Source organism: Phragmites australis, chromosome 17 (assembly GCF_958298935.1).
Source record: "Phragmites australis chromosome 17, lpPhrAust1.1, whole genome shotgun sequence".
NCBI lineage: Eukaryota > Viridiplantae > Streptophyta > Magnoliopsida > Poales > Poaceae > Phragmites > Phragmites australis.
This window is the reverse complement of record NC_084937.1, coordinates 18,437,700-18,509,788: the sequence shown is the minus strand read 5'-3', so window position 1 is coordinate 18,509,788 and position 72,089 is coordinate 18,437,700. Positions and strand designations below refer to the sequence as shown.

The following is a 72,089-nucleotide window of genomic DNA, read 5'->3' as shown; positions in this document are numbered from 1 at the left end:
GATCAGAAAGTCAGATCAGATCCTGTTCTGGCAACACAACCCAGACACCCAACCCTTCTCGTGCACAGGTGTTGAGCATCCTCCGGTGGCATCAGAATGTTGCCCTGCTAAGAACAGAAGCCTCACTCGCTGAGAATCAGTGAGCAGCAAGAAAGCAGAGAAAAGAATGTTATCTCTTCAGGTCAGTGGGGATCAGAATCGACTGCAATGCCATCTGCTGCTGCAATCTGCACGGAACAAGTGTTTGGCTAAGAGCATGGCAATTGTCCTTTGGATACTCTGAATCTGGCCCGAAGAAAATAAGATAAAAGGTCAATTCAGGAGTGTTCCTGAGCAGTAGCATCAGATTAGAGTATCCTAATGCCATGGTAAACATGGCACCAAGCAACTAAAGGGCATATTTGAGGAGTTCTAGCTACATATCGTCAGGGATTTAGGGCTGTATTCTTTTTCTTCAGATAAAGAGTGGAAAATCTGTATTTCTTGGTTCTTCTTGGAGAACAAACAAGTCCTGCAAAGTTCTATGAAAAGTGAGATCAGATAGGAAAGCAAAAGCATTTGTGCTTGTAGTGTTTAACTGAGATTGGTAAGGATCAAATGCCTATCTAGTGTATCTGATGCTGCATGAAACGATGAGAAGAACCGCATCATGGACTAGGCATCTATGACTAGTTCTATCGCAGCAGTAGCATATACGCAGAAGCATCCTTTTAGGTTTCTATTTAATGATTCCAAGCACAAATTCCAACATATTTTCAGTTTATTCTTCATTGTATGGTGGTAGATTTAGACGCTATATTTTACGCCGACAAATTGGAGATAAGTTTGGTTCTAATCTTGTAAGAACATGGTTGTAGAATATGTGTCATGTGGACACTCTGCATCTGCTTTGTACTAGTACTACTGCTAATTAGCACTGGGCAAGCATATTAGATGCGAATACTCTTAGAAGTGCATTATCACCTTCACCAGTTGGTGAAAATATTGATCTTATTCGAGATATGTCATTTTCTTTCCCTTGAAGCGCATGCATGCATTTTCAGTTCTGCAACGACTATACACTACAATTCCTGAAGTGGAGACATTTGGTGAAAACTTTTTGGCCACAAAGGGATGTTAGTTTCTTTTCAATTATGCTTTTCGGGTGCAGCTTTTTCTGTTGACAAAATCTCACCACATCAGAAGGCAGAGTTAAGCAGACCCAGACAAACATAGATTCAACTGGAAAATGATAACCATTTCTTAACGAAAAAGTGAAAATCATTTCTACCGCGACACGCATTGTGCATGATGCCAAGTTCATCACCCACGTATAAGATCTATTTAGAATGCAAGAATTTCACGAGAATCTTAGAGAAATTTATAGGAAATATTTCATTTGTCAGAGGAATCTGGAAAAGCTCCTGCGTTCCAAGCAGAGATCAACTGCACAGAGATGTCTTCCACAATTGCACTAGATTTTCCTTTCTTCTCTTTGTTCAAAAACAAAAGGGGAAAAAAGAGAGACAACAACTTCTTCCTTTTCACTAGGATGTAATCGAATAAGATACGAATATATATCGCTGATCCTATATCCTATCACAAATTTTTATCAGAATCTGAGCCGGATATGGATGATATCAGATACAGATACAGATGTGGATAGTCTCGATCACAAATACGAATCAATACAGATCGAATATATAACAAGTCAAATGCAGACAATGTCGGTCACAAATATTTATTCGGATATCGAGTAAAAGCAATAACCATATATATCGCATAAGTTATGATTGTTCGACTATTCCACATATCAAAAACTCAACTACATTAGAGATCCAACAAGCAAATAGGCGATATACTCCTATGGAAGGAGTTATGGTATACGAGTACCTAATATACTGGTTGCAACTTCTATTAATTATTTGAACATATTAATTATTTCAAATGATAAAAGTATCAACTACAAATTTATAGATCTCATCGAGAGCTACAATTTTCATAAAAAGATCGTCTCCATCCGACTTCATATGAAAAGTTACAAGCTTCGGAAGATAGGCTCGAATAGTCTTCGGATATATCTGATTTTTATTCTCGGATATCCGATATCCGACGGATACATAACTAGCTCTCTACATCCGAATCCGATATCTGATACAACTATCTAAAATTTAATTCGATATCCAAGATTTTTTTAGATATCTAATATCGAGATTCGATTAGTATATAAAACAGTTCGGACGATCAAACGGATGGAAAAAATCCAGCCTATTTTCACCCCTACTTCTCACATGTCATCTTAAGTTGACTTCCTAGCATTCGTCCTTTGTTTTCCCAACTGCAGTTGAAAAGGCACAAGAGCGAGACAAGAATCAGGGGAAACAAATTCGCAACTTGCATCAGTTCAGTGCTCGAAATAGGTTCGACAAATTCATAGGTTACATGCCACAATTTCCATGTCGCGTGATTCCTTCACACGCTCCAATCATATGTATACCACTGCAACTAAATCCTCAGCTGGCGTATGCGCGTCACCCTGTTATGAAGCTGACATGAACTGTGTTTAGTAAGGTGAGTAACTTGTTTAGGAAAGACAAATTAAGCCATGAAAATTCAGTGTGTGATGTGCCATCACTAGAACCATTTCTATTTTTTTGGGTCAAATGTCTAGATTAGCCTTTTAGGTTTCCAAAGGATGCTTTATGCTTAGAGCTTGTGGCTTGTCCTATTACTTGAATGAAACGGTGTAACCTAAAGAGATGCTCACTGTTAACAGGTCCATTAGTTCACTGTTGAAGAGATGACCTACGCAGAACAGGTCCGTTAGTTCACTATTAACAGCTCGCCAATTCGTGTAGTCAAGGATTTTATGCTATCATTTGCGAATTTTTCAGAATTTCCACTTTCTAAAGGTGCCTAAGCTGATAGCTATTTGACAACTTGAATTTTACAAAGGTTGGATTGCTCCTTTTGGATGTTAAAAGTCGGTAATGCCCTCGGCTATTTTGGGTATCCGGTTTATCCTTTGTGACACGTTTCATATTCGGTCAAACTCGTAGAATATTTGAGAAATTAAGTTGAAATTTATTTATGATGAGTGATTGATAAGGTTGTCGATTTGGTTTGTTGATTTGTGGGATTGCAAAAGTATGTATATGTGTTGCAATTATAATCATGACTAACCAAAATTGTAAAGAAAAATAGAGTTAGAATTTTTATCTCTGAGTTTAGAAAAATTGTACACGCCAGCTGATCCGGTGCTGGGTCATTTGAACGCGTCGGATGGTCCGGCGCTCAAGAAGTTTTCACACCGGAGCATTTCAAGACAAAGGTAAAAATTCAAGTGAACATCGGAAGATCCAGCGATGGAGTGATGTGAAAGCCAGAGCTTTTCTTGTAGAGAGATTGCAAACTGGATCTGATGAATTTGTACTTGCCGGATGGTCTCGCGCTCAAAGAGATGAACACCAGATGCTTTGCTAGAGCATTTCTTATAGAGAGGTTGTAAGAGGGCTGGTCTAGAGAAGAAATACACACAGGATGATTCGGCGATGAGATGATGAATACGCCAGAGCATTTCTTGCATAGAGGTTGCAAGATGGCCAGTCTGCGGGATAAAATACGCCGGATGATCCAGTGCTGAGGAGGCAACAATGTCGGAACATTCGATGTTCATGATTTGTCTGGGTGAGTTCTTCAATAGAGAATTTTGATTTTGAATAATCTATAATGGTGTTGGAGATGCATGTTTGCTTGTCTAGTGTTGTGCAGGTGATGGATGTAACTTGACGGTTGACGGCGGGATGATCGGGGCTAACCAGGATGCTTAGTGTTGAATAATCAAGGAGGCTAGACGGAGTCAATGATGATCCTAGCTATGCACGTGAAGGTCAAACAAAGTATGTGAAGATGGTGTGTTGACAAAGTCAAGCGAAGGAGATGACGGTGCAAGTGACAAGGCGGCCTGAGGGATCGGGAGCAAAAGAGACTTGTCAGAGGTCAAGATCTTACTTAAGGTGTAAGCAAGTGGCTATGAGTCACGTTTTGACAAGCATGCATGGCAGTTTCGTGGTTTAGCCTCAAAACCGTGGAAGGATGGAGTGCACATGACATCATCATGAAGCTTGCGTCAAGGCGAAGGTAAGTCATGAAGAAGCCACAGCTGTTCGATGAACAAGCCAAAAATAGACCAAAATACCCCGAAGGTAGGTAGGAGACCATTGAAAGAGAGCGGTATTTTGGGAATAAGAAAGCTTAAGGGCTAAGCAACCTCCCTAGACCTATAAATAGAGGGGTAGCGCTGTAGGAGAGGTTTGAACTAGCCATTTGAGTTTGCATGCTAAGGTGTTAGAGGAAAAGAAAGAGGAAAGCTTAGCCTTTCTAATAGGTGAGAGCTTTTTGTGAGAAAAATATGTAATAATCTGCCGACAAGAGGGTTGTCCTTTGCAAAAATAAAGTGCATGTTTCCTCTGATGCTTAAGTTCATCTCCTTCTAGTTTCCTTCGTTTGGCTCCCTTGCTTTGGTTGCAAGTCTTTCAATTTTTGTTGCCTTTTCATTTTGGTCCTTGAACTGAAATTTTTCTACTATGTGGAGTTGTTCTTCTTGTTGCTAAAAGCATAAAATTTGCATACAAAGTTGGTCTTAAATTCCCTTTCCACTATATCATCAACTTGTAGAGTTTCTTCCCTAGGTGCTTTCTTCTTTGGATTGAAGTTTTTTCCCTTCAAGTTGCTATCTTGTATGGCTACGACTCTTGGAATAAGTCTCAATGGAAAGGTTCATATATATATCAAAGAGAGCCCTGACTTCTTTGATGCAACTTGCTTTCTCTCTCCAATTTTGCTTCCGCTATTTGTTTTGAGGTGTGTTAGGTGACAAAATAGGAGAAGACCAACCGTTTTGGAAGAAACTGGGAAGGCTACCCCTCTATAGATGTCATTCTGAGTACTACAATTTTTTATCAGAGCCGGTTTGATCACTTGTTGACCTTCACCAGCTTTCTGATCCATAGGTGATAATGGAGAGACATGGGAATATACCTCTCTTTGAAGGTCGTGACTTTTTGTACTGGAAGGTGTGCATGGAGGCTTACCTCTTAAGCTAAGGAAGTGCAATATGGGAGATTGTAGACTCCAATTATGAGATTCCTATCGCTCGCACTTCTCAGGCCCAGATTGAATAATACGAAGCCAATAATAAGGATATGAATATATTATTCACACGCCTGAGTTGTAATGAGTTATATAGAGTTCAACACCTCCATATTGCCCGAGGGATTTGGTTCACTTTTAGTGTCTTTCATGAGGACACTAACCAAATCAGAGCTTGACGCCAAAGCACATACAATCAAGAATATCATATGTTCATGTAGAGCCTTGGAGAATCTTTGGATGTCATGTTTGCTTGATTTGATGGGATTGTTAGCAATCTCAGATCGACTGGGGTTTTGCCTTACTCTAACCATGAGAGGGCGATTAAGCTTCTCTATGGTCTTGACTGTAGCATATGGGAAGTGAAGATCTCGAGCATTGAGGAGTCATCCAGTTATGACATATTTACTTGTGATGAACTCTTCAGCAAGCTCAAATCCACTGAGATAGCTAAGGCGGCTAGGATAGACCTAGGAAACCCTCTATCTCATAACATGGCATTGGTTTCAGGACCTAGTGGTGGTAGTCAGTTCGGAGGTGGATTTTCTTATGCTAACCCTTCACCTAGTGGATTTGCATTGTCTTGGTTTCTATTACTAAGGATCAAATGGACACACTTGAGGATGATGATTTGGCTTTAATAATCGACGAGACTGGAGGAGAGGTAGTTCCCATGCTTGTTATGAATGTGGTGACACCACTCATTTCAATGCAAACTGCTCAAGGCTCAAGAAGAAGGAAGACCGCAGCCACGACCACGATAAGCACAATAAGACCAAGATGCCCTCCTTCAAGAACTGGGACAAGTTGGCCAAGAAGGCAACCAAGGCGTCATCTCGAGCTTTCGTGGCGGCGCTCAACGACATCGAAACCTCCTCAAGTGAGGAGGAGAGCTCGGAGGAGGAGGAGCAGCCCATGAAGCACAATAGGAAGAACAAGGACTTCACCGACCTTTGCTTTATGGCAGATGACAACGACAGCGACCCCAAATTTGATCCTTCTGAGGTATCCCCTTCCTATGACCATCATTCTATTTAGATTGATACCTTAAATTACGCTCTTGTTAGTCAGGATATGTTACTTAACAAAGTGGTTTGTGAGTTGAAGGAGCTCAAGTCTAGATATGAGTGTGTGACAACTGAGTTTGCCTTATTTAAGTCTAGGGAAAAAGATGAGGAATGTGATATGTCACATCCGAAAATGTTAATTACGTAATTAAGCATGTATAATCATCATGACAATTGTTTCTACACGTTTATTTATTAAATTAAGTTTCAAACGTGTTTCAAAAGTACTTAGGAGATGGTCTAGAGCTCTTTAGGAAAGCCCTAAATACTTTGGAGAAGAAGAAGAATAGAAAAAGGAAGAAAAAGGAAAAAGATCATTTCCGCGGTTTGACAGAGATTATCCACGGTCTTACTGCTAGAAGCAACTACGTGGGCTTTCTGCGGTCTGACCGGTAGCTCCCGCGGTATGACTGCCACAGCGTAGAGCGTCCACTTAAGGAAATTGACCATCTCTCTCTCTCTCTCTCTCTCTCTCTCTCTCTCTCTCTCTCTCTCTCTCTCTCTCCCTCTCTCTCTCTCTCTCATTTCTCACTCTCACTCACTCTCTTCACACAAACTGAGGGAGAGAAGGAAGATGATGACCTCGACAACCAGATTTCAATGGAGGGCACTTCCCTAAGCTTCCCGAGGACTTGCCAAGGCTCATCCCCTTCATCCTCTTCGTGGGAGATGTCTTCCACGCAAGTTCATTCACTTCAAACTCGCGCACCACCCTGGAGCATGATCTCCAAATCAGAGCCTCCCTAGAGTGGACCCCTCCGCTAGAAAGTTTCCCTACGTCGAGGAGAGACACCCACTACCCTTGCCTTGTCATTCCCAAACTCTAGTTGGTCCCATTCCCGATTAGACCCAACCTTAACCCTAGCCTAGAGCTTGTCCATAGAGCTTCCCAAGTTTGGCTCGGTGAATGTTCTCCAAATCACCCTAGAAGCACTCCACTAGTCCCATAGAGCATTTTGGTACCCTTCATAGTTGAAGGCAACACCGGATCCTTCGCTGGCGACCTCACCAAGGTGGCACCGACAGGGTCCAACGGTTAGACAGCCAGCTGCCAGTCTGACCGCCACCATACCATCGGCCTGACCACCAAGGCCCAAATCTCTCTATACGCCGGCGGTCTAACCGCCGCTCCATCGTCGATCTGATCGCCGCTCCATCATCGGTCTGACCACGAGCTATTCAAAACTTTATGCACTTAGGTTGTCTTATCCGAGGTTCAAATCTTTTGTAACCCAGATTGTTTAGCGTTCCTTTGCAAATGTTTTCAAAATACAACACTTTATTATTGTTCGAGCATGCATCATATGCACACTTTTTCATTGTTCACTTGTTTATGTGATGCATTCTTGATTCATATAGAGAGTGTCATGCCAACGGTCCAAGCGGTTGAAGGCGACATCGGACCACCGGAGTTCTATAAGTGCTACGCAGGTAGCATCAGGCAAGCGTCGGAAAGTAAGGCAAGCATCTAAGCATACTCAACCCACTACTTTAGATCAATTGTGTCTAATATGATAAATTATGCTTTATATATGTTTGCGTGATTAGCGTTCCAGAGTCGAGTGATATGGGTAGAACCGATATTGATGCATTACCTTAATTTTAATATTGTTGTTGATCCTAATCCTTGTAACCTGGGTATGATAACGTTGATGTCTAACTTCAAAGGTTAACCGAAATGCTTAGCAATGCATAGGTCCTTGGTAGAAGTCGAGTGGTGGTTCAACCATTGCTCGAGGGCTTAGGGCTTACTTATGGTTCACAATGCTAATGACATTAGGATGGATGAGTTGTGAGGATAAGACGAGATGTGGGTGGTGATAGGGGTAGGTCGGGAGAGAAACTCAAATGCCATAGACCGCTTGCATCGTTTAAGCATCGGCTGTTGTTGTAGTTGGCTCTAGCACTTTCCGTACTAACCACATATCAATCTAATGGTAAGATAAGTCGATTATCACATACCATTCTGACGCTTGCCTTGTGGCCCTATAACGCGTAAGAGAAAAGAAAAGGAGAAGCAAGGTGGTGGGGAGCCGAAGGTGCCTGGGACACGCTCACGGTAATCCCGGTGCCATAGGAGCATGTGCAAGTGGGTAGTTCTGGGTATGAGAAAGGTTGACATGAGTACCCCTTGTGTGGGCCTGTGTGGTCAGCAAGCTGAATGATCCTCGAGTTGTGTGGGTAAAGATGTACCCTCTGCAGGGTGTAAGAACAATTCGAATTGCAGCGCTCTTGGTCATGAGTATGCTTCTGTCCATTTGCAGCAGTCGTAGAGTCACAAATGTGGGATAATGTGGTATGGTGTGTTGGGATGTGGTTAAGATGATTCTATTATGAATATGTTTATGATAGTTCCAGTTACATATAGGTTCAGGTTGAGGATTACAAGGTAGAAAGGTACATGTGATTAAGAATAGATAGATTAGTGTCAAAATTGCTTTTGCATATGAACTTTACCTAAACTTATGGCCGATCCTTGCTAATTTATCCAAATGCATAATCCTTGGAGTCGGGTTATTTATATGTACCCAATATGGATGGAGTCTTGCGAGTATATTTGTACACACGATGCTCTTTCAGGTGCTATCGACGTAGAGGAGTAGTGTTCGGCTACTTCGCGCCTGCTTAGGTAGGTGGCGGGGATGAGTAGTGCGAACTACTTGTGTGACGTTATTTTTGGGTGGAACCTAAGGGCATATGACTCTAGCTATCTTTGTTGTTAATAGCTTTTTTCTTCCACTGCGTAGTTTCTCTTTTGGCTAGGTGATGATCTATTTTATTGTCTCCTTAGCTCTCTCTTTTGTTGTAAATTGTTCAAAACTGTTAATACTTAAAGACTTGTAATATAATTTTATTCCTAGCTCTTTATTAAGCTTTGTTGTGATGATATATGTTGGAAAGGCGTGTGTTCCAATCTTAGGCACAAAACACATGTCGGGACTACCAGAATGGTATTATGGTTAATCATTGTAGTCGTGATTATAGATATGATGTACTTAATGATTAATTGGAATACCATTTGGACGGTTCCTCACATGATAGTTGCCTTATTGTCATGAGTGAGCTTGCCGAGCTTTAGACTCTGTATGCTCAAGTTTTCGGTCGGCTTAAGACTGCTGAGAAGAAGCTCCTTGAAGAGGAGCCTAGGTCTACTCTCTTGGACGCTTGCAAAAATTGTCCTTTGCTTGCAAAGGATGTTAAGATGAAAGACAAGCACATCAAGGAGTTATAATCTAGATTGGAGAGTGCTGAGTGTTCTAAGGCCATGCAGCCAAATTGTTCCACATGTATTGTCTTTAAGGACAAACTCAGCTAGGTTAGAGGGTAAGTTCAAAAGCTAATGGCCGAGAATGAATATTTCCTTTCTCTTGTGGAGAGGCAAGAGCAAAATGAATATGATTTTGGCAAAGACCAAAATTTGTGCAGATAAGGTGAGTTTATCTTTGGAGTTGGGTTTTGAGAGGGTGGCTTACAATAGGGATAGTAAGACTATTTTCACCACATATACTACCTTTGAGGTTGAGAAATCTAAGATCAATGCAACACCACAATCCACCAAGAAGAAACCCACACCGTAACCCACCAAGAAAAAATCTATACCACAACCCAAGAGAGCTCCACAGCCTAAGATGAAGGCCCATGTGATAGAGTCTAGAGTGACCGGCAGCCAAGTACCTGAGCGACGCTACCACTACACCTACTGCTAGAGAGAAGGTCATCTAGTTGGGTTTTTCTTTCGTCGTAGGAGGGATGAGCGGCGTGAGTGAGAGTGGAGCACTTGGGAACCTTGGGGAACATATGTTTCTTGTGTCACAAAGACACTACTTGACTTGATCTTGTGAAAAAACTTGATAAATTATGCAAATTAAATAATCTTAAACAATCAGGTTTCTTGTGCTAAGATGTGATCCAATACAGTTGTCTTGAAGCCTCAAGGTATTTGTCACACTCAGTCGCGCGACACTTCGCTTGGATAAGAGACAACTTAAGGATAAAAAGAATAATAAAGGAATATGCCTAAATACTCAATTTTGTTTTAATCACTTGATCTAACTAAGTCTTTGTCGGTGTATCAGGAACTGGGGGTCCCCGAATCCCGAGGCCAGGCCAGCCATCCGCCACATGGCGACATCCCGCGAGGTCTCTCCTGTAGGATGAGAAAAGGTCAAGTTCCGGGAGAAGGTGCTCGGGGCCATAGTCGGTGGCCCCCGAGTGCCCCGGTTCCCCGATTATCCACGGAATCCAAGTACCGGGAAGAAAGTGCTCGGGGAGGTGTACGGTCACCCCCGAGCACCCTAGTCCCCAGAAGACCAGAAGAGCTAAGTTCCGGGAGAGAGTGCTCGGGGCTGCGCGCGGCGGCTCTCGAGCACTCGGTTCCCCGAGGATCCGTACAAGAGTGCTCGGGAGAGAGTGCTCGGGGCTGCACGCGGCAGCCTCCGAGCACTCGGTTCCCCGAGGGTCCGTGCAAGAGTGCTCGGGGAGGTGAACAGTATCCCCGAGCACTCGGTACCCCGACGACCCAGAAAGACCCCCGAGGGGCCTACCGATGAGGTGTCAACTAGTCAAAGGCCCGAGGCCGCATTTAATGAGCGTGCATGGCCTGACACCTCCAACTGCTCCCGCTGCGCTCAGCGTCAGTCCCTGCCATGTTTTGGCAGAGAGGCGTAGGGTTATTAATTGCACGGGTCCCGTCCCGTGCCATCCGGCTTGTCTCGGGATAACGTCGCAAGGATCAAGGCGTTCCATCTGCCACGCTGCTGTGGCAGGGGAACAAGACAGGACGGGCACGCCAGGTTGCTCTGCGGCTGCCCGATGGGCCCTCTCCACGGCGCCCGTTGCCAGGGCATTTATGGTGACGGGTGACCGGGCGTGCGACGCATTTTCCACCCCCGGTCGCTTCGCCCAAAGGAAATGATGACGCCCTTTCCATTTATGGCATCTCGGAACTCGAGCCCCCTCCTTTTGTTCGGGGCATATCGCGGCCGGTGAGTACTTAAAGCAGCCGGCGGCACAGAAGCAAGGGGGACAGAGGTAGGCGAAAAAACAAGAGACGAAGAATAGCAAAACAGAGACCAAGAACCAACACGAAGAACACAACGCAAGAGAATGTGAGGAAGGCTGAGCCCAGTCCCAGCTGAAGAACAAGGAGCTCCAAGCCCTTAGATAGACCCACATTTTTGTAACCAGCAACATTCTTGAGGGACTTCCTCAGGACAGTTATAGCATCCATACAGGAGTAGGGTATTACGCCCCCGTGCGGCCTGAACCTGTCTAAATTCCGGTGCATTTACTTTTTCTTGCACTAGGTCAACACCCCCACCACCGGCCGTTGCATTCATTTCCATTTATTTCTCCGACGAACTTATTCAGGATCATCCCCCCAGCCGAATCTCTAAAAAGGGGTCTCTCGGGATCCCTGCGACTGGAGTTAATCCTCCGACAGTCTTGGTTTCATATGTGAGTGTTTGTAAAGCCTACTGTCATGAATACGTGTATGCCTAGTTCGAGATTAAAGTTTGCTAGTTCTTAATGTTTGTATTATCTCGACACAAGTGGATGCCTATGTGGTGGTCACTTTTAATATGATTCGGCTATGTGAACTTAAATGCATCAACAATTTTTCAGGCTTTGCTTGTAAAGCTTCATGTTATTGTGACACTGTATCCTTTTGAGCCTTGTGCAATTGTGAGCTTCACTGTCTACTCTCCATAGCCCTTTTGACATTTTTAGCTTTTGTAAATACTTTGTGGTATACTTGTGAAAGCTCATTAGGATAGCATGCGCATGCATTGCATTATGTTTTGTCCTTGATGTTTTCATTGCCAAAGGGGAGAAAATATGAACTAAATCACAAAGAAGAATCTTGCATAATGAAATTGTGCATTCATCAAGGGGAGCATTGCATTGAGCTTTTCTTCGCCTCTCTTTGGGTTTTGGCAATCCTTCTAATGCCAAGTGTCATTTTTCTGCTTTTTCTTGAGTTTTTGGTCACTTGGATGAGGTTCTCTTGTTGAATTTATTCAAACCAAAATCTTTGTGCTTTAAGAGTTATCAATGCACTCATTAAGGGGGAGATTGAGAAACCAAATTGAAAAGTGTCTTGGTTTATTTATGATGAGTGATTGATAAGATTGTGGATTTGGTTTGTTGATTTGTGGGATTGCATAAGTATGTATATGTATTGCAATTATGATCATGACTAATAAAAGTTGCAAAGAAAAATAGAGTTAGCAGTTTTATCTCTGAGTTTAGGAAAATTGTACATGCTAGATGATCCAGTGCTAGGGCATTTGAACATGTTGGATGGTTCGGTTCTTAGGAAGTTTTCACTCCAGAGCATTTCAAGCCGGAGGCAAAAATTGAAGTGAACACAATTAGGTCCGGTGATGAAGTGATGTGAACGTTGGAGCTTTTCTTGCAGAGAGATTGCAAACTGGCTCTAGTGGACTTGTACTCGCCGGATGGTCTGGCTCAAAAAGATGAACACCGGATGCTTCACCAGAGCATTTCTTGCAGAGAGGTTGCAAGATGGCTGGTTCGGAGAAGAAGTACACGTCGGATGGTCCACCAATGAGATGGTGAATACGCCGGAGCATTTCTTGTAGAGAGGTTGCAAGATGGCCGGTCTACTGGATAAAATACTTTAGATGATCTAGCGCTGAGGAGGTGACAACGCCGGAACATCCAGCATTCATGATTTGTCTGGGATGAGTTCTTCAACAGAGAATTTTGATTTTGACTAATCCATAATGGTGCTGGAGATGCATGTTTCCTTGTCTAGTGTTGTGTAGGTGATAGATGCAACTTGACGGTCGACGACAGGATGATCAGGGCTAAGCGGGGTGCTTGGTGCCCGACGATTAAAAAGGCCGAGCAGAGTCAAGGGTGATCCTAGCTGTGCATGTGGAGGTCAAGCAAAGTATGTAATGATGGATGAAGATGGTATACTGACAAGGTCAAGCGAAGGGGATAGTGATACAAGTAACAAGGTGGCCCGAGGGATCAGGAGTGAGAAAAACTTGTTGGTGTTTAAGATCGAAAGACAGAGTACATGCATCAACATCGAATTGCTTGGTTAAGGTGTAAGAAAGTGGCGGTGAGTTACTATTTGAGAAGCGTGCAAGGCGGTTTCGCTGTTTAGCCTCAAAACCATGGAAGATTGGAGTGCATGTGGCATCATCACGAAACTTGCGTTGAGGCGAAGCCAAGTCATGAAGAAGCCACGACCGTTCAATGGACGGAGCGAAAAATGGACCAAAATACTCTGATGGTAGATAGGAGGCCATTGAAAGAGAGGGGTATTTTGGGAACAAGAAAGCTTAAGGGCTAAGCAACCTCTCTATGCCAATAAATAGAGAGGTAGGTTTGTAGGAGTGATTTGAGTTAGCCATTTGAGTTTGTATGCTAAGCTGTTAGAGGAAAGGAAAGAGGAGAGCTTAGCTTTTGTAATAGGTGAGAGCTTTTTGTGAGGAAAATACCTTGCAATCTGCTAAAAAGAGGGTTGTCCTTTGCAACAAATGAAGTGCATTTTTCCTCTGATGCTCGTGTTCATCTTTTCCTAGTTTCCTTCATTTGGCTCCCTTATTTTGGTTGCAAGTATTTTGGTTTTCGTTGCCTTTTATGTTTTGGTCCTTGAGCTGAAAATTTTCCACCTTGTGGAGTTATTCTTCTTGTTGTTAAAGGCATAAATTCGCATACAAAGTTGGTCTTGAATTCTCTTGCCTCTATATCATCAACTTGAAGAGTTTCTTTCCCCAAGTGCTTTCTTCTTTGGATTTAAGTGTTTTTCCCTTCAAGTTGCTATCTTGTATGGCTATGACTCTTGAAATAAGTCTCAATGCATCCTATGGTTCATATATATCCAAGAGAGCCTTGACTTCTTTGCTGCAGCTTGCTTTCTCTCTCCAATTGTGCTTCCGCTATTTGTTTTGAGGTGTGTTAGGTGACAAAATAGGAGAAGACCATCCGTTTCAGAAGAAACTGGTAAGACACCTATTAATCCCCCCTCTAGTCACCATTCTCGGTCCTATAATATTTATGAAAAAATATAAAAATGCATAAATAAATAGCACAGCTTCCTTCCTCTCCCCAACGAGCATGGACTTGATTCACCCTATGAACCGCTTGACCCCCACGCAGGTCTCGAGCTCTGTCCTAGCCATGTCAGCGCCGATGAACTCCCTAATGAACTCCCCCACCATCACGACGGGAACACGGTAATCACAACCCGGTGCTTGAAGCATCTACAGAGCACGACCCACGTGTCAGCATGCATGCCCGCGACATAGTGCCTAGGGAGCATGTCTCGCACGATGGTCTCGATGTTGCGCACTCGAAGCCCCACGAAGGTGATGAAGATGAGGAGCACGATAGCGGTAGCCTCGGAGGTAGGAGCCCGCCTCGAGCTCCATGAGGAAGTAGCAGGGGAACACCGAGGATGAGGCCAACATCATGCCGTCTGAGTCTGTCGTGATGGTGTGCCACACTAGCCCCGAGGTGTCGTAGGCCGACACTGGTGGGAACTTCATCGCAACCAGGACCATGGTGGTCGCTGCTCTTGTTTTCGACGGGGGCAGGAGGTGAGGGAACAAGTCTAGAGGGAAAGTGATGGGGGTGGAGGTCAGTTCTCAGGTGGGATCGATGGGCAATGGCAGTAGTGGGTAATTTAGATCCAACATTATGGGCAGTTCAGTAAAATGGAGTGTCACAATCTGTGGAAAGCTAGGGGAGACCTGCTTGTTGGACTGCAACAATCTAGGATGTGGATTGTTATAATCTATGGCAAGAAGCTAATTATTTGTTCCAGCTTGAGATTGTAAAAACTAGAATCCACAATCCCCATCTGAAGCAAACATGGTCTTATAATAAACGAGACTGCGGGGGAAGTGTCCCCTAGCTCCTCGAACCTGGGTGAGCTAGGTAAATTATTTGTTCCCCAACCACTACGCCTAGGACATGACCACTTATTTAGAATTAGAATGATATGAGTCTCTTAAATAAAATAATTGGGATACAATGTTTTCTGTAGGACCGAGATAGGTGACTAGAGAGGGTTAAATAGATGCCTTAAAAAATTCTTTCAAAATTGATGGTCTTCTCCTATTCTTGAACACAATGACTTCAAAACCACAAGCGGAAGCAAGAGAGACAAGTGCAAATGCAAAACTTCCCAAACCAACATTCCTCTTTGATGAATGTGAACACTAGGTTCCGGTTAAGGCTATTACGAGTCATAGTGCGAAGACACAAACAACTTGACGAAAAACTTCTAAACACAAGAGAACTAGCCGTCGGAAGAAGGGATTCTCCAAGTTGATGGATCTAGTGGATTGAGATGGTTCAAGACCAACTCATATGAGATGACTCACCCTCTAGAAACAAGAAGAACATCTCTTACACGACTCAAAACAAGCAACACTCGAAGAAAATGAAAATCAACATGGAAATACCAAAAACATGCACGAAAATATGAGATCCAAAAGTAGGAGACTAGAACGAGATGAACTCAAGTATATGCAAAAATACTCTCTTCATTAAGTCCAGATAAACAACCCTTTTTTGCATATTACAAAGTTTTTTTCTCTCAAAAGCTCTCACCTAAACATAGGCTAAGTACTCCTCTCTCCCTCTCCACACAACACAAGTGGAGGGCTCTCAAAACTCCCAAAGGCTCTAATGGCTGGCTCACCCTTCCCACACAGCCCTAACTCTCTATTTATAGGCCTAAGGAGGTAGCTTAGCCCTTAAGAAATCATATCTATAAACCGCCCTTCACTTACAATACACTCCCACCTACCACCGAGGGTAATTTTATCTAAATTTTTCTCCATCCATCGGATGGTCGTGGCGGGTTCTTGATTTAATCTCACCTTGATGCAAGCTTTTCGATGATGCCACGTGCACTCCATCCTTCCACGATTTTTGCGGCCAAACTGGAAAACCGCATTGCACACTTTTCAAAGCGTGACTCATAGTCACTTGCTTACACCTTAAGCAAGTATTCCGATGTCGACGCGTGCCCTCCATCTTCCGACCTTGACCGCTGGCAAGTCTCACCCACTCCTAATCCCTCGGGTCGTGTCGGTGAATCAGGAACTAGGGGTCCCCGAGTCCCGAGGCCAGGTCAGCAGTTTGCCACGTGGCGCCCTCCCGCAGGGATCATCTCCACGAGCTACAAAAAGACCAAGTGCCGGGAAGGGAATGCTCGGGGCTGTGAACAGTGGCCCCCGAGCACCCAAGTCCCTTGATAACCAAAAAAGCCGAGTACTGGGAAGGGTGTGCTCGGAGCTACGAACAGTGGCCCCTGAGCACCCGAGTACCCCGAGGACCCAAGGAAGGTAGTTCTGGGAGAGAGCGCTCGGGGCTACGAACAACGGCCCTCGAGCACTCGGTTCCTCGAGGATCTGAACAGTCAATTCCGGGAGAGAGTGCTCGGGGCCGTGAACAGTGGCCCCCGAGCACTCGGTTCCCCGAGGACCAAGAAAGGGCATATCCGGGAAAGAGTGCTCGGGGATGTGAACAGTATCCCCCGAGCACTCGGTTCCCCGACGGCCTAAGAAGTCCTTCGTCGGTGGCCCCCCACAGAGGTCCAGCGGTGAGGTGTCAACCAGTGAAAGGCCCGATGCCGCATTTAAGAGGGCACGTAGCCTGTCACTTCCAACTGCTCCCGCCATGCTCGGTGTCAGACCCTACCATATTCTGGCAGGAGGGCGTGGGGACATTTAATGCACGAGTCCCATCCCGCGTCATCCGGCGCGCCTCGGGATAGCATCGCGAGACCCAAGGAGCCCCGCCTGCCACCCTGCTGTGTCAGGCGTACAAGACCGGGAGGGCACGCCGGGCTGCTCTGTGGCTGCCCGGTGGGCCCTCTCCGCGGCACCCGTTGCAGAGCGCATCATGACGACCGAGACCGGGCGGGGGGGGGGGGGGTTTCAACCCTCCATCATTTCGCGCAGCAGCCCATAATGGTTGTTTTCCCATTTATGGTGCCTTGGAACTCGTGCCCTCCCTTTCGGGGCACGCTACCGCCGGTGAGTATTTAAGAGGAGCCAGTGGGCACGGACACACTCTGGCTCTCAAGCTCACACTCTCTCGGAAGCCCCGAATTCAGACACATCCAAAGTCTGAACGAAGATCGAAGACAGAACACTCAGTACAAGCACAGAAGCTGAGATCCCCGATGAACAAGGAGCCCAAAGCTCTAGGATAGATAAATATTCTTGTAACCAGCAACATCCCTGAGAGACATTCTCAGTGCATTTATAGCATCCACACAGGAGTAGGGTATTACGCTCAGTGCGGCCCGAACCTGTCTAAAAACCTCAAGAGCATTTACTGCATTCTGCATCCGATCTTTCCATTCCACCTGCCATCGCATTTACACCCATTTATTTCACCCGCAAACAGATTCAGAATCATCCCCCCGGCCGAATCTCAAAGGGAGTCCCTCCGGATCCTTGCTTTAGGAGTTCACCCTCTGACAGGTCGTCTTGTCACTTGCACCGGTATCTCTTTTGCTTGACTTTGTCAATACCCTGTCTTCATCCTCCATCTCACGCTTTGCTTGATCTTCACGTGTACAGTTAAGATCACCTTTGACTTCGTCCGACTCCCTCGATCGTCCGACACCAAACTCACTGCTTAGCCCCAATCTCCCCACCGTCAGCCGCTAAGTTGCATCCATCAGCTACACACCATAAGACAAGCAAACATGTATCTCTAACACCTTCCAACTCCATCACAAGTTAGTCAAAGGCAAAAATCACTGTAGAAAATCATATCTCACTGAAATCATAAACGCCGGATGATCTGGTGTTCACTCATCCTAAACGTCGGACCATCAGGATTGTTCACATTGGCAGACCAAGCCACTAGAAATCCTCTCTTCAAGAAATAGTCTGGCGTGCATTGATACCCATCACCGGACCATTCGATATATTCATTCTTGCCGGAACCCGTTTTGCACCCTCTCTAGAAAAATTACTCCAGTGAAGCTTCCGGCGTACACACTTCCCAACGCCGAACTATCCGACGCATACAAGTCTGCTAGAACCAGTTTGCAACATCACCGCAAGAAAAGCTCTGGTGTACACTGATACCCAACGCTGGACCATTCGGCGTGTACTTTAATTTTTGCTTCTTTGTTGAAATGCTCCAGCGTGTACTGCATATAAATGTCAGACCATTCGGTGAGTTTATTTTCTTCATCGTCGAATTATCCGACGTGTAAAGATGGATTGAATCTGTTATAATTCAGCATATATTTTATAGAAATATTGATACGCACCACATTTGTCCCTTTGGGCCTATAAATTCCATCCCTCTTCCAAGCTCCAGACTTCACCGGTTTGCCCACAAAAACCAGCCACTGAGCCTCCAACCAACGGGTCCCCCAGCAGGAAAGTTATTACAACCAAGTCCCTCCTCCACCGCCGGCCAGCATCTCTGGCCACCGTGTGTTGCATAAACTTGGACTGGCCAAGCCCACGTCCTTCCCCGGCGGCGGCGACATGGGGTTCTCGCTGTACCCCACGAATACGTCGACAACGCGCATGCCGTGGAGCACCAGCTTCTTCCGCCACAAGTTCCCGGCCGCCGCGTCCTCCTTCTGATTAAGCGAGCTCCGGGCCCCCGGCCGGTCGGCCGCCTCCGTATTTGCGCAGGGGGTGGAGGAGGAGCACACGTACATAGACGTGAGTGTACGAGTACAAACAACGTTGCAAGATAGCCTTGTCTTTCTTTGGTCCGTGTAGTATTTGGCACATGGACTCCGGCCGCCTCATGATCAGCTCCGCTACGCCATTCCGCGGTGCCGGTGCTGGTGGAGGAGGCGGACAGATGCTGCTGTTCGGCGGAGGCGGCGGCTTCCATGGAGGTCAGTGACCGTGACGCCGTGTTGGATTTCTGAAGCGCGCGTCACTTCCTGGAATTCTTTGCTTACGTATACATGGATGTGTCTCATCTGCAGGCGCGCCGGTGGTCGCGGGCGGCGCGGAGGACGGGCGGCACAAGCGGCCGTTCCTGATGGCGCACGGGGAGCTCCAGCTCGAGCTGGACGAAGCCGAGCTGTGCAGCTTCGGCGAGCCTGAGCGGAAGCGCCGGCTGACAGCAGAGCAGGTGCGGGCGCTGGAGCTGAGCTTCGAGGAGGAGAAGCGGAAGCTGGAGCCGGAGCGGAAGAGCGAGCTGGCGCGGCGGCTGGGGATCGCGCCGCGGCAGGTGGCCGTGTGGTTCCAGAACCGCCGCGCTCGGTGGAAGGCCAAGCAGCTCGAGCAGGACTTCGACCGCCTCAGGGCCGCCCACGACAAGCTCCTCGCCGGCCGCGACGCGCTCCTCGCCGACAACGACCGCCTCCGGTCACAGGTGAGATGATCGGTCCGGCTATCGTCTAACTCACCCATCTAAGCATTCCTGTAGATAGAATTTTGTTTAATCAGTTTGGCAGCAATCTGAAATTCTGAATAGCTAGGAAACAGAGAAAAATAGTTAACGCGCCAAGGAAAAAAAAAACAGCTAACAAATATGGGTGTTGCTTTTTTTTCGACACATGTTTTCTTAGTTTTTTCAGTGATAGCTGTGAGCTATTAGATGGATATCCAACGGTTCACATCTGTCTTTAACCTCTCACCTGCTCGCACCCGTCCCACCCACCCCAACTATCTTCGGTAGCGTTTCCGCCACCGGATCCACTCCCGCCACGCTAACCCGGCAGATTTACACTCTCTCATCTCACCCTGGCCCATCGGTCGTCCTTCGCCTCCTCCACCGGGCCGGCCGGAGCATCCTCTAAAATGAAGGAACACCCCCCGCCCCCGAATCAATCCACCGCCGAGAAACCTCTCCGGTACAACTGAGATTTCAGGTGTCTGAAATGTAGAAAGTGCGAACAAATATAGCATCTAGGAGCAATTAACAAATATAGCAGACCAGAGGAGGATAAGAATCCTATCGATGTACTCCAATCACTCTCTAAATCATAATAGCAGCTAAATAATCAATCAGAAAAGCCAGCTCAACATTGATTAGTAGGGTCACTTTGCTAAGCCAGATCCCGATAATGCATTTTACATGTCATTGGCAGTCGCAATTCATGTATTTTTCAACGCCTGACAACCCTAGGGTTCAAGAAAAGGAAAAGTTACACATCTTTTTTTGTTGAATCATGCATGTAATCCATGTGTAAACCCGAACAGAAACTCTCGAATTCACTAATTTTGTATTTTGACATTGCAATTCATATCAGGTGATCACATTAACTGAGAAGCTGCAAGCAAAGGAGTCGCCGGCGTCACAGCAGGAGGAGCAAACCGCGCCGTCAGCCACCGCAGACACCACGGCCTTGGCCTTGCAAGCTGCAGTATACTTTCAGCTCATCAAAGAAGACCAAATCTGCTCCGAGACCATCGCCAACGCGGTGCCGGCGATGAGCTTTGCCGAGGGAGCCAATAACGACAGTCCGGAGTCCTACTTCGCCGGTGCTCCCTCGCCACCGTCGCCATCGGAGGGCGACTGCGGCGATGAGGGTTGCTCCTTCGCCCTCCCCGACGCCATGCTCGTCGCAGCCGTAGAGGAGCACGGCCATGTGAATGCTAAAGAGGACGGTTGGGAATGGTTGATCTGGAACTGAACATCTGCATCTTTAAGCGGATGAAATTGCAACGTCTATTGGAATTGCGATGTAAATTTAGTTTTGTGTTTCACCTGTATTGATAGTTATGATATCTTTTGCTGGTTGGGAGATGTTTGATTTAAGCTTGAAAGTGTTCATCATGATATAAAGTGATAAACTAAGTTAAAATATATCTTAGTTTACTTGTGATGACTGATTGACATTGGTATTTATTTAGCTTGATGATCTTTGGTTTTACATGAGTTTTGATGTGATTTGAATTGATTTAGTATTTCATTTGAGTATACTGATTATGGACTAACTGAAATTGGAGTTGGAGATATGTATACAACTTGGTAGTCAACAGCGGGATTATTAGGGCCAAGCGGAGTGCTTGGTGCCGAACGATCAAGGAGATCGGGCAGAGTTAAAGGTGATTCTAGCTAAACACGTGAAGGTCAAGCAGAGCATGGAAGGCCGATGGAGATGACGTGTTGACAAAGTCAAGTGAAGGGGATACCAGTGCAAGTGAGAAGGCGGCTCGAGGGATCAAGAGCAGGAGAGACTTGCCAGCGGTCAGGATCGCATGACAGAGTACACACGTCGACATTGAAGCGTTTTCTTAAGGTGTAAGCAAGACGGCGAGCCACGCTTTGAGAAGTGTGCAGAAGGTTTTGCAATTTGGCCTCAAAACCGTGGAAGGACTGGAGGAGTATGTGGCACCATCGCGAATCTTGCATCGAGGCAAACCTAAGTCATAAAGGCGTCGCGGCCGTCCGATGAGTTGAGAAGAAAATGAACCAAAATACCCTCGATGGTAGGTAGGAATGTACTTCAAGAGAGGGGTATTTTGTAAAAAAGCTAGGAAACGTAGGGATCAAGTTTCTTAGGCCTATAAATAGAGTGGTATAGCTATGAAAGAGTTTGAACCATCCACTTGAGCCCCCTTGTGCCATCCATTTGAGAGCTCAGAGCTAGGGTTTTAGTTGAGAGAAGGATGAGTGCTTAGCCTATGTAATAGGTGACAGTTTTGAGAGATAAATCTTTATAATCCACCTAAAATAGGGTTGAACTCTTTGAGTAATAAAGTTTATGTTTTTACATATGCTTAAATTTCTCTTCTTCTAGTTTCCCTCTATTGGTTCCCTTGCAAGTTTACAAGTTTTTCGGTTTCTGTTTTTGATTTTCGTTTTGGTTTTTTGGCTAAAATTCCAGCGCCTTTTGAGGTCATTCTTCTTGTTGCTAGAGGCATAAAATTCGCATACACATATTTATGTGATGGGATCTTGAATTCTCTTGCCTCTAGATAATTAACTTGGAGAGTTTCGTTGCTCGGTGTTCATCTTTTCTTGTTTCTTTGCAAGTAGTGATCTTTCGAGTGCTAAGATACATGGATTGATCTTAAATGGAATATATGGTTCATATACCATTCATGGAATCATGTTGCCTCAATTTTTTCTTGTTAAAATTTCTCTCTATTTTTACTTCCGCTTGAGTTTTGAGGTGCATTGGGTAATCCAAATAGGAGAAGCCATCAATTTCGTAAGAAATTTGTTGAGGCGCCTATTCACCACCCCTCTAGTCGTCAATCTCGTTCCTACAATTCCTATTCTAAGTGTATTTTATGAAGGGACTAATTAAATTAAGGCCAGATGCCAAACCACATACAACTAAGAATATCAAATATTTGTGTAAGGTCCCAGAGAGTCTTTGGATACCATGTTTGCTCGCTTTGATGGAATTGTTAGCAATCTTCGATTAACTGGTGTTTTGCCCTATTCTGACCATGAGAGAGCGATTAAGCTTCTCTATGCTCTGGATCGTAGTATATGGGTGAAGATCTCGAGAATTGAAGAATCATCAAGTTACGACACGTTAACTTGTGATGAACTCTTCACCAAGCTCAAGTCCACCGAGATAGCCAAGGTGGCTCGGATTGGTCTTAGAAACCCCCTGTCTTAGAACATGGCTTTAGTTTCTGGACCTAGTGGTGGCAACTAGTCTGGAGTTAGTATTTCTTATGCTAACACTTTATGTGATGGATTTGCTTTGTCTTCCTTGGTCTCTATCACAGAGGAGAAGGTGGATGTGCTTGATGATGAGGATCTTGCACTGATCGTGAAGAAATTCACCCGCTTCTACAACAATCGCCAAGACCGAAGGAGGGGCAGTTCCTGTGCCTTCTTTGAGTGTGATGACACCACCCACTACAAGGCGGATTGCCCTAAGCTTAAGAAGAAGGAAGACCATGAACACGACTACGACAAGCAATAAAAGAAGAACAAGAAGCTCTTCTTCAAGAAGAACCACGACAAGATGGCCAAGAAGGCGGCTTCTAGGGCGTTCATGGCAACTCTCAGCGACATCGACATCTCTTCAAGCGTGGAGGAGAGCTCAGAGGAGGATGAACCGCAAGTGAAGAGAAAGAAGAAGACCAAGGACCTCACAGGCCTCTACTTCATGGCAGACGATAACAACGACAGTGACCCCGAGCTTGATCCCTCTGAGGTATTAACTTCCTACGACCAACTTTTCATCCAAGTCGATACCTTGAATAATGCTCTTATTAGTCAGGATAGGTTACTTAAGAAAGTTGTGCGTGAGTTGAAAGAGCTTAGGTCTAATTATGAGTCTATTTTTCTGAGCTTGCATTGCTTAGGTCTAAGCGTGATGATGAGGAGTGTGAGAGTTATTTGATGGTTTTGACAAAACTTGCTGAGCTTCAGACTTTGCATTCTCAAGTTGACAGTCGACTTGAGACTACTGAGAAGAAACTCTTTGAGGAGGAGTCTAGATCCACTCTCTTAGGCGCCTGCATGAATTGCCATTTGCTTGCAAAGGATGTTGAACTGAAAGCAGTGTGCATCAAGGAGTTGGAATCTAGATTGGAGAATGTTGTGAGTTCGAAAGATGTGTAGTCGAACTGTTCCACTTGCATCATCTTTCAGGACAAACTCCGCTGGGTTAGAGGGCAAGTTAAGAATCTTTTAGCCGAGAATGAGTATCTCCTTTCTCTAGTGGAGAAATGCTTAGAAGGAAAGGGCAAAATAAATTTGATCTTGGTCAAGACCAAGATGTGTGCCGATAAGGCAGGTTTCAGCCGGGAATGAGTATCTCCTTTATGAGGAAACATCGAAACAGTATTCTAATTAATCATCAGTAGGATCATTATTCATAATCATAACTTTAGTGATTAACCAGAATACTATCCCGGTAGTCCCGGCACATATTTTGTGCCCAAGATCGAAACACATGCCTTTCCAACATGCATATCACAACATAGCTTAAGAAAGAGCGAGTAATAAAAGTTATATTACAAGTTCTTAAGCATGTAACCATTTGCAACAGTTTATACAAAGAGAAACTACGCAGCAGAAGATTAAAACCTTAACAACAACAAAAGGGGAGTGGAGTCATATGCCCTTAGGCTCCACCCCAAAAGCTTCGCCTCACCAGAGTAGAATGCACTACTCTTGCTCACCACCTGCATCAATGGGCATGAAGTAGCCAAACACCGCATCACCCTCACCAGCAGAACCTGAAAGCGTAGGCATGAGTACGAAGGTACTCGCAAGACTAAAACCATATAGAGCACATATATGTAACTCGACTCCAAGGATTATGCATTGAGCTGCTAGCAAGAGTAGGCCACAAGGTTAAGTAAAACATATGCGGTAAGCAACCTAGACATATATGTGTGAGCATCTATATTTAAATCTCAAAACAACTACCTTTCTGCCCTGTAAACCACAACTTGAACATGTATGTATAGTAACCATAGTATCTCATCAACAAACTACCAACTAATTCCATCATACCATAACCTTACCCCACATTCGTAAACTCTGCGACCGATACAAATGAAACAATAGCATGCTCATTACCGAGAGCACGGCATTTCAAATTGTTATTACACCCAGCAGGGGGGTACAATTTTATCCACACGACTTGAGGACCATTCGGCTTCTGTTACTCGCGAAAGTACACACAAGGGGTACTCGAGTCAACCTTTCTCATACCCGGAACCACCCACTTGCAATGCCCCTATGACACCGGGGTTACCGCGAGCGTGTCCCAGACACCTCCGGCTCCCCGCCACCTTGCTTCTCCTTTTCTTTTTTCTTACGCGTCATATAGCCGCAAGGCAAGTGTCGGCACAGCATAATATAATCAGCTTACCTTACCATTAGATCAGCATGTGGTGAGTACGATAAGTGCTAGAGCCAACTGTACCGACGAACGGCCTTAAACGATGCAAGTAGTCTATGGTATCCGGGCTCCTCTCCCGAACTACCCAGAGGACTCTTCCTAGGCAGAAGTTACCCCAAACACCGCCCACATCTCGCCTCAATCTCACATCTCAACCATCCATCTAAAAGGATCGAATAGCCCAAGAGGGGGGGGTGAATTGGGATATTAATTAAAACTTCTACCGCTTAAGCAAATAAAACTAAAAGGAAATGCGACTACGGGATTTAACAAGGACAATATAACTAACTAAGCAAAAATAACCAAGAGAGATAATCTTAAAAAAGAACTTGCAATAGTAACAAAGCTCAAAATAAGATGCGAGAAAGTAATTAGTTGGAGAAGACAAAACCGATTTTTTCCCGAGGTTTCGAGAAGTTGGCACTTCCCCCTAGTCCTCGTTGGAGCATCCACCAAGGATGTAGCTCCCCCTTGAGTCACCAAGGCTCAAGTGCTCTCTCTTGATTACCCCTTCTCCATCTCTGGATTGGCGGGTATCAAACCAAGTACATCTTCTTTTCCCGGGGCTCCCACAATTCCTCCAAGAGCTCACCGAGAAATCCTCCGATCACCAAGACCGTCTAGGTGTTGCCAACCACCAAGAGTAACAAGCCTCAAGCTTCACTTGACAAAGACCAAGCCTAGACAACAGCTAGATGCACACTTGTTACTCTTCAAGCACTCAAGGAAGTCCTTAATCCTCAACTAAGAACTTGGAATTGACACAAGTGCTCTATCTCTTGCTTCTAAATGACACACCAGGTGTATGAGCTGCTACAGGGTCGCAAGAGATAGAGAGAGATCCAAATGAGTGGGTATTTATAGGCTAAGGATCGAAAATTAGCCGTTGCCTAACAACCCAGAACTTTTTCTTAACGCCGGAAGGTCCGGTGTGAATAACACGCTTCACAACAGAATATCCGGTGCTAATACTTCTGACAAAATAGCCGTTAACTGTTCCATTAGCCGTTAAACCTCCGGTGATTAATCCTGTCCTACAGCGGATCATCCGGCGCATTGAAATGGGCGAGATGATAGTTTACAACCTCTCTGTATAAATTCATCCGGTGATCATATTTTGCTACGCCGGACTATCCGGTGTGTAGAATTAGTTCTGGACTTCATTGCTTTCTATTTATCCGGTGATTTCACCTATCGAACGTCGGACTATCCGGCGTGCTCTTCAACAATTTTTCAAGTCAGAACTCTTAGGAATTTACTCCGGCGAACTCACTCTGATACAGAGGATCATCCGGTGAACTGAAATTTCGCTGATTTTATCTATTTCAAAACAATTTTGAGTTCTACCTTCGAGATTCGGAACCAATGATTTTTTGAGGTTAGCCTAGTAATGGAACGTCACAAGTGTGCATCGACTATGTCTAGATTCTCCTAAGTCAAGCTACAACTCTTAACCCCTCTTTATAGTACGGTCAAAAGACTAAGTAGAAAAAGAACCTATACTACTCTAAGTGTCCTTTATCTCCTTGTGACACTTAGATCTAGACGATCCTTATCCTTCAAGTTCCGGTCCTTTGATCAACATATAAGTCTTTTAACGGGCAAGAGTGTAAAGGCATCATTGACAATTAAGTTTTTCTTTATCCTTTATGCTGCTTAAAGGCTGAAATGTTAGTCACAATGATATGATTGTCATTAATCACCGAAACTCTTACCTTTTTCTTAGGGACCTAGATGCTACAATCTCCCCCTTTTTGGTGATTGATGACAACACATATATTAAAAAGATGTGAAATTTAAGTGCAATTTACAAAACTATGCAATCATCGGCATATATCAATTTGAATAAGAAAAAGTAATACAGAAAAAATAGGAATTAAGTGCATAGAAAGATAATGTAATGACAGAAAAAAAACACATCCATATATAAAACCAAATGGCCTGCCATTACATCAAAAAATCAAAAGATCCAATAGACCAAAACAAAGACTACCCAAAGATCTAAGCTCTCTCCCCCTGAATCAAAAGTCTACAGCTACCTGCAGCTACTCTCTCTCTACCCACTCCCCCTATCACTAGACTCTCCCCCTTTGGCATCGAAGCACCAAAAAGAGGAAACTAGGACACAACTAAAAATCTGGAGCGGTAGGAGACTGAGGATCTGTGGTAAAAGAGGGGGCTACGACGAACTGGGAGCCATCATCAGAACTGGATGGACTATGCCCCGCAGTTGCTGTCGCCTCATCAATCTGACGCTGCACTGACTGAAGAGTGGCATCTGGTGTGTCAGGTGTAGGCTCAGTAGCTGGTGGATGCTCAACGGGCTGCTGCTGCTCAGGGACTGTCGACTGCGGAGTATCCTCAAAGCGCAGAGGGCCAGTGGGCAAAGGTGAAGTCGGGGATGGCAATACTGGCCTCTGAGATGTCCCGACAGGCTCTGAGAGGACTCTGGATGCCAAAAGAGCAGACAGTGGAAAGCTGGACTCCAGAGTGCTGAACAAACTGGTGGTGCCGGCAGGGAGAGGGCTAGGAACTGATACTGGAAGCTGCTGACCAGGCTGCTGGAGGAGGTATGACAAGAGCCGAGTGTTTGTCTCTTGTCGGCCAATATAGCCTGCTGCTGCTGCTGAAGTGCTGCAAGCATGGCCTGCTGCTGCTACTGGAGAGACTGAATAATCAGAGTTTGCTGCTCCTACTGTCGAATGATATCAGCCTGATACTTCAGTTGCCTCTCCTCCTGAGCTGCCTGCTGCTGGATGATCATCTGCTGCTGCTGTACCAGCATCTGCTGCTGCTGCTGCATCATCTGCTGCTGCTGCTGCTGCATCTGCTGCAGAAACTGTGAGAACTCCGAAGAGGATGCAGCAGGAGGTGGCACCGGGGGGGTCGACTCAGGTGCTGAAGGAACTAAGGCTGAATGCTACATACCCTGAGCAGACCCGCCTGCCTCATGATCATGTCGTCGAGGAAGAGGCGGTAAAAACTCATGATCCGAAGAGTCGGAGTCACTGTCAGATGTTATATCCAAGAATGCCTGTGGTAAATCAGCCTCGGCCTCTGCAAGAGCCTCATCCTCAGCAGCTACTCTCTCTCTGTCCTCAGGAGGGATCTGCTCCTGTGCGTGAGCCATCGCTCGCTGACCACGTCGTCTATATGTAGGAGGAGCTGGAGCATACACCTTGAAGGACCTGGACGACTCATATGCCTCAAAAAATTCCGGTGGTCTGGTGGTCTGAGCAAGCAAGAAAGAGATAATATGCGCATATGGCTACTGCCTGACCATCGTCATCCCATCAGCGATCACATCCTCAATCTCACACATAATGAAATCCACAATATCGAATGGCTGGTGAGTGAAGATAGAGAGGATAAGCCACTGCTGAAGGCTAGTGATCGACTCGGCGTTCCCAATCCTCGGTAATAGACTATGCCTCAGCGCGTTATGAATGACGCGCACCTCAGGGATCAGCATGTCTGGCAGTCTCCAAGATCCTGGAGGGAATGGCAGCCTGAACAACGGACGGATCTGATCATCAGTCGGGAAAATCCCTCCAGTCAGACCACGGCGAGGAGCACTGGCACCTGGATAGACGATCTCATGCAGGCTCCTGTCAGACTCTTGCAGTCTCAAGGCCTCTAGAATGTCTGCCCGGTATAGCCTCTGAAAATCTCCCTGGAACATAAACTGTACAAATGACCGATCCTTTGCAATCCAGGCTGTGGTATAGAATACTCTCACCCAATCCTCTACGTAGTGATCCACATCTGTCAGCAAATCAGTGAGGCCTGGGATAGAATCAAAGTGACGCCTCACATCAGCTCCCCCTGCAGCTATCCTCATATATCTCCAGTTAAGTGTCTTGTGGATACTCAAGCTAACCTTCAGCTTCTGATATGAGACATAGAAGCTAGCCTGCAAGAGGGTGTGGAATCTCGGATCTGTTCCCTCTTCTCTCTCCTTAGGGAACCACTCATCAATGGGCACGAATCTCAGCTTGTTAACTTTTGGTGACTTGTAAGAAGTCAAGTCACGCAACCGCCTCTCGGCCTGTGGCTGTGGCTCTACTGACTGCTGCTCCTCCTCCTCCTCCTCAGGCTCTGGCTCCTGACGAGCCCTCTTCCGGCTGTCTGACTGATCGGAAGGTGTCGAGCTCGCTCCTCTGGTAGAGCGAGAGCGAGTCGACCGCCGAACAGGGGTGGTAGAATCTCTGATCTGGATCCCCTGACCCTGCTGCTGCCTGTTATAGGCATCTACGGACGCAGTAGCTATCTCCCACTCCTTCTCAGATGGAGTTCTTTTGGCCTTCTTAACCATCTTGCCCTTGCCTTTGTCAGTGCGCTCACGACCCATCTGAAGGGACAAAAAGATAATATTGAGATGAGAGATCGCATGGAGTATATGAGATTTTGGCAATGAGAGAATCTGAAATAGACCCTAAGCATTGTAAAGATGAAAAAGATGATTATGCTAGAATTCGGATCGCGATATAAGATGATGGATCAATTTGCAGAGTAGTTGAGACAAGTTTGAACAATTTGATGAAAAATTAAGAAGCTAAGGGAACATTGGATCATTTTGACGAATTGATTAATTGAAACTCAAAAATGATGAACATATATTCAAGTTTTGATAATTGAAAGCTAATTGTTATAATTTTCAAGATTTTGACTCAATTTAGCATGAATGTGAATAGATTTAGGTTGAATATGCATAATTTTGACCAATTGAAGTACAAATCGATGAATGTATATGTAGTAGCTGTCAATGAGTTGAAGATTAAGCTAGTGAAGCAAATTTTATTGAAAATTTGATTGAATTTGAATGAAATTTAATTGAATTTGATTAGATTTGCTTGAATTTATTCAAATTCTTCATAGATTGATGAATGTGTATGTGACATTGATGAAAGATAGCTACTGCAACACTATTTGCTCAAAATTTGAGGAGATTTGGACGAAATTTGAGGAATTTGTATGAAATTTGTTGAATTTGATCTAGGGTTTGAGAGATTGAGAGTTTGAAGTGATGTTGAGGCTCACCACGCTTTAGGGTTTGAAGTAGACGGCGGTGAGGAGGTGGTCTCGACGGGGAAATCGCCGGCGGCGCTGGTTCTTCGGCGTCGTGGAGGAAGAAGAGCGGCGGCGGCGGGTTCGGGAAGAGGATGCTGCCGGCGCTGATGAGGGAGATCGCCGGCGCGGAGAGAGAGCACGCGCGACGTGGAGTGTGGTGGCGCTGCTTGGCGTGACTACGGCGAGTGCGGTCGGCGACGAGGGAGAGGACGGCGAACACGGCGCGGCGAGGATCAATTTTGGAAAGAGAACGATGCCCGGCAAACGCTTATATGACAGGCGGGCCCCGCACAGTTTATGAACGCCGGAAATTCCGCTGTTATAAGATTTTAACACCGGAAAGCCACCGAATCAAAAATCCAGAGACATATTCGCCCTAGATTGTGAGCGCCGGATAGTCCGGTGACTCGGCTACCGAACACCGGATATACGCCGGAACAAATTTTCCAGAGAGCTTTTAAACCACTGAAGAAACATCTTCTGTGCGTCGGATGGTCCTCTGAGTCATGTATTGAACACCGGATAAACGCCGGAACAAATTTTCCAGAGAGCACTTTTAATCTGTCTAAAACAGTATCTTCTGCACGTCGGATGTTCCTCTGAGATGTGTGCTGAACACCGGACCTTCCGGTGCAAGTCCTTTTTGATTTCATTCTCATTGAACTAACCGGATAATCCGGTGATGACTCTGAGCAGACGCCGAATCATTTGTGATAGAATATTTTGCTGAACTAAAATCTCTTACCGAGTCCAAATTTTTAAACAAATCACTCAACAAAACACATATTTGGACCGGTTTGAGTGAAATCTTTACCCTCTCAAACACTCCTTTGCAAATATTCGCCAAAAGGCTTTACTATATATATAATTTTTGAAATAGGCAAATAAGATCCAAAGAGCAAGAGATGAAACTCAAATGGAAATGTTTGAGCCATATTTCCTACGAACTTAAAGATTAAGACTTTAAATTCGATAGGATATGACTCAATTGGCATTAAGCACTTATATCAATTTAAACACACTTATAGAGTTGTATGCTCACATCAAGAGTGAACAACCATCTCAAAGAGTGATATTCTCCTTTGTGATCTCTCTACCGCCAATGCAAGGTTCATTCATGAAAGTAAACATTAGTGCATACTATATGACATGCGAATGTGAAGCATAAAATTAATCTATCTTGTCATATTACTTCCCTTATCAAGCTTCTTCATGGTGAACCCAACAACATGCCTTGAGAAGAACTAGTTACCCACCATCTCAAGCAAAACCCATGTTCACCATTATCTTGAGAAGGTTAGACAAGGTCCTATTATGAATGCATCTATATGACAAGGTATCACATGACATTAGAAGCATCAATCACATTTAATTCATTTTGTAATCTACTAAAAGTGGTTTCATCTAGAGGTTTAGTGAAGATATCCGCCAATTGATCTTCCGATCGAACACTACTAAGGGAGATATCATTGTTAGCCACATGGTCTCTTAGAAAGTGATGACGGATATCAAAGTGCTTTGTGCGAGAGTGTTGAACGGGATTGTTAGCAATTTTTACGACACTCTCATTATCACAAAGGAGTGGAACCTTCTCTAGACGAACACCAAAGTCTAAGAAAGTTTGCTTCATATAGAGGATTTGAGCACAACATGCTCCGTCTGCAATGTATTCTACTTCCGCTGTGGACAAAGCTACTGAGTTTTGTTTCTTAGAGCTCCATGAGACTAGGGATCGCCCTAGCAAGTGACACCCACCCGAAGTACTCTTGCGATCCACACGGCATCTGGCAAAGTCCGAATCCGAGTATCCCAGGAGTACGAAACTAGCGCCTTTCGGGTACCACAAGCCTATGCTAGGTGTATACTTTAGGTATCTAATGATTCTTTTTACCGCGCTAAGATATGATTCCTTAGGATTAGCTTGAAAACGAGCGCACATGCATACACTAAACATAATATCGGGCCTAGATGCGGTAAGGTAAAGGAGTGACCCAATCATAGAACGATAGAGTTTTTGGTCAATCGATTTACCCGTTTCATCCAAGTCGAGATGTCCATTTGTAGGCATGGGGGTCTTGATTGGCTTGCACTCTTCCATCTTAAACTTTTTGAGGATATCCCTCGTGTACTTCTCTTGATAGATGAATGTCCCTTCCTTCAATTGCTTGATTTGAAATCCAAGAAAGTAATTTAGCTTGCCCATCATCGATATCTTGAACTCCCTAGATATCATGTCACCAAATTCCTTGCAAAACTCTTTGTTAGTTGAACCAAATATTATATCATTAACATAAATTTGACACAAGAAGAGCTCATTGTCGATGATTTTTATGAACAATGTGGTGTCCACCCTCCCGATCTTGAATCCTTGGTTGATGAGGAAGTCACGTAGGCGTTCATACCAAGCTCGTGGGGCTTGCTTGAGTCCACAAAGCGCCTTGACCAACCTATAAACATGATTAGGATATCTAGGATCTTCGAAACCGGGGGGTTGTTCAACATATACGGGTTCATTAATAAGGCCATTTAAGAATGCACTTTTCACATCCATTTGATAGAGTTTTATGTTATGATGTGAAGCAAATGCAAGAAGGATACGGATGGCTTCAAGCCTTGCCACAGGAGCAAATGTTTCGCCAAAATCCAAACCTTCAACTTGTGCAAAACCTTGTGCTACAAGTTTTGCCTTGTTGCGTACCACCACACCATATTCATCTTGCTTGTTACGGAAGACCCACTTGGTTCCAATCACATTCTTGTCTTGAGGCCTCTCTTCGAGTATCCATACCTCATTGCGGGTGAAGTTGTTGAGTTCTTCTTGCATTGCCAACACCCAATCCGGATCTTTGAGAGCCTCATCTACATGTGTGGGTTTTGAACAAGAGACAAATGAGTAATGTTCACAAAATGAAGCACACTGACGAGAGCGAGTTTGTACTCCCCTAGATGGACTCCTAATGATCAAGTCAATCGGGTGATCCTTGGAAATATGTGTATGCTTCACTTGTGGTTGTTGAGGTATATTTTGTGGTGATCCAACATCTTGAGCTTGAGCTTGAGCTTCCTCTTGAGAGATATGGACCATGTGATAGAAGTGGTTGATCATCTTTATCTTCATCTTTATCAACTTGGGGTGTCAATGAGGTGTGCGGTATTGAAGTAGAGGGTACATCTTCATCATCCTCCTTAGGCTTGATATCCCCAATTGCCATATTCTTCATTGCATCTCTCAAGGGTTCATCATCTTCATCATCACAAGAAATATCTTCTCCTTGGGAGCCATTAGATTCATCAAACTCCACATCACAAGTTTCTTCAACAAAACCGGTGGCATTGTTGAATACTCGATATGCTTTGGAGTTTGATGCATAGCTAACAAGAAAACCAATATCACAATGTTTTTCAAACTTTCCTAGGCGTTCCTTTTTCTTGTAGATAAAACACTTACACCCGAACACCCGAAAGTAGGAGACATTGGGTTTTCTCCCAATGAGAAGCTCGTATGGCGTCTTTTTCAATAGTCGGTGGAGGTAGACTCGGTTAGATGCATGGCACACCGTATTGATTGCTTCCGCCCAAAACTTCTCCGGGGTACCATACTCATCTAACATTGCTCTTGCAAGTGTGATCAAGGTCTTGTTCTTCCTCTCCACTACGCCATTTTGCTAAGGTGTGTAGGTTGATGAAAACTCATGTTTGATGCCTCTTTCTTCACAAAAATCTTCAATTTGAGTGTTCTTGAACTCTGTCCCATTGTCACTCCGGATCTTCACAAGTGTGGACTCAAACTCATTTTGAGCCCTCTTTGCGAACTTCTTGAAGATTTCAACGGTCTTGCCCTTGTCATCTAAAAAGAAAGTCTAAGTATATCTTGTATAATCATCAACAATGACAAGACAATATAAATTACCACCAAGACTTTTGTAGGTAGTTGGTCCGAAGAGGTCCATGTGTAGAAGTTCCAAGGGTCTTGACGTAGACATCATGGACTTGTATGGATGAGGACTTGCGACTTGTTTTCCGGCTTGACACACACTACACAACTTGTCCTTCTCGAAAACCACATCCTTCACACCAACCACCTTCCCATTCTTGAATACCTTCTTGAGTTGGCTCATCCCAATGTGTGCAAGCCGACGATGCCAAAGCCAACCCATAGATGTCTTGGTGAAGAGGCATGTAGTCAATCTAGCTTCATTAGAGGAAAAATCCACAAGATAGATATGCCCATGTCTAAAACCTTTGAATATTAGGTCATTATGCTTCTTACTAGTTATGATAACATCAACATCACTAAACAAGCATGTGAAACCCAAATCACATAGTTGAGCTACGGAGAGTAGATTGAAGCTAAGTGATTCTAGTAAAAGAACATTGAAAATAGAAAGATCTTTTGAGATAGCCACCTTACCCAAACCTACCACATTTGCCTTAGAGTTATCACCAAAAGTGACTTTATCATGATTATCCACTTCATCTTCTAGAGAGGTGAACATCGTTACATTACCGGTTATATGTTGTGTACATCCGCTATCAAGCACCCAATGTTTTCCACCGGCTTTGTAGTTCACCTACACACATGTGATCAAGCTTTTTGTTTAGGTACCCAACCAAGTTTGGTACCTTTCATGTGAGACACAAGAGATTTAGGCACCCAAAGTTGCCTAGGAAGTTTGCCCTTAGCTTGAGTTCCAATGAATTTTGCCATGATTTTACCATTTTTAAGCTTATGCAATAGAAAATGATGATCATTAAATGTGGACTTGTATTTAGAAGGCAAAATAGAGAGAGGTTTAGTAGGAATTGGACACTCCCTTGTGTGGTGTCCGGTGACTTGACAATGTTGGCAATATGAACCAACTTTCTTGATGAAACAATTCTTGATCTCCGGTGTCTTTATGACCCTTTTTACCGGGTTGGGGAAGCATCTAAGTCCTTTCTTGTTGTAGTACAAAGCATTCTTCATGAGGATTTTCTTGTGCTTATACTCCCCCTTAGTCAACCGAGCCACATAAGATTTGAGACTTGCAATCTCACTTTCAAGCTCTTACTCCCTTGCATGGTTAGTCTTAGATGATGATGTAATATCACATGATATATCAAAAAGATCATCACAAGAGGTAGATGCATTGACCTTAACTACATCAATATCAACTAATTCATTCAAGCTACGATCAATGGCATCATAGGCATACTCAAGTTCTTGGTGTTTGTACATCAAGCCATCATGCTCAAGTTTTAGCTTGTAGTTACTAGCATTGAGAGACTTGCTAGATTCAACTACTTCATCATGTTTCACAAGCAAATTATTGTATTTAGCAAGCAACTCATCATGACTAGAACTAAGCATGGAATTAGAATTTTCAAGCGACTTGATTTTAGCCTTTTGCCTTTTGATAATGGTAGCATAGTCATTCATTAGCTTAGATAGATCATTAGGAGAAAGACCATTATCATCACTACTATCATCTTCCTCACTACTCACCTTGTTGTTACCTTTTGCCATGAGGCACAGGTGGAGGTAGAGGTGGATCATCATTGACGATTGCGAGACCCGCGAAGTTGTTGTCATCATTATCACTTGAGTCATCACTTGAGCTCTCACCGGAGACCCATTCACCAACAATGTAGGCCTTACGTCCTCCACCTCTCTTGTTAAAGAGCTTCTTCTTCTTCTTATCTTGATCCTTCTTCTTGTACTTGTCCTCATCCTCACTTGCATCAAGCTTCTTGGACTTGTTCTTGTTTCTCTTGTCAGGATGAGGGCAATCATATGATATGTGACCAAGATTACCACAATTGTAGCACTTCTTCTTGTCTCCACCACCGAACTTCTCAAATTTCTTCGGACGAAATTTGTTCTTCTTGGGATCATAGTTGTAGCCCTTCTTTTGAAACTTAGAGATCATCCTTGTGGTTCTTCTCATGAGAAGAGCAAGCTCGGTGTCAGAGTCATCATCATCATCTTCATCATTATCGTCATCTTCATCACTTTCACTTGATGATGATGGAAGCTTGATCTTCTTCTTGTTGTTGTCAACCATCTTTGCTTTGAGAGCAAGGTTTTTCTTGGATGAAGACTCATGATCTCCAAACAAGAACATCTCATGAGCACATATCTTTCCCACGGCATTGGTGATGGTCATGTCATTGATGTCCCTTTCATGAAGAAGAGAGATAACAATATTGTATTGTGGCTTGGGAAGTACCATCAAGATCCTACGAATAATGTCTCCATCGGACAATTGAGTGAGTTCAAGAGAATTGATTTCTTCCACAAGCATGTTCATAGGAGAATACATGTCATTGCATAATTCATTTGGAAACATCTTGAATTGACTTAGAGCATTCATAAGCACATGATAACTTTCTTCACGAATTCTCCTAGATCCCTCATGAATTTCACAAAGAGCGACCCAAATGTCATGAGCGAATTCCTTACTTCTAACTCTAGAGAAAACTTCTTCACTAATTCCCTCAAATATAGCATTCTTAGCCTTAGCATTCCACCTAACTTCTTGTTCGGTAAAAGGTTGTTCAAACCCAACGGAGGTTGCTTGCCAACACTCGAGGGAAATAGCCTCAAGATAGCTCGTCATGCGAACTTTCCAATAGGCAAAGTTCTTTCCCTCGAACCTTGGCACGCTACTTCCGCTCCCCGGAGCCATTTCTCTAGGATTTTAAGCCTATCAAGAGAACGAGGCTCTGATACCAATTGAAAGGATCGAATAGCCCAAGAGGGGGGGTGAATTGGGATATTAATTAAAAATTCTACCGCTTAAGCAAATAAAACTAAAAGGAAATACAACTACAGGATTTAACTAGGACAATATAAATAACTAAGCAAAAATAACCAAGAGAGATAATCTTAAAGAAGAACTTGCAATAGTAACAAAGCTCAAAATAAGATGCGAGAAAGTAATTAGTTGGAGAAGACAAAACCGATTTTTTCCCGAGGTTTCGAGAAGTTGGTACTTCCCCTTAGTCCTCGTTGGAGTATCCACCAAGGATGTAGCTCCCCCTTGAGTCACCAAGGCTCAAGTGCTCTCTCTTGATTACCCCTTCTCCATCTTCGGATTGGCGGGTATCAAACCAAGTACATCTTTTTTTCCCGGGGCTCCCACAATTCCTCCAAGAGCTCACCGAGAAATCCTCCAATCACCAAGACCGTCTAGGTGTTGCCAACCACCAAGAGTAACAAGCCTCAAGCTTCACTTGACAAAGACCAAGCCTAGACAACAGCTAGATGCACACTTGTTACTCTTCAAGCACTCAAGGAAGTCCTTAATCCTCAACTAAGAACTTGGAATTGACACAAGTGCTCTATCTCTTGCTTCTAAATGACACACCAGGTGTATGAGCTGCTACAGGGTCGCAAGAGATAGAGAGAGGTCCAAATGAGTGGGTATTTATAGGCTAAGGATCGAAAATTAGCCGTTGCCTAACAACCCAGAACTTTTTCTTAACGCCGGAAGGTCCGGTGTGAATAACACGCTTCACAACGGAATATCCGGTGCTAATACTTCTGACAAAATAGCCGTTAACTGTTCCATTAGCCGTTAAACCTCCGGTGATTAATCATGTCCTACAGCGGATCATCCGGCGCATTGAAATGGGCCAAATGATAGTTTACAACCTCTCTGTATAAATTCATCCAGTGATCATATTTTGCTACGCCAGACTATCCGGTGTGTAGAATTAGTTCTGGACTTCATTGCTTTCTATTTATCCGGTGATTTCACCTATCGAACGTCGGACTATCCGGCGTGCTCTTCAACAATTTTTCAAGTCAGAACTCTTAGGAATTTACTCCGGCAAACTCACTCTGATACAGAGGATCATCCGGTGAACTGAAATTTCGCTGATTTTATCTATTTCAAAACAATTTTAAGTTCTACCTTCGAGATTCGGAACCAATGATTTTTTGAGGTTAGCCTAGTAATGGAAAGTCACAAGTGTACATCGACTATGTCTAGACTCTCCTAAGTCAAGCTACAACTCTTAACCCCTCTTTATAGTACGGTCAAAAGACTAAGTAGAAAAAGAACCTATACTACTCTAAATGTCCTTCATCTCCTTGTGATAGTTAGATCTAGAAGATCCTTATCCTTCAAGTTCCGGTCCTTTGATCAACATATAAGTCTTTTAATGGGCAAGAGTGTAAAGGCATCATTGACAATTAAGTTTTTCTTTATCCTTTATGCTGCTTAAAGGCTGAAATGTTAGTCACAATGATATGGTTGTCATTAATCACCGAAACTCTTACCTTTTTCTTAGGGGCCTAGATGCTACACCATCTCAACCTCATCTTTGTATCTATAAACAGTGATTAAGCCCTAAGCTCACGAACAACGGCACCACCGTCGCTCAACTTCTACCGAGGACATAAGCATTGCTAAGCATTTCGAATAAACCTTGAAGCTAGACACCAACTCTATCATCAAGGCTATAAGGATAAGGCTTTATCAAGAAGTCAAGGCAGAGATAATGCATCAACATAGGTTCTACCCATACCAGCCCGACACTGGACTCAACACATGCAAACATACATAAAGCATAATTTATCAATTTTAGACTCCATTTAATTTAAACAAAGGGTGCAGTATGCTTAGATGCTTGCCTTGCTGCTTCGAGGTTTGCCTGATACTTCCCAAACAGAACTCGCAGAAGTGGTGTGCCTCGGTGTCGCCCTCGATCACACTCGCATCACGCTACGGTTCTTCGTTCACTACTAAAGAACGTACGCAATGATGAGCATGAATGATGTGCAATGACAGATGCTCCATAGCGCATGACGACAGTGGAGATGAAATGCATCATGACATGAGTTTCAAAGCCTCAAAATTTTCTTAATTTGGATTAATGTTAAGCATCTACTCATTTTCCTGGATTAATTAAGCTTAACACAAAGCTTAACTCTAAATAGGAATTTAATTATATCTAACATGAGGATGATTATTTTTAATGAATAGGGAATCAATTAATAGAATTTACAAAATGGCTTTCATCAATTCTGGAGTCACCAATATTTAATTATGGATTCACCAATATTTAATTATGGATTAATGAAGCTCAAATCTATTTTATTAAGCCATTCAATTTAAATACACATTTCATAGCTCCCAGTATTTTTAACATGTAGATAATGATCATATAAACCTAAAAAAATTGGTTTCATGATTTTTGGAGCTGTATACAATTTTCTATGTATTTTACAAGTTTCAGCCGAATTATGTGTTGAACTAAAATTCAATTTCGCATTTTCTGGAATATCCGAATTAAAAATAGCATGGAATCCTTTTTGCACCCAAGCCGAGCTAGCCACAGTCACTGACAGTGAGCCCGGTGGGTTTTGACTCGGGTCAAAATTGAACCCCCGCCCAGGCCAGCCACAGTGGGTGGCGCTGGCGCGGTTCGCCTGTGGCGAACTGCACAACGGCGATGGCCGGGGAGGACAACAACATGATCAGTGGAGGCGTGCGAACTCGATTGGTGTACATGTCATCAACGACAATGGCCGGAAGGCAGCAAGCAGCAGCACACGGCGGAAATAGCACGACTCGGCTCACCGGCGGCTAAACGACGACGCAATTGAGCCAGGCGAGCACCCCCACAGCATTTACGTAGGCATGGGGATTCAACAGCGTGGCTAGTTTTTGATAAGCCCAACGGCGGCCCGTCCGGCAACGTGCGCTGAGGTGGTGGCGATGGGCGGCTCACACGGAGAAGCACGCCGGCGACAGGAAAAAGGAAAAAGAACGCGTGCAAAAGGTTCAATAGATTGCGGGGAAGCTCAGCGCGGGACCAATTCATCTAGAGAAGCAACAGTGCGGTGGCTCGACGGAGATGTGGCGACGAAGACCACCGGAAATGGGGAAGAAGGCGCCTGCACCCGATTTCGGCCGTGGATGGGTAGAATCCACGTGAGAGGCGATCAGTGATGATCCCTGGGTTCTCTTTCTTGCTTCTTGCGGCTCAGGCTCGACAGATTCGTGCTCGGGCGCGATGGATTTGGGCGGCGGCCATGTTGTGGTGCTCTGCTCTGGACTGGGCAGCCAAGTGAGAGAGAGAGAGAGAGAGAGAGAGAGAGAGTAGAGAGAGCGAGGGGGGGAGATAAGGGCGACGCCCAGCACCTCGGAGAGGAGCACGGTGCCATGCTCGACTCGTCCAGCGACGTGGCTGGCCTCCAAAGTCAAGGAAAACGGCGGCCGCCCCTAAGCAAAGTTCGGCGAGTGAGAGGAGGTGAGAGGCAGAGAGAGGGATGACAGGTGGGGCCGGTGAACAGCGATCGACTAAGAAAAATATCATCTCCACTTCTTCTATTTAAAAGAATACTTTCCCATGGTCGAAAAATTATGGGATAATTTTTGTGTGAAACTACAATTCATGTGTAACCCATTTTATCTAGTTTGACCCATAATACCTGAGCCAATTTCAAAGTAAAATTCCTCAAACATGCAACTTTTTCTAACTTATGGTAATTTTTATGCCTTCAAAACCATTTCCAAAAATTTGGGAAAATTCATTTATATTCTTCATATTGAATGGAATAATTTCTAAAATTGTTTTCAACCCTATGTTGTACAGCACATTGTGAGTTGCTTAACAATGCACCAATTAACATGGATTCTTACAATTTATGTTTAATTGAAAAAGCATGTTCATAATTCACAAAAACAATTAAGCATAATGCCAATGGTGTTTATGATGCTTAATGACATGCTTAAGCCATTTGGGCTGTTACATCCTTTCTCTACTATCTTTACGTTTCTGTATTTACTTCTTGCAATCTATCCTTGCATGTTTACCTTCATAAAGTAGTTTGCTAAAGTTGGCTATAGGTTGCAAACCTTTTGAACGGTACAGTGGATACACTAGATGAACCTAAAGTATATTTAGATAGTAATTGATATAGGTTTATCTTGTAAAGTTTTAAGTGTCCTAATTCACCCCTCATTTTAGGACATCACCGATCCTTTTAGAAGTCCATGACCTCGTCAAACAGGTTGGTGTGAAGTGCGGTATAGGGGCAGGATTTGGTGATCCGACCACCAACACCAGTGCCATACTTGAAGACACCACACACTTGCTCAGCTCCCATCCTCCAACCCCTCCTCGCCTGCTCCCGTACCAGGGTCGTAGACCCAGGGCACTTTGTCATGGAGCTTGTCAAGGCGTGCATCGCCGCTTCCGATGATGGGGACCTTGCGAAGAGCATGAACTTCTACTTGGCGACTGGACTGGTGCTGTTGCCTCCCCTCAGCAATCTCAAACCCTAGGCATATGAACAAGGACAAGTTGAGATTCCAATGGAGAGGGAGAGGGAGGGGAAGGTGGCGTACCAGGAGAGGAGACTAGGAGAGGGCACAGTGGGGAGCAGGGAATAGAGACTGGGGAAGTGGGAAGGCAAAACAATCGCAGTCTGACTAGAAGCAACCACATGATCCCAATCGGATGGCTGCCAAAGCGTGCGGGCCGAAGCACAAACTCATGCACACTTGGAAACTGGTCTTTACCAAAAAAAAAAAAGTAATTACTCTGCTTAAATGAGCCCGAGCTCTTGTGAAGCTTTGAAGGGATCCAGGAAGTGAAGAAGCTTGTTCCAGCCCAAGTTGAGAGTAGATATGTCATCCTTCCAACAGGCGATAGCTCCTTGTCCCTTCCAACAGGTGATAAGAGTCTTAGATTAGCAATTTTTCAAAATTGGTGTATATATTTACAATTTTTTGATTTAGAAAATAAATTCAAAAATCCTAGGAACTGAAGAAGCCGGTACAGTCCAACTTAAGAGTAGACCATGATTTTCTGGGCCTAATCGACAACGGACGCTGCTACCTGTGGGCTATCTCGGCACAGTCCGATCCACGCACCCTTGCATGTGTTCCTCCTCCAACTGAAGACTGAAGATGGTGCCCATTGGCATTTGGGACAATATGCGGTTTTTCCTTTCTTTTTCTTTTTGGCCTATTATTGCTTCTCAGTTTAAGATAAGTCTTCACTTTTGTTGTAAGATGAACGCTGCTTGTGGTCAGTAAGTACCTACCTGGATTGGTTCCTCTTCTCTTGTTTCTGCTGCAAGACCGGACGTTTTCCTGTTCCAGTAACGGGAAATGAGGAAGCCTGGTATGGACGAAAGTGGACCACAAGAGAACCAACCTTTGGCTTGAATAGCTTGCTCCTTGTGTGTCACTTTCTTGGAATTTCCTTGTATCTATTGACAGTAAAGTGTTTGTAGTGACTTTATCAATTTTTAAACTTTATATCTTCGATCTTTAGTAGACGGTATGTAAGTGTGTATGTACGTAGCGTGAGTGGATGTATTGTAATACTGAATTTCTGGAGAAAAAAAAAAGGAAGAGAGAGTTGACCAAATATTGACTTTTTGATCCGAGGCTCGTACGGACGATCGGAGACCGTGGTTGCGTTCATCTCGTCGAGACAAACCCATTTTGCTATTCATATGTCCGTTCCGGGCACTTTGAGACCCGTAGCGAGTCCAAAAAATTTAGACCGTTCGTTTTTTTTTTTTAAAAAGAGAGAGAGATAAAGTCGGATGGATCGGTCATCACCCCGACCCATCCGTCCAGAGGCTTCTCGCTCCCTCGCGTTCTCTCTCTCGCGTCTCTCTCTCTCTCCCGCTGCCGAGCACTGCTGCCGCGCCGGCCGCTCTTGCCGTCGCCGTTCTCGCCGTCGGCGCCGCCGCAGCTCCCGCCGCCGCAGCCCCTGCCGCCGTGCCAGACCAGCCCGTGTCGCCGCCGCCGGCCGTCGCCGCTGCCGCGCGCGTTCGCTGCCTGCGTCACCGTTCGCTGCGCCGACCTGCCGCCGGCCGCCGACCGCCACCGCCGCCGGTTGTCGCACTCTCCCTCTCTCTCTGTGTTCCGACGAGAAGGCAGCACCAGAGCCGGCCGAAGCAAGCAGCGCGGGAGAAGAAAGCCAGGAAGAAGAAGGAAGAAAAGAAAAGGAAGAAAGAGAAAAGAAAAGAAAATAGAGGGAAAAAAAGAAGGAAAAAGAGAAGAAAAGAAAAAAAAAGAAGAAAAAAAAGAGGAGGAAAAAAGTTGGAAATTTCGGAATTTCGTCGGATTCGTCGTCAATCTTTCGAAGGCGAATTCTCGGTAATTTCTGGACGTTTGTGGTTGGATTAAATCAAATTAAGCAATTCGTGTCATATCATTTCATGTGATCAATAGTCTAATTCGTTTCGATAATCGTTGTTGATTCGAAGATACGACATCCGAGTTGAAGTATTTAATTCGTTCATCGGAGCAAAGTCTATTTAATGAGAATTTTAGTTCGATTCTGAATTGGAAATAGTGTATCATTTCATGTGATACAGTTCTCTGTTCAGTTATCCGGAATATCGGCGTAGACGCGACGTTTTCTGACGTAGGGTTGACGCTTCATATTTTATGTGTTTTAAATGTGTTTTAGCGCTAATAGCATACCTGTACAGGTGGTACCACTTCTGGGCGTCCGTGATCGATTTTGCTTCGTCGCTTTTGGTAAAAGGCAAGTAACGTGAGGGTGTGGTTACGTGCTATGTTTATATTCATGTCTTACTTCTTTTGCAAATAAAATTCAAGTATATGGATTTATTTTCTAATTCATTTAAATCATGAATGACATTGCATTCGATTATTTAAATCAATGCTTTTCTTATTGATTTGGATTATACCTTTGTCTTCATGAATCAGTTGTGGTTTTTATCATGAGCCATTCAAAAAGAAATAAAGAATTGACGTCAATTCACATGCATACATATGCATTTATGCACTTCATATGGTGATAAAGGCCGATCACTGCCATCGCGCGTGATTCGTACCGGTACATGGAGTTGCATGAGATGTTGGCATCGTCCAGCTCTCAAATAGAGTTGCATCATGGCATTCATACATTCTTTTTTATGATATCTGGAGAATACAGATTTTCTGGGAGTTGAATGCCATATTTTGTGGGAGACTGGGTTGAAGTTTGTCGTTACTTTCTCGATAAATATTCTGAAATGATGATCTCTTTAAAACCATGTGTTTTGTTTGTTGATGTGAGAAGTATGTTTATTCTCAAATGCTTTTGAACTAAGTAAGATGTGTTTATATTCATAGCGGTTACTTGCTGAGCTCGTCTCACCCCCTGTTAAATCTTTTACAGGTATGTTTAGCTGCTAACGTGCATTTTGGGGTTGGATCTGGGTAGTTGCACACACGCTACCTCATCGCGATGTTGATAACTCAACCGGTGTTTAGAAGATGTGCTTGTGGTGGTCTGTCGTTTGTTTTTTGTTTATGTTGTGGTAGACGCTGGTAGCGTCCTGATGGTTTCTATATAAATGCTGGTTATATCTGTTTCTGTCTGCCTGTGATCTTTCTTTTGGTCAGTTATACCTCTCTATAGAGGAAATGCTGCCAAAATTTCATATTTTTATATAAGTAGACTTAGTTGTAAAGTAGGGTGTTACATGTATGCATCTACTAGTTTTGCCGATCTTTGCCACATTTGATGACATCGTTGTGATCTCCTCGCTCGACCCGATCCAGCCCGTCCGTCACTTCTTTCAGTTGCACATCTGCGATAGCTGCTAGCGTCCCAAGTGCGATGTACAATACGGCCCGGCCAGCAGCTGCCTTCTCGTCCAACCACCGCATCCAGGAGGGTTTGGCATGGAGTTGATCTAATGATCGGCCTAAGCATAATGGGCCGATGGGCCAGACCTTGAGCCCAATGTGTCGGGTCCAATGCTCTACGTATCCGCCCTCCATTAAGAGCATTATTCATTCAAATCTGATCTATTTTCACCTTAGGTGCACTGATGCTGCATCCCCATGATGAACACGTATAAGTTAGCCCCCTGATATTTGTGTCTTTGCTAGTTTCTTGGCGCTCTTGGGACATATCAGGCCCGGGTGCTTTTTTTTTTTTTTTTGGGAAGGGGCTCGAAGCCATTATATTATATTAAAGTACACAACTAACATCCTAGTATTACAAACCACTCCCTAGAAAAGATTGAATATACAAGCAGGGACGTAACAAACCATTCTCCAGTGGATACTTTTTACAAAAATAACCCTAACAACACAAAAAACGACGATGAAGCACCTCTGGGTCATCAGCAACAACTCCGGCTGCCGTCGCCGCACACTGACGTCAAAACCGAAGCTTGGTCCACCTACCCAAGTCGACACGAGGCCTAGGTGCATGTATCTAACAGCGATGCATGTGCCAAACCAGGTGTCAAACAAAAGGTTTTCGACAACCTCATTCCGGTGAATTGGGGAGATTGCACAAATATCTGATATCAGATGCCAAATATGGGTTGAACCGTCTCCGCCGGCGGGTTGGGGCTTTCTGCATTAGAGTCTGCAATATGCTACGCACAGAGTTGGCTGAGCCTTCGCCCGTGGCAGTTGCTTTGCACTAAGTAATTAATTCCAACTCCTGCCCAGCCGGCTCGCCGTCGATGCACCGGCTGAATACAGCTCACCGACGAAGTTATCGAACATGACACGAGTGTATGGGCACACCGATGCGGATTAGCTTGCTCTTCTGCCTCATCCGTAGCAAGTAGCACCTAAACGTTAGTGCTGCGAGCCCGGCGTTGGTTGATTCACCCAGGGAAAAAAATTGGCTGAAAACCGGTGATAAACCTAGTTTACCAGGTTTATCAGTTGACTCCGGTAAAAGAAGTTATTATGTTTACCGATATTGTATATAAATTTATTTAAATTTTATGCAAAATCACATAATTTACCGGTAAAAAATCCTGATCCACCCACCTCGAGTGCATTTGAGCCATGGACTTGCATTTCTAGACTTCTCTGTCACCGTCACGCCCATCCTTGGGTCGAAAATGTCGCATGTTGGCTAAGTGTGCCGACTGAGAGTACGACCTACAATGGTAAAGGGATATCACTGTTCATCATAAAGGCTTCGTGATGATGCAGCAATGCCAAATGCCTGAATCTTGGAGACCGATAGCAATCGGACGGTGCATGAATGCGTGTTCACGCGCCATTGTGCACAAAGAAATTTGCTATGGTTTGAATCTTTTAGCAACTTATATAAAGATTGTATAGCAACTTAAATTTAAGTACAATAAGTTTCTGCTATACGTTGAATCTAGTAGCAACTTATATAGAGATTGCGTAACAAATTATGTAGCAACTTCTAATTTCAACTTATGTAGCGAAAAAACATATTTTTCAGCAACAGAATGGGCCCTAAGATGGGCCCAAACACTCCACACAGGCCCATTGGCACCTAACTCAGGCTGGGAGTCAACCAGCCGGTCGACCGGCCGAACCACAAAACTAAACCGACAGGCCATGTAGTTCAATGGCTGGTCGGACTTTTTTTTTTTTTTTACTTATGCTAGCAATGTAGGCCGCTCGAATTCTTGCAGATCAGGCTCAACGCGTGTGTCTATATTAAAACCATGTACCATGCGATTTTTGTAACCAATGAGTTCATTTGTCAAACAAAAAGAGAGTGATGTGATGTTTACTCCAAACTAGCAACCGCGTATGGTGCGACATGCACAAATAATTATACAACTATGGTTTTTGAATCATATAGACACTTGTTATATTCTGAGTTAATAGAAATCAAGTAACTGAATATGATGATGTATGTTTTAGGAGCAAATCAAATCATGTAATAACATAACTTGTAAAGTATAAGATAATCAGATAGCTTATTACAAGCTGCGAAAATAACACCACTAATTGAAGGAACCATGTATCAAATAGCAATAGCCAAATATAGCGTACCTAACATTTTTTGTCGCTACTTGCGGTCATGAATCAAATACTTTCAAACAACTTGCCTTATTATATAAACCTTCAATCAACATTCATGTATCTCCCTTCCAGAGATTTGGTCGAATCTAACCTAGAGCCTCAGAATCATGCATCTTCTGGTGGAAAGTTGTCACTTTCGATATACCTGTAGCAATATCAACAGTCTCCAAACAATGGGTCAAGTCATATTGATTCCCATATAAAGGCTCAGAGAACTAGATGTTGTTCTTCTTGTACTTGGAGACGCTTGTTCCACTCGATGTGTCACTGAAATGCTTCGATGCAAATAGTGTCAGATCGTCAATGTCATTCACCCTGCACCACTCTAGCCTTCGATCCAGGATATTGCACTTGTAGATCATACTGCTATAGGTAAAGCGTCATACCTTGTGTAACATGTTCACCATGGCGCTGACCATGTGCAACTCACCGTTTGATTCCAGGTAGCTACAATGGCTGAGCTGCGTATGTAGCAACAGTGATGGCAATCAGCTTTGTGGTTGGGGTTGCACCAGCGGCGATGTTTCTGCAGATGGATATATCTCCTGTGCAGTCAATTGACAAGAAGCTATCTTTGCAATGTACGACGGAGTCCACAGAGCATTTCAGGTAGGTGTCGAGCAACGTCCACGCATTTTCAACCCCAACCCAGTAGAACATGACCCCTGTGGACCTCGTGAGCACAACCATGGCCACACACTCTTGACCATCGGTATCAGACAACGCGGAGAGCACAATCTCATTGAAGAACACGTGTCTCATCTTATGTAGCATGATGGCACTTGTTGCAACCGTGTTATTGTAGTCATCATCGGGATGGAGCACCTACCGGCCATCCACTTTAGACACACATGTTGAGGAGGACGTCGTTGCGACGTGCTCATCGGTCGGCGAGAGCTAATTGATTGATTGATTGATTGACTGAAGTTTCTAAATTGACAGTACATGCGAAAAAAATCATAGAGGCTATGGTTTCTAAATTAATTAGGAAGGGAGATGATTGTGAGCGATTCCAAATTAATTAATAGGAAACTGACCACATCTAGAAGGATTGGAGGCTAAATTTGTTCCCTAGTTGATTGCATGATTTTTTTTTTGAAAGAAATTAATAACCAGGATTAATATGAGCAAAATTTGGGAAGCAAATCAACAAAAACAATGATTTCTCAACAGAGTGATGGAATGGTGGAGAGACAACACAATCTCGACTATTAAATTCATATCTAAGGATCTAGATAGTTCCGTGAACGCTTGTTAGGATAGACATATGATTCGCAATGGTTGATGGCAACTCATTCTCTGTTATTGGATTGAATGAAACACTATCAAACAAATCTTGATTATTAGATTTGTTAGATGTTAACAGATTTAATGATGTTGGTTGTTCTGTGGATATTTTTAAATGTGTATAGGATTATTTCAACTTGTATTTTTATAGTTTATAGATTAGTTTTCGGCCATTAATGTTTCTCCTTGAAAATTTCTTTTATTTCATTAGGAAACACGTGGGCGCGCGTGTGACAATATTTTAACACGGAAGTTTCACGTCCAATGCAAAGGACAGCAATGGAATATAAATGCCCATCTTTTCAAGGCAGGAACGTGCTAGCCAGTAGCCAGTATTGATAGGCGAAATCTTATGTGCAAACGTATCGTCCGTGCAAACATGTAAACTCGGTTGTGGACCGTCCGATCCGCATCCCACAGCACGCTACGAGCCTACCATCCTGCCACAGTTTTTTTTTTTTTTTTGCAAAAAACCCTGCGCTATTTGTTTCGTCACGCCTCTTGATAACGCTTCCTCTTCCCCACTGCCGCCATATCGTGAGGAGCATCAGCAGAGGGTAGCGGTGTGTCAGGTGGGCGGCGCTCGACGGTTCAAGCTCACGGGCTCTGTCCATCGCGCACAATGTCCTGGCGCAGCTCCCCGCGGGCGCCACCGACGTGTTCCTGCACAACCCGCTCGACGCCAACACATACAAGCTCATCGTCCTCACGCGCCGCCGTGTTGCCCGGAGCCTCGCTGGCCACCGTGCGCCTGTTCCGACCACAGGCCATCCGCGAGACGGCTCAGGCCATCCGCGAGACGGCTGTGAGGGTGCGTGCGTTCACCACGCTCAACTCGCCCAGAGACATCCAGGAGCAGTGAAACGTATTTGCGAGGCGGCAGCTGGGCTGCCACGAGAGGAAGGAGAAGGTCAGGGCACTACAGGTCGATTGGGCTCGGGTAAAGCGCCTACGTGGTAGGGCGACACAGGTAGGAGTGTTGGATGGGAACGAGAAGCCGCGCTGAGGGCGGGCGATAACGAGCTACGATCGGAGCAGAGGCGGCATGTCGTCAGCGCATCTCGACGCACGAGGGCTCCAATGGAGGGCACGACTAGCTAGCAGAGGTCCTAGGGGTGGTGCAGGAGGAAGGAATTGAGCCGAGTGATTACCAGCGATGAGAAATCGAAGGAGGCAGTGGCGGCAACCCGATTTGGACGTTTAGGCCCCGACGGAAATCGAGGCTTGGGATGGGGCAAAATGAGACTGGGGGATAACGGTGGTCGTAGCGGTAAGCTCAGTTTGGTCAATGGGGCACAAGGAGGTGGGGGCGGTGGTGGCCGGAGCTCAGGAAGAAAGGGCCAACGAGCCGCCTCGAATCGAAAAGAAAACACGAACCACCAGAAGAGCCCAGGCCTCCGCCAGATCCATGATGGCGCGGACCGCATCGCCGCCGATGTAGCCCACTTCAAGCAGTTGAGGCGGTGGTAGCTATGACTAACAACATGCAGCGCATTGTCGACGTCGAGCTTCCAGCACAAGACGGCACCCACGGCATCCATGGCCTGCAGCACCCAGGCCACCACTATCCTCGCAGGCGATGCCCCTCAGTGCGCCCAGCAAGCGGTCGAGGTGGACCACGAGCCATGCTCTTCTTCTCCTTCCTATCTTGCTTGTCTGTCCTTGTCAGTGGGCCTCATGGCTATCCCCTCTCTTTGTCTCTCCTCTCCTTATCTCTCCACTCCGGCGTCCAGGCCTCACCGCCATGCCAAACAGGCTAGAGGACACTGCGAGTCTGCCCTCTGCCAGAGGCCACAGTGAGCCTGTCGAGGGCCCAGGACCGCTTCGGGGTTAAAGAAGCCGTCAGCTCACCCGCTCATCCATCTCTCTCTCCTCTTGCCGGTGGTCCATCCTCCTCTCTATCTTCTCGCCTAGGTGGAGGGCCTAATCGTGTGCGCCACCACCGTCACCTTCTGCAGCTGCTCCTCCCGACGTGGCGGCGGCGGGGACGAAGAAGCGTCGTCAAGAGGCGCGACAAAACAAATAGTGTAGGGGTTTTCTGCAAAAAAATGTGGCGGGATGGTGGGCTCACAACGTACCGTGGGATGCGGATCAGGGGGTCCTCAGCGGGTGTTTGCATATTTGCATGGGAAGATGTGTTTGCACAAAAGATTTCACTGTATTCATAAGAACATCTTTAATAGTTATAGATAACTCGAGAGTACACTTTTTAAAATTTATATGGATCTCGTTATTCAAAAAAATTTATATCTTATAGAGGAGAGATGTGCTAAAATGACTTGTAAGAACTAACTTTTTATCTCTTCTAGTACTTACTTTTCTCTTTACTTATAAAATATAAAAAATCATATTAGTCAACTAATATTTAAATTTAACTCAGAGATAACAGTTATCCATGCCTAAAGATGCCAATCATATTGTGCGGCTCGTGAAACGGCGACACCAAGATACCTGATAGCAACCAGCCAACCAGCTCCCGGTCCCGGCCATGGCATCTGCTGCTTCACCTTTGTCCTGCCGAACCCATGACGCACAGGCGAAGCTCCCCCACGTCGTCATCTTCCCGTTCATGGCCAAGAGCCACACCATCCCGCTCACCCACCTCGGGCACCTTCTCCGCCACCGGCAGCTCGCCGCCCTCGACTCCCTGTCGTCGTTCCCGTTGTTCGTCCACGCCGTGTCGCTGCTGCGGCACCGGTTCGAGGAGGCGCTCGCCGCCGTGCGGCCCCCGGCCAGCGCTGTCGTGGCCGACGCGCTCTTGTACGGGGCGCACGCGTCCGCGGCCGCGCTCGGCGTCCGGACGTTGACGTTGGCGTTCTTCGGCGCCAACATGTTCGTGCACGTCATCCGGGAGGTGTGCTTGCGCGAGAACTCGGCCGCCGTGCTCAGCGGTGGCGCCCCGAATGCCGTGTTCACCGTGCCGGAGTTCCCGCACGTCCAACTCGCGCTCGCCGACATCCCAGTCACGTTCAACCACCCGACGCCGACATGGCCAATTCGCGAGATGGCCGCCAACCTCGGGAAAGCCATAGCCGACAGCCATGGCCTGATTGTGAACTCCGACGCCATGGAGGGCCGCTACATCCAGCACTGGAATCGGTACGTTGGGCCGAGGGCTTGGCCCGTGGGACCGCTCTGCATAGCCCGGTCAACAGAAATGCAATGGGACGGCATCAAACCTCTTGGATGCAGTGGCTGGATGCGAAGGCTGCTGCGGGCCAAGCCATGCTTTACGTCGCGCTCGGCACACTTGTGGCAGTCCCAGACACTGAGTTGAGGGAGGTGGCAGAGGGGCTGGACCGAGCTGGGGGTTGGACTTCCTATGGGCGGTGAGGTCGTGGACGTCGATCTCGACACAGGTTTCGAGGAGCGCGTCCAAGGCAGAGGCATGGTGGTGCGCGAGTGGGTGGACCAATGCGCGATTCTTCAGCACGCCTACGTGAAGGGATTTCTCAGCCATGCGGGTGGAACTCGGTGCTGGAGAGCATTAGTGCCGGGGTGCCATTGGCGGTGTGATCGATGAGCGTCGAGCAGCCACTCAACGCGAAGCTGGCTGTCGAAGAGCTGAGGGTAGGGATGAGGGTATCAGGGAAAGACGCCACGTCCAAGGGTCTACCCTAAAAAAAAGTTTGACTATCTTCTCTCCTATTTAAAAAAGTGTAATCCATGTATCGTCAGCCACAGTCAGACGGCCGGACACAGTATCACCGTCCGATCGCGCCCGCTCGCCCGCACGAAGCATCTCCATCCGACCGCACACATGCTCCCGTTGTTTCTCTCGTCTCCCGAACTACCTCCCCCCCTCCTCTCTCATCCTCGTCTACTCCCCTTCTGCTGCCCGCGCCCCCACCCCCTCCTTCGTCCCCGCCGCCTACCCTCCGTCACCGCCCCTAGAAGCTCCCCTTCCCCGTGCAGGCTGCCATCCCCATCACCGCACCCACACACCTCCGTGCGCCGTTCGATGTGCCGCTTCCTCGCCCTCACCCGCACACGCCATTGACACTATTCCCCTTCTCTTCTGGCTCCCTCATCTCTCTCACGCGCCCCGTTACGATCTAATCTCCCCAGCCTCCACTTTTCTCCTCTCTCTCTCTCTCTCTCTCTCTCTCTCTCTCTCTCTCTCTCTCTCTCTCTCTCTCTCTCTCCCTCACTATCCAACATCTCCATCCAGATCTGCGAGCTCCTCCATTAAACCGCTGGATCCAGAGGGCATTCTGCACAATGGCACCATGTACCTCACGCGCCTCTCCGGCGTGCTTGCCGCCATCAAGGTCCATCGCACCAGTGAGTGCCTCCATCGCTTGTTCTAGCAGGAGCTTGACGCGCTCCTCTGCGTTCGCCACCCGCACATCGTCCGCCTTCTCGCCTTCTGCGACCAACAAGGTGGGTGCTCTGCTCTATTCTGCTTTCTCGCATTTGCCTCCGGCATCTGGGCAAGCAGATTGTAATGGTGTGTGTCATGCTGAAAGGTTGTGGTTTTGCTCGATGCAGAGGAAGGTGTGTTGGTGCTGGAGTTCACGGCGAACGGGAACCTGCACATGCGGCTCTACGGCGGGGGCAAGGCTGTGAGGACGATGTCGTGGGCGTAACGGGTGTCAGTGGCATTGTAGGTGGCACGGGCACTCGAGTACCTGCACGACTGGTGCGAGCTGCAGGTGGTGCACGAGGATATGAAGGCCTCAAATGTGCTCCTGGACGCGTCAATGTCCGCCAAGCTTTGTGATTTCATGTTGGCACAGATGGGGTTCTCTGGAACTGTCTAGCCGCGATCGTCCGCACACAACATGCTCGGTCCCTTGGCTACATCGACCTGCACTACATCCGCTCCGGCGTCGTCACCAAGAAGAGTGACATGTACAGCTTCGGCGTCCTACTCCTCGACCTCCTCACTGGCATGGAGGCCTTCTGCGCTGAGGAGGGCCGCCTCCTGTCCACTGTCCTCAAGTCACCGCTCAGGGCTAGCACCTCGTGCGATGTGTGCGGGCTGGTTGACGAGAGGCTGGGCACCGCCTACGACATTCAGCTGAAAAAAAAGAATGCAAGGTGATCAGACCTCCCAGTTTGTTTTAAAATGTCATATGATGCAACTCATTGCTTGATGAATGATGGGGCTGGGTATAGACACCTTGCAGTTGTTTGGTTAAATGCCCAAACAAAATAGTGACAGTGAAGAAATGTATCTTTTATGCAGTGCATTGTTTTCATAGGAAGGGGCCATCTGTCTTCATCACTTTGTCACTTGCCTGTATATTAGTTTGTCACACTGACACTAAGATACATGGTGGATTCTAGGTGGTCAATTCTCATAATGCAAGTTGATATTTGCATCTTAGTGATGGTTAAGTCATCTCCCCTGTGGATTCCACCCCGATTTCAAAGCTCATCACAAACTCTCTTTGGTTAGTTTCGCCATTGTATAGGTTCAGTCACGACATCTTGAACCCCAAGGGCCACGACCGCGTTTGCATGCCCGAAGACAACAGAGAGGTTTGTTCTATCACCTGCAGGCGGAGAGGCTCCTCTAATCCTCACCGGTGAGCCACCTCTAGGTCCCTGCTTTCACTGGGTCCCCTCGAAGGCCCTTGCTGAGAGGATGTGGACTGGCGAAGGGACCTAAGCTCTTCGTGTAGCTCCTGAATATGCTTGTTAACTTCCTCCAATTGGCGTCTGTATTGTGCATTGGTGACTTCATGAGCTCCAGCTCTGCGGCCCCCTTGGACGTTCGGTGTGATCACACGATCCTCTAGAACATCCGGCGTGATCACTCGATCCTCCCGAGTGCCTAGTGCAATTGCCTCAGATGTTCCAGTTCTGCTTTCTCTAATTCTGTTGACTACAGGTGCCTCGACTCTAGGGGCCTCGCACGAGGCTCCGTCCCCTTCGATCGTCGTAGCTTCTTCTTGCTACTAAGGCGTGGTTGAACCCCCTTCGTAATTCTCAGCTTCCTGCGTTGTTCCCTTCCTAGTCTTCAGCGGCATGATGGATCACCATGTAGTCCTGGGTTCGATCCCCACGGACGGCGCCAAATGTTGAGATTTTGATCGCAACACAGTGAACATTAGACTCATAATAGTGGGTGTAATAACTGTTTCTTGATATTACATTAGTTAGGTGGGAGTATTTATAGTCATACCTCAACTACCCCAATTACTATTACATTTATGACCCTTATCTACAGGAATATTCTACTTGATATTAGGAATATCTTGGAATATTCTTAGGGTATTATAGACAATGTACATTTGCTAAGCCCTAGCCTAACTGAGTTTGACATGTGTCCCTAAAGACCCACGTCAGATCTCCCTTCGGGGCTGCTAGCGAATTCCTTTTGGGTATCTTCTTGCCAGATTCTTGTTAACTCGTAGGTTTCTCTTAGGGTACGTCTTTGTTCTCTTGTCGAAGATCTTTTCATTGCATCCCTTCATCCTCCGGGCTTCGATTTTCGTTCTTCGCCTGGGCTTCGGCCTTCGCCTCGCATTTGGGCTTCGCTATCGCTTTCGCTCTTTAGTGTTCCTTTCTTCATATGCTCCCTTCGTCCTCGAACCTCTAGTCCTTTGTCGTGCGCCCTTCGGCTTAATCCCTGTAAAACATAATGAAAACATTTCTGTAGCAACATTAGCCTTGCTACTTTGCCTTTGGAGATTGGCTAATGTGGCCGAAGTCAACAAAATGGGGGTCAATATGGTACCACTCCCTCAACAGGAGTAGAAACAAACTATTAAGATCTACAATAGAGTCATACCGTGATGAGATTCATCCAACAAATGCTTCAGGATTTAGAATACGAGAAAAGTCGATCAGTTCATTAAGATAAGATCTAGACATATCTATATTATAATTATCTTTTTTTAAGAATAATAAAAACAAAATATGGCATATGACTATTATCTTAAAGAAGACTTAAACCTGTATAATATCGTGTCTTATTCTTCGAGACACACATTTGATAATCAGATAGCTCTACTGTAAATAATTATTTACATAATCAACTTTATAAAATCAACAGTCGTCGCTCTTGTAGATCGCCCGAATCCGTCGCCCTCCAATCCTCTTCGTGGCCACCTTCTCAAGCCCCAAATAAACAAACCCGACAGTGCCGAGATGAAGCACGACACCATGCTATCCTCCTCTCCAGCGCCGGCTTCACCACCAACCTCCCGGACTGCCTCATCCCACAGCTGCCCACTGAGCTTCGTGCAGGTAGAGACGTGACTGTCGGAGCGCATGCTACACAGGACGCCATCATTCGGGTTTGCGCATCTCTTGTGCCACATGGACCTCGCCATGGATCAAGCCTGAGGCCACCACCTTCTATGGACAGCCCAAGTCCAAGCAGGGGCGTGCAGTGGAGGAGAAGACGAAAATCAATTTTCTACGTTGTGGCATCCATGCAAGTAGAGGCTCTAATTGTAACATTTTTCTTCGAGGCATCGCTCTCTGCAGCGTGTGGGCATCAGTGCTTCATCTCTTCTTCAAGCATCGGTTTTTTCCAACACAGTGGCCGCTCTAAGAAACTTACACTTGTGTTGTTTTCAAATGGATAGCTAGCAACCTCGGATCAAGCAACAGGCCAATTTGTGAGTTTAATTCCGGTCCAATTCTTTAACGCAAGAGGCCACCGTCCAAACAATTTTTTAACCATGTCGCCCGTGACGCGGTCACGAGACCGTGCATCAGGACTCCTGCATGCTCCGACTCCGACGCGAGATCTCACGCAACATAATTAATGCTAGGTTAATCAACAGCACTAACCCAGATTAATTAATTTAATTAATCAACTAACACAAATGGTGCGCTTCACGTGACCCGCTACTGGTGCACCAGAGCAGACACGTCGGGTCTGAATGCAAGCAGATCTACGCAGCAGTGGCAGACAGTTCAATCGGTAATTAAATTGACCGCTATTTGATCTATCAGTGACTAGGAGAGAGACAAATCAAAGAGGAGGGCATGCTTCAGAGGATCCTAAGGGTATGTACAACGCAAAGGTGTTTAGATAGAGGCTTAACGAGAGATGATAAAGAAACATTTGTATAAGAGTCTGAACCTATAATGCAAATTGCTAATTTTTCACACTAATCTCTGCACTTAAACCGTCATTTTTCATGATCAAACGACTCCAAGGGCCGACGCCTTTGCGAGCAGCGACGCACATATAAACGCTGATGCCAAGCTCCATGGTGGCATGAAAAATTAGCAACCTTCCATAAACGCCTAGTCACATATACGCATTGTACGTGACTTAAAATCTTCCTCTTTATTTTTCTTCTTTTCTTCTACTACTCTTTTTCCGCCTCTATACTAAAAAATTTGAAGGGGTGCTTTGCAAGCTCCCAACAGCATCCAGAGCAGGAGGCTTTCTTAAGGCTGGATCCACATTATAATTTTAAGGCTTTTGTTGAAGGGTCCACCGTGGCTTTCCGGATCCACCGCTTGTGCGTCAGGCCGGGGACAACTCAGGCGAGAGTACGAGTCTGGTGTCTAAGTGATGGATTCGTTGTTGCCGACTTGAGCTGTGCCGCAATTACGTCGTAACACGTACGTGCACTTGACATGTCAACGCTGTTGATCGCAGAAGCTGGACGTATGATTAGTCTGAGGAATCGTTTCGGTGATGTGGACTAGGGCTCTAGTCCATTGCAGTGCAGAATGCGTCGTTGGCGATACTGCAATAGGGTAGAACAAAAAAATATCTGAAGGGAATGAGCAAATGCTAAAAAAAAAACAGCTAGCATAAAAAACCCAACCGCCCACCGTGGGGCTCGAACCCACGACCACAAGGTTAAGAGCCTTGCGCTCTACCGACTGAGCTAGACGGGCTTTGCGAGAGCTGTTAAACTTAAGGGATTTAATTACCACTAGTAAAACACTTCTGTAGCCATCGTCGCTGCTACGGACAGAGTAATACTGGTGTCGTTACCGTACGAACCATGGAAACTGTTGCTTGCCTCTCCAAGCTGAAAACGCACGAATATGACCTATACCAATCACATCGACCGCTAGCATTTCAAGTTGGCACGAGACACAACCCCATATGTTAAATATCAGTAATACTGTAAAAATGTAAATATAAGTTTATTTATAATTGCTATTGGTCAAACTCTTTAGCTTTGGCTATCAATATCTTTAAAAAATATATAGATTGCTGCTATTAGATTTATTATAAAAATACTTTTATAATATATTTTATAGATATTGACAGTTATATAATAATAAAATAATATATTTTATAGATATTGAAAGTCTTAGAGCCCGTGACAATATCGTAATGTACTTATACTCCATATCGGAGGGAGTATGATGCTTTTTTTTCTCAGCGAGAAGCTTTTTTTCTTAGATCTTTTTAGCATCAAAAATCCAATTTGCATCGTAGCTGTTCATAATTTAACACAAGGCAACTTGCCACTGGTATGTACAGGTACAGCAACAACTTCTAAACAGCTACTGCAACTACCTATCAGAAAAAGCTCACAGCAGATTTCTATATACTTTCAAGTGTGTATCTCTATCTCTACAGCAATCGCAGGAAAAAAAAGGAAGCTAATTCGTTCCCAGGTCCTCTAAAACACGAGCTGAAACTGAAACAAAAATGGTCTCACATGACGCATTGCAGCTATAGCACGCGAACGACACGCTCGCCGGCCTCCGACGCCGGCGCCGCAGGCTGGCCCATCTCATAGTGCCGGTGGATCAGGTTCAGCAGCGCCCTCGACCTCTTGCATGTCTGCGGGCTGCCGTCCGCGACGAGAGAGTACAGCGACGCCATCAGCCCCGGCATCCTGCCCAGCAGAGCCACCACCTTGTCCCCGCCGTGCCGGCACAGCGAGACCAGCAGCGCCACGCAGTGGTCCTTCCCCGACCGGGACCCCGACGCAGCGAGAGCCTCCGCGACGCGGGCGACAAGGTCCGGCCGCGCCAGCACGGCCAGCGCGCCCACCAGTTGTTCCGCTAGCCTCGCCAGTAGCGCGATGGCGTCGCTGGCGAGGTCGTCTTGGGTGGTGGACAGCAGGGCGGAGAGAGCCGCAACGGCGCCAGCGCCGACGGCCTTGCCGTGGTTACCCGCGCACTGAAGCAGGCCGTAGAGGCTGAGCATGGCGTTCTTGCGGCCGCGGGCTGCGCCGTCACGGATGAGTTGCACCAGCGTCGGGATGGCCTCCGGGATGCGGCCGATCTCCTCGGCACGCTCGGGGTTCGACGAGAGGTAGAACAGGATGGCCGCCGCGTTCTGCTGCGCCTCGGCCCTGGCACCGACGTTGATAACGTCGACGACGAGGCCCACGCCGCCGGCCTCGAAGAGCGCTGTCCGGCCCCACGGGTGCTTCGAGAGGTTCAGGAGGGACGCCACGGCATTGTCCTGCACGGACGCGTCCGTGGAGGACAGGAGGCACAGCAGCCACGGCACGGCGTTGGCCTCGACGAGGCGCGCACGGTAGAACACGTTGTGCTTGCAGAGCTTGCGGGCCTCGCACGTCGCCTTTCGCCTCTCCGCCGTCGACCCCGTCGACAGCTGGGCGACGATGTAGGCGACGGCGAGACGGGCGGCGCCGGCGGCGGCCGGCCCGAATGGCACCGCTGTGTTGCCGAGGGCCCCGTGACGGTGCCCGGAGCTCGTGTCCGGAAGCGAGACGCCGTTGCTGAGCAGCATTCTCTCGATGATCCCGCGGAGCGCGGCGTTCGGGACGACTTCGGCGGTTCGGAGCCTCTCGCCGGTGACCGGGCACGTGCGGCACCCGGCCTTGAACCACTGGGTGATGGACGCGCGGTCGTACGTCTGGCCGGTGGACACGGTCACAGGATCAGTCATGAGATCCAGCGTGATCGGGCACTGCAGCGCGTCCGGTCTGATCCAGTCCGGACACCTCGCCGGCAGCGCAGCCGCCGACGCTGCATCCCCCTTCGGATTCCTGTCGATGTGATCGAACAGCACGACGCGGCAGTACACTAAAAACGCCGTTAGGCTGTTGATGAGTACCACGTCGTTGCTGCGGTCGTCGACAGCGCCGTCCAAACGCATGCGCAACTCATCTTCCAAGAAGGCGATCTCCTCCGAGCACTCCAACCAGCTCCTAACCCCGATGCAGTTGAGCAACCGCCTGGCGTCCTCGGCGTCCGGCGAGATGCCGCTCTTGAACTGCTCCATTATAGACCGCACGCTCCGCGCCGTGCGCTCGTCGCCGGCGTCCGGCCGCACCACCATGCGCCACGCTTGCTCCGACACCAGCCGCGCGAGATCCCCGGCCTCCACGGACACGTCCACGACGCCCCTTGGCAGCACGTCCATGGCGGTTGCGACAGACCCCAGGACCCCCCGGAGCTCAGACGCAGCCAGCCCGGCGTTCACTAGCACCCAAAGCCGCGCGCCCCGCCGCGCACAGTCAGTGAGGAGGAACCGCAGCTTCTGCATGGCCACGTGCAGCTCCGTGAGCCCCAGCACCGCCGATGACGGCAAATCCGTCGCCGTAATCGTCGCGTCCTGGATCTCCTCGAGGAAGGCGAGCAGTAACCCCGCGATTCGCACGGCCTGCCGCACGCTGCGGCGGAGCACGGGGAAGGAGCCGGCGTCACCGGCCCCTCGGCTCGCCATGTCGGCCGCGAGGGAGAGGAGGGAGGCGAGCAGCGGCCCAGGCGCGATGCCCTCGCACGGGTACACTGCCGGGAAGGAGAGAAGGCGGCGGCCCTTGGGCTGGTTTTGAAGCGGCGGCGGCATTGGCGGTGAAGCTGGTAACCGTCGAAGAATGGGAGTGGGCACATAAAACGAGTGAGGAGAGAGGTGTCGAGGTGGGCAGGTGGCCGTAATTCGCAGCGCGGGCGGATATTTATAGAGGAGGCAGAACACGTGTTGCGAGTAGGGATGAAAACGAACGGAAACGATCGGAAAAACTTCCTAACCGTTTTCATTTTTATATTTTCTCTTGAAAACAGAATCGAAAACGAAAAAATTAGAAGTAGGTATAAACTCAAGAATATCGGGATATCAAAAACGAACCAATCCAAACATAAATAAGCGGGTATCAGTTAGGAACCGATAATTTAAAATGAGAACACCGATTTGTAAAATAATAATTTCAAACATCGATACAACACATAATTAATTCATACCAATAAAAGTAATTTATATCATACATAGATGAACCACGTAATGACATAAGTATCAACTAAAAAACAGCTACCATGTCGTAACTCGAGTACTCGACGTAACATACAATCACGCAAAGACTGGGATTGGAGGTGAACAATATCAGAAGGTCAGCAGCCGACTGAGACTGGACCACTGGGATCTGGTTGAACTTTGGGATAGGGGTTATGTTTGGATTGACCGGCCGGGCTTGGCATGTGGGCTACATTGTGATTTGTGAAGTTTGATCTCAATTAGAAAAACGAGAAAATCTAGATTAAAAACAAAAAATCTGAAAACGGTCTGAAAAACCCTATAACCGTTTTCATTTTCACATTTCCTCTCGAAAATAGAATCGAAAACGGAAGAGAAAATATAGAAAACGGATCGGAACGGAACGGAATTTATCCCGTCCGTTTTCATCCCTAGTTGCGAGGGAGGAGGCACGTGGTGACACGTGGAGAGCATGAACGGGTTGTTTCTCCGATAGCGGCGGAAGCTTGTGGCATACTGTACGTATGTAGCAACGGAACAACGGCGTCATGGCACTTGGATTGGCAGCTTCGGCTAACTCTATGTCTCATATTTTATGTGTCACCTGGATATTTTTCCTAATTATTTTTTGAGGTTTGCCTCGAATTTATTTTGTTATTATTCGGAGTACATAACAAACGGTTCAACTCTTGCAGGGTTCTATAAGAATCCCGACGAGCATGCACAACGACACACACTCCGCTCTTGCACCGCACGCGCACACGCACGCACATGTGCGTAAGGCACGATCCGAACCGGAAGGAAGCCAAAAGAAGACGAAAAAAAAGGGTGGGGACCGCCCCGCACACGTGGCGTCGGAGCTGTCGTGCTAACTGCAACCCACCCTCGGACCGGAGCGCGGGACGGGACAGAGGTTCGCGCGAAGGTGAGGCGGGCCCCACCTGGCCGACATACCCGCGACCTCGCTGAACGCCCGCAAACAGCAAACGCGGAAACGATCCCTCCCCCTTCTCCGCCACGTCGGCTTTAGCGTTCGCGCACACCACCTCGTGCACGCGCACCACGGCTGTACCCTGCGCGGCGCCGCGCACCGCAGTTCTCCTTTATTCCAATTTTCTCCTGGCCGCCTTGGTGATTAGCCGGATGAGCACGCTGTTAATCGGCTGTCGAGCGACATGGATGCGAGTCGATTAGTTTCGATTGCGAGTAGGATTACAATGTACAGAAAATAAAATTCTTGTATTTATTTAATGAATAGTTCATATATAAACATACATGATGAAGAGATATTTGTTAATTGATCACAAACTGTAATTAAATTCTAACACTCTCTCTTGATCAGTTATCTATAATTTAAACTTTTTATTGAAAATTCCTCTAAAATCCTCTGAGAAAAAAATAGTATATTAATATGTCATTAAAAATCCTTTAAAATCTAATAGAAAAATATAAAAAGAAAATGATATGACATATATTGGTTATTGCCTCGTCGTAAACTCATATGAGAAAATCTTAAAAAGAAAAAAAACCTATAAACGAGTTTAGAGAATAATAGATGTGTCTTTGATACCTCCTTTAAAAACTTCGGAGGAAAAAATAGGAGATATGACATATGTTCTTGTGAAGATATTATCTCATTGTAAAATTATTTGAGAAACCTAGATAGGAAAAGCTCATTGGTGAATTTAGAGAACAATAATTATAATCTATGGATCATATTAAAAATCTTCGAAAAATCACTTAAGAAAATAGGAGGAATAAGAAAGATATTGTCTCATTGAAAACCTTATATGAGAAACTGTATAGAAAAAACTTATAAAGTAAAATAGTGCAATATAATATGAACATGTTATTATTTATGAATCAACTCCCCCCGAACCTTGCAAATCTCGTAGTCGCCGCATACAATTTCTACGAATACATTTTAGAATGTGAAAGTTGGTAAGGACTTAGAGAATAAATCAGCGAGATTATCATATAATTTAGTTTGCAATATTTCTATCTATCCATTATAAGGATAGAACAATTTAGAAGTAATATGTTTGGTGATATCACTCTTTATGTAACATGTTAGCATTCGATGCATGCGTAATTATCTTTCATAGATAATCATTGGTGATTCAATGGAACCAATACCACATAACTTTTATGTGATTGATCATTCTGCGAAGCCATACACATGTATGTGATGTTTCAGAATGATAGATGAAAGTAGCTACTGGAATCTATTTTGATGACTCCTATGATATAGCTATATTACCATGAAATCAGTTTGAGAGCTGACGTTATAGGGATCAATTATATTACCAGAATCTGGATATCCCACTATGGTTATATTTTGATTTTTTTATAGATAAATCTAGATCTTTTGTGCCATAAAGATATCTGTGGATATCTTTTTTGACTCCCGCCTAATAGTATTATTAGAGCTATGCTGTTTAAGCTAACAAGTTATCTGTAAATGTAATATTAAGCATTTGCTCATTCCCTTCAGAAGTAATTGTTCAGTTACCTTGTGTTTCGCAAATATTAAATAGATGTAATCACTTAGAAGGTAATTAACAAAATGGTGCAAACCTCAAATGTAGTGATTTAACCCTTTGACAGTAGTCACCAAAACTGGTGTAGACCGCATAGTAATGGTTTAACACTTTGATAGCAGTCACAAAAAAATTAGAGTAGACTACATAGTAGTGGGCGAGTAATTCACTGTTATGAACATAATTTGCAAATATTGCAGTATATTTCATAATATCCATGACCTTGTGTTATACCAATATTAGTTGAGATAGTCACTTCAAAATTTGCATTGTAATTCTGTTTGAATTAAGCATTTTTGGACATAAAAGCTCTTTAGGATTAATTAAGGTGAATTAGTATGTAATTTTGCAAGAAATGATCTCTATTGTAAAATTAACATGGTCATTAATATAGTTGCATGTTATAGGGATTACATGAAACAAATACATTGAACATTGCAGGATTCTAGATAATATAGGGTTTGGAATGCATATTTACATGATGTAAATAATGTACGTACAATATTCATTAAAGTCGAGAGCTTGGTTGTAAAATAGATAACTAAAATCACATAGTACTGTAAATAATATGTAGCCTGAGGTTTTTTTTGTTACAAATGGCCAAAACCACGGTAAGTCACATGGGCTGAGGCAATCATTGGCCGTAGCTTAGGTAGTCTTTCGACGCAAGCCCATTCGGGGCTCCCACACCCCATGCCCTATATAAGGGGAGAGAGGCGGCGGGTTAGGGGTTTCAACCTTAACCGCTCGGACCCCTCGTCATTGTGCTGCTGCTACCGCTGCTATGGGCTGTCATGTCGCCGGCAGTCGAAGGGCCATCGGGATGGAGGGCCATGCCACGATGTGAGCATTGCTATGTCGAAGATGGAGCGGTCGCCTGCCATCGCCTTGTTTTGGGGCCACTGCCTATCGGTGTAACTGGCTCGTGCCGATCGACGCCATGTGTAGCTGGCACGGTGCAGGGGCGATGGCACTGCCTCGGGCCAAGGCCAAAAGGGCAGACCGTCTTCAGGAGGCGCCGTCTTTGGGCTTGGGTCACTGTTGTCGGGCCTAAATGGTCGTCGGTGGGCATGGCAAACCGCCGCCGGCTTGGGGCAGGCCATCACTGTCAGAGATGGTGGGCGAGTGGTGGAGGGCGGGCACGCCACCTCGGGGAGGTTGCTGTCGCCATATGGTATGGCCTGCCGCCACCGAGCCGTTGTCGGTTCTGGTAGGCTTTGCCGCCATAGTAGGAGGTGAGGACACCGGCGATGGCCGCTGTCAGGTGGCTTTCGAGGGAGGAGGCAGAGGCGCTGGACAATGACCGTCGCCAAGCAGGCCACTAAGAGGGCGGGAGCAAATGTCATGCAGCGTGTGTCGCCGGTGATGGCCGGTTGATAGCGAAGCTGTGAAGGTGAAAAGATGCAAAGGATATCATCCTCACTCCTCATCAGATTGGTAAGAACATGGTGATGAAAACATCAAATCTTACTCGCTATTCGTGCTTGTTCATCATTATGTCCCTACAGTTGTCCCTTGCGTGTGACTGATGTAGGTGGAGAAGTCTCCGACGATCAAGAAGAAGAAGAAAGCGAGGATGCGGAGGATGTGTGCCATGTTCTTCTGATCTCCTATTGTGACCTGTTGTGCAGGGCAGAGTGGAAAGCGACTTTGGTTATGTTCTGGGCACCGCCTTCGTGCAATATGCTAATCTGCGTCGAGGCCAATTAATGTTGTTGGGATGTTAGGCGTTGTTCATCCCTCCTCCGTGCTTCCTTGTTGTGCTCTTTAGTGGTATGGTCGATTAGCGATTTGAATAGCAAAGTGACTGATAACGTATTGCGATTAAGACTGTAATGTAGAGAAAATAAAACTCTTGTATTGATTCAATAAACCATTTACATATAATAAAGGGGTGCTATTGAAGAGACAGATATCTCTCCAATAGACACAATAAAATAGCATAAAGTCTCTTCACTAAATAACATATCCTTTAATAAAACACAAATTTACTAATTAATCACTAACGGAGGCTGGTCCACGCGTCGCGCGGCGATTGCGTGCTGGCGCGAACCTCCGGGTACGTCGGTCCGTCCACGAGTCAATCAAATGGGGCGGCCCCACACGGCCGGATGATTGATCCTGTCAAGGCGGATCGCGGAAGCGGTCAAACGCAGTCCCTGTCAGACGTGGCGAAGGGGACAAGGCTATGGCTGGCCCTCGCCCGCAACACTTGCGTCCCTGGAAAGCTCCTCCTCTACACTACCTCGGTCTAGTACATCTACTGGTATTCGCTTACAAGTTACAATGTCTCCAAGCTGCGTTCGAGACATGTACTGTGTAAGCGTAAATACTCTCTATACTACGGTACTGCTACATACCATACATATATAACATTCGTTTTCTTTGCTTTTGTTTTGCTCACTTGCATGTGTGTATGAGAGATGTGTATGAGAGATGCAATATCTCGTGTAAGATGCGGTACATTTTATATTGCCTTGCCAAGCATGATCGAGCTCTATTTTCCGTAATAGTGCCAAGTGTACTTGAGACGAGAGACGGGGCAGTTACTGTATTTTTTTTTTCAATTCATCCGGTTTTCTGATAGGGATGCCTCACACAAAGGATTACTGATTTCTCCCCCTTTTTTGTTTTAGGGACAACGGTAATTTCTCCGGTTAGGTTTGCGATGCTGTTTCTCTATTCGTTGGGGGTGATACTTTGGAGTTTTGCTACTTGGTTAATCGTTTAGTTGTTTGCTATGTCCTAGTTACTTGCAGCGTGGTCTGGACCTCTTAGTATCGATCTACTCCAGTTTCTTTCTCTCTTGCTGCAAACTATGATTGTAACGACCTGAATTTCATTATTTTATAATGGAAATGGGTTCCTGTATCGGGGAAGAAAAAGCTTACCATGCTGTTAGCACCAGGAGGCAGAACCGAACGGCAGACGGTGAGAGTTTTGGCGCGTGAGGCATGCATGCACTGCACGTCTGTGATTTTCTCTTGGCGAGCGACGTCGCGGCGCGCGCCGGTTGGTTAGCTAGCTGCATGCGGCGCGTGCACTGATGGATCCAACGCGTCCGGAGCTGGCTGACTGCCTGTCCTGGAGCAGGCCGGCATGTCGTCGTCCCCGGCCGTTGCTCTCAGCCTGCGAGCAAGGAGCAGCCGGCCGGTCTCGTTGCGAATAACTAACTGGATTCTCGTCCCTTGTTAGCAACTGGTAAAGTTAACCAGCACGTATGCGCGTACGTCGATACGCCATGGTCGAGTAATCCGGCCGGCCGGTTGGTGGCGGCTGGGGGATCGGATTCAACGGCCGGCGCGTGCACTGTGGAGATATCTTGAAGGCCTAACAGAGTAACAGTGTCGCGCGCTGTCGGGTGCACTGAATTTCGTGGAGACTCAACCAGGATTGGAAAGCAAAACCTCACGATTCTGATACCATATTTTGTGGGCATGCACCAACCACAGTGCACTCGATCAAAAGTCTAAAGTTGGACGATAGACTCTACTTCAATTCGACAGTATACGTACACCTACATACGTACAAAACTAGCTAAGTACTGCAAGCTTCTTCTATGGTCAAGGTCCATTGTTCGTGAGCTAAGATCGGACGGACACCTAACCAGCATCAACGGGTGGCTACGTAAGCACGTACGGTACCAGCAAGGTGTACGTTCGCGTCATCTATGCTCCAAATTTATCTGTCATCACTTGCTGTTGCTGAGTATAGGAGCCATGATTACAGCTCAATTATAAACAATACAATTAATAATTAATGATGGCTTCCTAGTCGCATGCATCTTGATTAGAACCCGGCCGGGTTAGTGATTGATCGATCGATGGCTCCACAAGACGCCGTCGTGGTGTCCCGGGCGAAAGCTCAGGGCCGGCTAGCTCGCTCCAAACAAAACACATGACGCATCGATGACAAGGAATGGCGATCGCTGATCGAGACGGCGCCGACCTCTTGATTCTTGGGCGAGACGCGTGAATCAATCATGCATGCGACCGATCTATCTCACCAAAAACGCGACGCAGCATGGAGCCGTGGAGATCTTCGTTGGTGCACGACGAAGCTCAGCGCGTTGTTGGAGAAAAATATAGGAGGTTGACAGCGCCATGACCGACCTCTATTGCCGCAAGTAATCGACTTACACCATACACGTATTTGTCGTTCATTCGTTCATGCACCTGCTAGGCTGCAATGATTTGATCTGCGCATGAATGAGCAGGGCGGGAAGAAGTTTTATACGTGTAGTGCATACGTCGACCGTCACCACGTCGCCGTACTAACGAACCGTGCATGTATCGCGACGAATTAATGAATATTTATATTATATTTATTTCTAGATAAAAATATTATTTTTATTGTAATCTATATCTATATTCTTATAAAATAGACAAGTTATGGCAGATACGAACTATATCCATCGTACATCTTACATGATGTCCACGATCAAAATACGTGCATTTTCCTTTCTTCACTTCTTTACTTCTTTGTCTATCAAATTAATTAGTAATTAATTTAGAAACCTTAATCAATATACACGCAAATTTGGAAAGTCATGTTAATTTGGAAGCGTCTCTTATGCTGATCAATTCCCTTTACCCCGCCTCTTACGCAAAGTAAGCCAATAAAAAAAATTAATTCCTTTTTTACTTGATATATGATTGGTTCAAACGCTTCTCATTAAAATTATTGATTCATTTGTTTTACTTTGTAACCGTAAGATTTGGGTGATTTGGTCTAATTAGTGCTTTCTTTTCTTCGTGGCGTGACAATTGCTTGAAATATGTTACCATAATAATTATTTTTTGCATCAATTTTGATATAGATTGCCACAATAATTTTTTTGAGGACGCAAAAAAATTCCTTGTAATTTTGGCTTGATTGTTGCGTGATTTTTGGAACGTGAATTTCGCCAGAGTGGTTGTTTTATTGAGGGCCTGCCTTCACCTATATATTATCAAGTGTCTCCCCATAGGTACATCTCATCTTTATTCACTTTCATTTGAACTCCACCCCCAACGTTGCTTCTCCTTCCGGTGCCATAATTATGATTCTTTTAATTCTAATTTTAATTTTTCATTCATGCCAATTCAGCGCCATACTTATGATTCTTTTTTTTCTTATAATGCAGCACACCCAAATGATTTCATCTGCCGCTCTTATGTCGCTGGATGATGCTTTGAGGTAGCCACATGGCTCATTAGTCAATGTCATAATCGTAGTTTCCCATGTCGGACCTCTATACCACTGCACCTTTCACCCTCAAGGGATTAGAGAGATCACACTGAAAGATAACATATATATATATATATATATTTATTTCTTTTTAATCTTGCAAAATTTATTCAGTTGCTATATAAAAATACTTATCGCTTTTGTTAGTTGGATTGCCTTCATACAGGTCTTTAACTAGCTCGGATGATGACGATCGTAGCCTATTCATAGCTGTTAGTGTTTGAAGGGATCGATGACGTCCTAAGAGGAGGATGAATTAGGACGTTTAAAACTAATTGTCTCCAAAAACTTCACAAGATAAACCTATATCAATTTCTATATAAATGTACTCTAAGTTTATCTAGTGTGTCTACAACCATTTAGAAGGTTTGCAACCTATAGCCAATGCTAGCAAACTACTTAAAAAGGTAAACATGCATAAGTAGATTGCAAGTATGTAAATGCAGAAATGTAAAGATGGTAGAGAGAGCAACTCGGCACAATAGATTTTTATCCCATGGTATTTATGGTATAAACATCATCGATAGTCCGCGTTGGAGCAACCACCTAGGCTATAACTCCCGGACAGCACCCGGTCACAACCCTTGAGCTACCTAGACCTCAAGTAAATTGAGCCACCAAGGCAAGGCCACATCACAAGCCTCTCTTCCGGCCGCTTACCACCATCTTCACTTCGGAGTTTGAACGACCAAGGCAAGGGTCTCCGCATCCCCGTATAAGCATCTTACCGCCGCTCCACACCAAGTCAGAGGGTCAACAAGCATGAGCCACCAAGGCTCACGTGCCAGCGAGTCACCAAGACTTTAAGGTGCATGTCAAATATCTAATTATAAGGTATATACGTATAAAGAGTATAACATATACGGATAAGGTATGTTGTGTGCATGCTGAACAACTTTGGATATTACGGAACCGAACCTGTGGTACTTGATACTCCTAGAGATCTAGTAGGCGTATATTAGGAAGGTCTCGATTAGTTACCTAACTCAAGAACAACTAGCATCCTAGCTAGATTTATCTGATCTTTCTTGGTAGACAAGATGAAGGATTTCCTATTGACTATGGTGAGATAGGATGCGGTACAAGACCCCTATATAAGGTGATGACCCAGACCCCCGAAGGGATACTCTCTTTTTCCCGGATAAGGACAACTCATCTGCAACTCGACGCAAGAAATAGGGCCACAAGAGACAATCAACGACTTCCTTATTAGTCTAGTTTAGATCCTGTCTACTCCTTATAATAGATCTAGACACATTGCTTGTACTCGAGTGAATATAGATACATCATCGATCATACATGATGTAGGGTATTACTCCAATTGGGGGCCTGAACCTGTATCCATTGAGTGTGCCTTGTCTTCTGTTCGATTACTGAATCATGAAGACAATCCCGTTATTCTAACAGACATATTGTTAGGGAAAAACCCTTGACAGTTGGCGCACCAGGTAGGGGTCTTCTGCTTTTCAGGATCAACTATGTCTCGAGTGCACATTCACACCGGATTCTCCAACGCTGGCTTCTACAACTACTTCGAGTCACCAATGATCGCTTTTGAATCGCCCCGGGCCGAATCAGAGATCACGTTCGGAACTATGGTTTTCCGCTGGGATGATCAGGGTGGACTAGTCCACAACGGTATTCTCGAGTCCATCCCATTGGACGCGTACCGCAAGTTGGGACGCCTTGAATGTGATCACAAGGAGCCTAATGTTCTGTAGTTCATGGACACTAACAATGACACGAGTGGTGACGATAGCTCCATCGACAGCTAGAGCAGCCAAACATATTGATTCGTGTTTACGGCTGGAGGAACTGGGGTCCCACCTGCCGATCTGATGGTAGTAGATCCAAACATCATGGTGAATAACAACACAAAAATCCTCGGAGATCTAGCGGCAGCGGCCACCAACGCCGGCAATGCTGAAGACATACGACCGGGAACATTTGCAGTCGGAGTTCTATACGCTCCTAATACCACCGATCATCGACGAACCATACGAGGACTGGATCCACCTGGTCTTCAACGACAGCTTCCAGTGGGCACGCCTCCACCAGCATCGGTCCTGAGATCGAGGGATGAACTCCCCCAGGGTGGCCATCATGAGGCTTCATCGACTCGATCGTAGCCGAGCCTCGGTAGTGGCGTTTTTAGCACTCCAGATGCTAATGTCCAGGGAGCCCATCTGATTCTGAGGTCCTTTTTGAAGTTGATCCGACAAATCCTTTAACCCCTAGGTTAATCGGATCATGACACTACTTGATGCGGCTCAGATCTAAGTTGCTCGAGCAAACAATCCTAGCACCTTAGGCCCCTAGCCGGCAAGGTGCTGGTTTGAGGAGCCACGAACGTGGACACTCTCGAGTAGAAGGGTCTCAAGTAGACAACTTGGGAGGTCGACCCCGAGTACAACCCTGCAGGTCAAATTGTAACTGCCCCGTCCATAAGCACATAAATCAGGGAGACCTAAGGAACCTCATCTCTCACAACAAACGTGACTTGCGGGGGATTATCAATAACAATAGTGAGGAGCACCGTGAGGATGATAGACACAACAACGATTGTAGATCTCCAGGATGGAATGGTCGACGTGACTCCCCTGATCGAAGGGATAAGCATGACAGTCCTTCTCCTCCGCCTCCTAAGAAGTTTGACTGAGGTTGAAGCCTTCGTCCCAGAGCTCTGCTCTATGCGATGGCCTGATAAGTTCAAGATGGGCCTGATCCAGAAGTACAACAGGAAGATCAACTCCAACGAGTGGTGATCTATACCACAGTTATCCGAGCAGTGGGTGAAAATAACAAGGTAATGACCAATTACCTGCTAACTGCGCTTGATGGACTGGCAAAGTCCTGGTTGCTGAACCTGCCTCCTAACTTGATTCGATCATGGGCCGAGTTGAAGGCTCAGTTCATAGCCAACTTCCAGGGTACTTTTGAGCACCCAGGAACGGAGAACGATCTTCATCAACTAAACCAAGGAAAGGACAAGTCCCTCCAAGACTTCATCTGACGATTCAGTGACCGACGAAACATGATCCTGGATATTTCAGACGAATCGGTTATCATTGCCTTCAAGAGAGGTGACAAGAACACAGATCTAGTTGATAAGCTTGCTACCCAAAAGATCCAAACGGTCAAGGAGCTCTTTGGGTTGGCCGATAAATCCGCAAAGAAAGCCGAAGCTCAGGCACATGCCAAAAACCCTCAGCTTGGTAAGGACAATCCCGTGTCCTCGAAGAATGAGGGGAAGAAGGGCAAGCTTGGTGACAAGTGTAAGGGTACGGATACGACCGTAACTGTGGTCAATAGAAGTAAGTCGTGCAACACCGGGGACAATAAAGGCCTGAGTTTAGGTGGCAAGAAGTGGTGTCCCATTCATCGGACCAATCAGCATGACTTTGACGAAAGCTACGTCCTAAAAAACAAGTTTGAAGAGAAGCTCAAAGCCACCGCTATCAAGAACCATGACAAACAGACTAAGCCAAACGCTAATGGCGATGAGCCTAAGTTCCATGAGCCTAACCAAAGTTTGGCACATATCTTTGGAGGATTCGTCGTGTACGAGTCAAAAAGACAATACAAGGGGGTCAAATGAGAGGTCAACTTGGCTCTCACCGGGCCTACTCAGTACCTCAGGTGGACAGAAGTTCCAATTACCTTCAACCAAGTCGACTATCCTCCCACGGTCCCACATCTTGGTTGATATCCGGTTGTGGTACAGCTAACTATTCTCAACATCAAAGTTTCTCGAACACTGGTTGATGGGGGTAGTTTGCTTAACCTCATCTCTACCAAGACTTTAGATAAGATGGGGATCAAGAGGTCAGAGCTCAAGAAGGGAGTCGAGCCTTTTTATGGCATAACTCCCAATTCATTGACTATGCCCCTTGGCTAGATCGAGTTGCCAGTAACGTTTTGCATGCTTGACAACTTCTACACAGATAAGCTTACCTTCGATGTCGCGGATTTAGAGATGGAGTACAATGTGATCCTAGGCCGTCCAATGCTGGATAAGTTCATGGCTGTCGTGCACTACGTAGCAAACACTCA

General features: G+C 45.8%; 2 protein-coding genes, 1 non-coding gene and 2 pseudogenes across 3 annotated transcripts; 3 read left to right on the top strand and 2 right to left on the bottom strand.

The window, feature by feature from the left end:
• Nucleotides 1-18,525: 18,525 nt before the first annotated feature.
• LOC133897896 (homeobox-leucine zipper protein HOX25-like) lies at nucleotides 18,526-20,993 on the top strand. Its single transcript, XM_062338724.1, has 3 exons — nucleotides 18,526-19,071; nucleotides 19,165-19,556; nucleotides 20,437-20,993. The coding sequence occupies exons 1-3, from the start codon at nucleotides 18,960-18,962 to the stop codon at nucleotides 20,818-20,820; spliced, it is 888 nt and encodes a 295-aa protein (XP_062194708.1). The 5' UTR covers nucleotides 18,526-18,959; the 3' UTR covers nucleotides 20,821-20,993.
• A 29,645-nt stretch (nucleotides 20,994-50,638) lies between these two features.
• On the top strand, nucleotides 50,639-51,779 carry LOC133896937 (UDP-glycosyltransferase 90A1-like; annotated as a pseudogene).
• Nucleotides 51,780-52,387: 608 nt separating this feature from the next.
• Nucleotides 52,388-53,205, top strand: LOC133896936 (salt tolerance receptor-like cytoplasmic kinase 1; annotated as a pseudogene).
• A 3,700-nt stretch (nucleotides 53,206-56,905) lies between these two features.
• TRNAK-CUU (transfer RNA lysine (anticodon CUU)) lies at nucleotides 56,906-56,978 on the bottom strand. The gene has a single exon. It is a non-coding gene; the product is annotated as a tRNA-Lys (tRNA).
• A 541-nt stretch (nucleotides 56,979-57,519) lies between these two features.
• On the bottom strand, nucleotides 57,520-59,963 carry LOC133897494 (U-box domain-containing protein 19-like). The gene has a single exon (XM_062338239.1). It carries the CDS (start codon nucleotides 59,863-59,865, stop codon nucleotides 57,772-57,774), a length of 2,094 nt encoding a protein of 697 aa, XP_062194223.1. The 5' UTR covers nucleotides 59,866-59,963; the 3' UTR covers nucleotides 57,520-57,771.
• Nucleotides 59,964-72,089: the final 12,126 nt, after the last annotated feature.

What these genes read in the sequence shown, in the direction of transcription:
- LOC133897896 (XM_062338724.1), top strand. Translation starts at nt 18,960, where the DNA reads ATGGACTCCGGCCGCCTCATGATCAGCTCCGCTACGCCATTCCGCGGT. An exon ending in AGGCGGCGGCTTCCATGGAG is followed by an intron (nt 19,072 to 19,164) that starts GTCAGTGACCGT and finishes TCTCATCTGCAG; the next exon opens with GCGCGCCGGTGGTCGCGGGC. An exon ending in ACGACCGCCTCCGGTCACAG is followed by an intron (nt 19,557 to 20,436) that starts GTGAGATGATCG and finishes AATTCATATCAG; the next exon opens with GTGATCACATTAACTGAGAA.
- LOC133897494 (XM_062338239.1), bottom strand. Translation starts at nt 59,865, where the DNA reads ATGCCGCCGCCGCTTCAAAACCAGCCCAAGGGCCGCCGCCTTCTCTCC.